The sequence below is a fragment of the Psittacula echo genome (assembly GCF_963264785.1).
Source record: "Psittacula echo genome assembly, chromosome: 15".
Lineage (NCBI taxonomy): Eukaryota > Metazoa > Chordata > Aves > Psittaciformes > Psittacidae > Psittacula > Psittacula echo.
Genome location: NC_137751.1, coordinates 4,936,990 through 4,996,874, shown reverse-complemented (window position 1 = coordinate 4,996,874; position 59,885 = coordinate 4,936,990). Strand labels below are relative to the sequence as shown.

Here is a 59,885-nt window from a genome sequence, read left to right as displayed (position 1 = left end):
TGGGGGGAGCCGGGAGGGCAGAACCCAGGCAGCAAATTGCAGGAGTCAATGGCGCGGAGCCCGGGCGGCCGCCGTGTGACTGCGATTCCCCTATCATAACCCCGAATTAAACATGCAGGCAATTACTTGCATGGCTTCCCCCCGACGAGGCCGGGCCTCGCGGTCATTAATGCAGGCGCACAGAGAAAAGCCATTAGGGGTGGGTGGCGGGGCCGGGTTTCGCTGGGAACAGTTCCGCTCCAGGAAGGACCTGGGCCAAAGCCGAATTTCACACATCCCGGAGCATGCCCGAGCACGGCGGCGCCCTGAAAGCCACCTTTGTCCACCGCATCGGTCCCCAGGGTCCCGCGGGATGGGTGGCACAGGGAGGGATGGGGACAGCATCATCCCGGCACCGGCGGCGCGGCGAGGAAGGGGCTGAGCCCTGAGTCACCGCAGCCCTGGTGAACCCCCAAAAGTATTTACCCGGCCCAGCCCTGCCTTGCACGGGGGCAGCAGGAGGTGTGGGATCAAGCTTTTCACGCAAGCCCTCCGCAGAGCAAGATGCGGCAAGTTCTGCCCCCGGTTTTACGAGGAAATTCCAGGTTTCGCATAGTTTTCCCTCCCGTTCCAGGGCAAACGCTCCTGGGGCCACCCCGGGAGCCTGGAGCAGGCATTTGGGTGTATTCGTGCCCCCTGTGCCCTGCGGGAAGCCCCCACGGTGCCAGCGTGGAGCATGCCAGTGCCTGGCTGCTGGGCCATCAAGGAAACTTGTTGGACTGAAACATACCAGCACGTCTAGACTGGAACACCAGGCTGGGCCCCCGGGGAGCTGCAGGCCCCCCCCGCAGCAGCGCGGGCTCGTTTCCCATGGGTGGCACAACCCCAGGGATGCTATTGCTCACCGAGGCTCTCCAAGCCCCTTTACCATCACCATCCCATCGCCAATTGGTGCTACTCAGGCGGTGCCTCGCTGTTTCCTATGTACGGCTTCTCGCTGTTATCCTCCCTACGAGGGGTTTTCAGCCTGGGAAGAGCATCCCCCCGGAGCAGGGGTTGGCGCAACGGGCAGATGAGACCGGAGCAGAGCGGGTCGTGCCATGCGGGCGCTGCCGGGGACCATCCATCAGCGGCGACCCCAGGGCAGCCCCAGGAGGAGTGCAGGGAGGTTGCGGCGGGGCGGAAGGGAGCAAAGGGAAACAGACAGGATAAAAATCACCGCATTAGCGGCGGGGCGGCCCGAGATAGCGCAGAGCCATTTGTTACCGGAGGGGCGGCAGGCAGGACCCCAGCATCAGCCGCTCCCCGCTGACCCCGCCACTGGAAGTCACCCCTGCCTTCGCCACCCCATTGCTCACGCACTGATGTGCGCCCCACAGAGCGCGATCCCGGTCCCATGGCGGGGGGGGGGGGGGGGCGGGGGGCGGTGAAGTGCCCCCTTCCCCTCGCTTGGGGAGCAGCAGCAGGACCTCCTGTCCCGCGGGCATCGCCGCCGTCCCAGTTCTCACAACAGGAACACGCGGGTGCCCGCCCGGGTCCCGCTGCTCCAGGGCAGCTCCCCCCCCCCGAACCCCATTGTGCGCTATGGGCCCGGGGGAGGCACGGCCGGGACCCCCCGCACCCTTCACCGGGAGCCGCCCGGGGCCGGACCCGCGATCGCGATCGGCAGCGGCCGGGGACGTGGCGCCACCTCGTGGCTTGGCGGCCGGGGCAGCTCCGGGCCAGTGACCCCTTCTCTTTCCTGTTTCCCTTCTCCTTTCACTTCCCTTTCTCTCGCACTTGGCTGCATCGGGATGCGCAGAGTGCAAAATCGCGTGAAATCAGGTGAATTGTCCCTTCCCTCCCTCTCCACTTCCATTTCCCTTCCCTCAGCTGCTGGAACGGATGCACCAGGATGCTCAGAGTGCAAAATCACATGAAATCAGGTGAATTGTTGTCCCTTGCCTTTCCTTCCCTTACACTGCCCTTTCCCTTTTCCTTCCCATTCCCTCTACTTTCCCTCAGCTGCATCAGGTTGCTCAGAGTGCAAAACCCACGAGGCAGCAGGTGAATTGTTGCCTCTGCTTAGAGTCCATAAAGAAACAGTGACTGGGAGGAAGGGAAGGCAAGCATTGAAATACAAATCACTACGCGAAGGCAAGGAGAGAGGTGTTAACAGGTTCCTCAGCTGCTGCAAGCCAGGTGTGTGGCCACCGGTGAGGAGTGCTTTGGTCACCAAACCCTCTCCACACAGAGCCCGGTCCTGCCTCCAGGCACACAATTCCACAACGAGGACTTTACAACCTGAGCCACAACCCCGAGCTTTGCATCCACTGGGCCCATCAACATGGGCAGCCCTGAGGACCGTGCTGGGTACAGACACCATCGGCACGGGGAAAGGTTCCCTGTGGGCTCGGCTGCAGGAGACATCCCCGGGGCTGGGATCGGGCACTAAAGCCCTTTTGTTTTCCCCCACCCAGTGACCCCATGCAGAAGAACAGGAGGATTGTCTTTCAAACGGAGCCGATGGGGAGCTTGCGTGTCCCCTTGCCACCTCGGCTATAAATCACCCTGCCTGTGATAAGGTAATTACCTTCTCCTTGAAACTATTCATAGGAAACCCTATAAAGCGCCTGCCTTGTAAACACAACAATAAAGAGGCAGGACAATAAAACCTTGGCCGGGGTGGGGAAGGTGCTGCCGCCCCGAGCACCTCGTGCTTCACCAGTGGAGTGCCCAGGTGAGGACAGAGGCTGCTCTCAATGGCAGCAAGCACGTGGCACAGGGCACATGCAGCCCACACTGCTCCACAATCGAGCATCAGACACATGAAACCATCACTGACCTGGCTATGAGGCAGAAGAACCCAGCTCAGCTCCAGCACCATCACAACTACACCCAGGACCAACCACCAGCAGCAGAAATAGCCCCCAGGGCTGGGCACAGCCGACCCCCATGAACAACCCAGATATTAGGCCTGAATCTCCTCAGCTGCCCCTTTGCTCTCCCAGAACACGTGTTTAGGAGATGCTGAATGGAGTTAGTTCCACCAGCCAGGGCAAAACCCAGCTCCTGTCTCTCTGCTCTCCCCTGTGCACACACTGGTTTTAACCCAGAGTCAGCTCAGGGTGTCCAAAAGCTTGGAAAAGGATATTCCTATACAGAAGGGTGAACACTGGCATCAATGTAAGACCCATCCTCTTCACAGGAGGTTATGAGCATGTGGGATGAGACCACAAAATCCAGACTCTGCCTAAACTGGTGTCAGTCTTTAGTGAAGTGGCAACAGGTCACATTGGTGCCTGGATGCTCAGAGTCTATGAGCATCCCTAGGGAAATGGTACAGAAGGGAGCAGCCGATGGTGTGCACAACCACAACTGTGTTTTCAGTGGCAATGGCACAGATTTCTGCTAGAGGCTGAACACAGTTGCAAAACTGAGCCTGGTTCAGATGGTGGGAACTCAAAGATGGGTACAGCTACAATGCAGCAGGCAGAGAAAAGGAGCAAGTGTCAGCTCAAGTGTAACCTGTAACCTGAAGCATAGCCAGGCTGTTCCTGAGCCAGGATAGGGACCAGCAAGGGCAGTGGTGGTGCTCAGCTCTGCCATCTCTTCCTCAGCTTCTGTCCCAGGCAGCAGCTCAGCATTCCACAGCACTGACAGACTGCACACCAGACATTGGCAGAGCTGCTGCTCCTGCAGCAGAAGTCACTCATGCCAGGGAAGTGGCTCCATACCTGCATCAGTAAAGACTCCATCACTGTGAAGGGGTTTCGGATACTCACAGCACTTGAGGCCCACTGAAACCAGCAGCGAGGATGGGAGAACAAAGCAGATGAATTTTGTATCCCAAAGAGCTTTTACAACAGCCAGGGCTTGCTCTGAGCTCTGTTCAAACATCCACCCAGAGGTTAGGAGAGCAGGCACTTAACTCCCAGGGCCCCGGCTCATTCCTGGAGGCATCGATTTGTCCCCAGCAACATCAGAGAGCTCTGTCCTCCTGCAGCTATCAGCACAGTAAGCACACAGCAAACAGAGCAAGGAATGGGAAGGGGACAGAGCTTCAGAAACAAAGCCACATGTGCTTTAGGACAACGCTGCACCTCCACCCAGGGGGAGCGCTGCTTCAAGAGGCACAATTCCAGCCTTGAAGGACCCGCTTTGGATTTTCTGGCTTAAACAACCTAAGGAATTTCCAGGTTTTGGAAGGCAGGAGGGAGGCACAGGCCAGGTGTAAGACCCAGGGAAGGCAGACGTGTAAAGGCAAAGTGTGTTTGCTCTAAGGAATTATTCAAATATTGGCAGTTTGGGGTTTATTGCAGGAACACAACATTTGCAGTGCTCAGAAAAACAAAATTCTTCCAGGCCCTTCCTTTACAACCATGATTTTGAATACGGCAGCCAGAGTAACCCAGTGCTTCCAGATAAGCTCAGAGAACAGGTTGGTTTCATAAAACACACCAAGAAGGAGAAGGTGTTTGTTTTCCAAGGGTAATGCTGTAACAGAACTGCACCAACTACGAGTAAGGAGAAAACCAGCCATTACAGCTGAACCCAGGACACGGGTAATGTGCAAGCAGAACCAAGGGAGGACAACTCAGGGGTTCATTAAACACAGAAATGAAAAATAATAATAACATATATGAAGTTCTCCAGATCTTTTCCACCAGGTTTATGAATGACTTCAGGAAGTTTGGAACCAACTGTTTAACACCAGCTAGAGGAAGCGTTTGTTCCGGATGGCCCATGTGAGAGCAGTGGGTTCTCCTCTGTGCCCACTCAGAAGTGTAGGTTGCTGGTCACCAAAAGAGGAGTTTCTAAGCCTCTTAAATCAGCAGCACTGGCGTGGTTTGTCAGGATATCCTGCAGATAAACAGACACTCTTACCCTAGCCTTGCCCTGCAGCTGCTTCTCTAACCCACCAAGATGTTCAATAGCTCCTTTCAACACTCCCTCCCTCTCACCCAAGTCCGTGTGGGTTCCTGCTTCGTTTTCTTCAGCATCAGATTTCAGATACTGCAAGACATAGGATTTGATTGCATCCCTGTTCTCTGTTATGGTTTCCCAAATGACAGGCAGGTCCGTGCTCTTTGCCAGACTCAACAAATGGAGCAGAGCCTGGCAGATCTGTGTTCTGAGGCTGGCACTGTACTTGAACTCCAGGAAGTCCTCGGTGTCTTCACTCTTCTGCAGGGCGACCACCAAGGCACTCCAGACATGGCAGAACTGCTCGGTGGAGCCGTAGCATTCCCTCCTGCTTGGGATGGAGAGGGCCATGGCTGACTTGATCCGGACTTTAAAGTTCTTGCAGGACTTCACCACTGAGGAGAGGGCACTATAGGCTTGGGCGGTCCAAGAAGCCTCTCCTGAAAACCCCAAACCAAACCCATGCTAATCAAAATACATAAAACTATGAATCCACCTCCTGAATATTGAATGGGTTTACATTTACTGTATTTGTTCTGGTGTAAATGAGAGAATCAGGGGGTATGAAATGAAAACTTATTTACAAAGCTTCAGAAGATTAACTGGTTTTTAAGAGGAAAAGTGACATTTTGCACCTATTCACAGCTATAATCCCACCCTCATACTCCCTTCTAACATGACCTATCCAACTGAATATAGCACACTGGTGCCTGTATTAACATTTGCAGGATCTGAGCCTATTTCACCAGCAGGAATGCTCTGACAACAAGGTTCTGCTCAGTTTGCTTTCCCCCTCTTCCTCAACCCATCTGTAACAGAGCCCTTCTTATCAAGACCACAACTTGCTGTGCAGATCCAGAGCCAGAGGGACAAGTTACTCACCGAGTGGCAAGGCAGGGTTCTTAAACACATTCCCCAGGGCGTAGCAAGCATTCCAGCGCACTTTCATAGTGGCCTCACTCTGAACAGTGGAGATGAGGGCCTGGAGAGATTCCTCGATGGCTTCCCTGAACCTGGGGTTCGCTATGTGATACGGCTGAAGGAAATGAAGCACATTCCCAAGGGCCCGGACTGCGTTGCTCTTTACCTGGAACACACATACACAAAAAAAAACCCCAAACCACTTTGGCTTTCAGCTTATAGGCAAAGCTCTTGTCAAGCTTGCTGTGAAATCACGCTCAGAGCCAAACAAGGAGCCTGTCTGGAATCAGATTTGGTGTCTTATCAGACGGCAAGCTCTTGAATGCCACCAGAAAGATTGTTCTGTGCAAATGGTCACCCTGAAAAAGAACCAAACCAACCCGCTCCTGCACTGGGGAAAAGCACAATCAACTGCCCCGCAGGTCAAACAGGAAACCTCCAAGCAGGAGCCCTCAAGAGAGGATGCTGAGCTGCAGCTCCCCATCACTGGGGCAAAATGCCCCAAAGTAACCGGTGACATCTCCCCCCCTCCTTTTCTTCCTTGTAACAACAATGCAAGAGTTAACCACACCATGACACAACTCCACCCTCCCTCCCCTCACTCCTACCTTGTCTCTGTCTTTGGCTGCTTCAGTTGCAGAGCGTAACATTTTCAACAGGAGGAGATCAGAAAATTCCTCATGAAAACTTTGTCCCATCGTTTCCCTGGCAGGAGAATCACACAGTGAAAGGCCAGCTCGGATGATCCATCCCCAAAGATGGGACACAATCCTTTAGAGAGGCGTATGAACAACCTTCACTCTTTAGAGGGCTAATATGTAAGGCAGACCTTACTACATGTGACCACTATGTTTATTAATTTAAAACCAAACTATCAATGCAAGTAAGCCAGTTAGCAATGCATTAAGTCTGTAATAAAAAACAGAGGGCAATGAATTGCTCAGAGGCAATTCTGCAGCAGGAATATATGATAACTATTTCTCCTGTTAAAAATGTAACAGTAGGTCAGTCCTTGGCTTGAAGAAGTGTTAAATATTTATTAATTTTCCTCCTGTGTTATGCTGAAAGTAACCAGGGAACACTCAATTACACAAAGCAACACACAGGCAATAGAAAACTGAGAAGTAAACTTGGAATATACTCCAGACTAACGAGTAGAACCCAAGCAGTTCAGAACTCAACCCCCAGATAATACCACATTTTTTTAACAGGGTCACAGACACACAGAGGCTGAGTGGTTAAAAAGAAGCACCTAAGCCAAATTTGAGGGGGTTTTTAATACTAAGTAGATTAGTACCCTCTGTGTGATGCTGCAGGAGTAGGGGCAGGGAGAGGAATTCCAGAGGCCAAGGCCACTTACGTACATGTTGATGATCAGGGTGTCTGTAAGATTGCCCAAGGACCAAGCTGCTTTGGCACGGACGTTCGGAGACTTGTCATGGAGGGAATCCAGAATAGCATTTGCTGTGTCTGCCACAAACATCACGTCCTAGGAAAGCAAGAACCGCTGCAAAGTTAGGAAGCTTTAAAGACTCAGGTGATTTCCTTAGTAACACGCTCATTCTGGCCTTTCTAGGGGAAATGGCACCTGCACAGAGACCAGCTCCATTCATATACTCAATATGTTTGTACAGCTTGGTTTGGTCTTAAATTAACAGTGATCAAGTTCACCACTCCCTTGAGTGGCTGTTGCTGAAAGGTTTCAATGTATTCTTTCATTTTATTAGTGCTTTAGTTACTTTGGATTTAACATAATTTCCTGGACTGCCAATCTTACTCTCATCAAATCCCACTCAAAGTAATTCCTTCTCCAAACTCCCTGTTGAGCTGCCTGTTTCATCTTCTCTTCTATGGCCATTACATTTCATTTTCATTCCCTTGCTTATGGAAAAGAGTTTGCTTTCAAAGTATTTTGGAATCAAATCTCAACATCAGCTATTGCATAATTATTACAATTGCTCAGTTTAGGCCACACTGCAAAAACTCCAGTCTCCCAGCTCAGCCAAGCCAAGACCAGTTTTTCCTATGGAAACCATCCAGCATTTTCCTCTAGATAAGCTTTACTTCTGAGCTTGGAAGCAAAGCTGAAGCCTTCACATTAATACCTTGTATCCCTGCTCTGTCTTCACAGCTCCACCTCATCTCTTGCAGCTCCTTTGTGCCAACCTGGCCCCCCACTTCTGTCCCTAAGAGCTCAGGGAAGATCCTGGCTTCCCTCCTTTTGCTCTCGCTTATGAGGCACTTTAGTTTCTGCTTCATCTCATTTAAACCTGCACTGGCTCTGTTCACTACAAAAGAGGCAAGATCAGCTCTGGAGACAATAAGGAAGAGCTACACACACACTACAGACCAAAAGCAAGTAGGAAGGCCAATTCATTCCAAAGAACTCATGTCCCACATCTTCCACTTCACCAAACCCATTATGAAATGGCTCAAAATAAGAAAACCAGGGCAGTTCTGACCTGCCTGAGGCAAGAGAAGAGGATGTAGACTCCAAGTGCACGTGCGGCAGCAGCTTTTACCAGCGGGTTCTCACTGTGGTTCAGGCCAAGGAGCAGAGTGACACACAGGATCTGCTGGTCATTCTGCAACGAAAACCAGTCATGGCAATAGGGAGAAACTGAAAAGATCTCTGTCCCACTAAGACAATTGAAAACCCCTCAGATGTGGAATCTATACAAACTACCATTCAGAGCATAATCTTTAAAGTAAATCATGTGGCATTTCACGACGCCCCACAGGAAATGGGAATGCTTCCAGCAAACACGATCTTGTTGCTGTTAGGTAAGACTACAAAGGAAACCAAAATATTAACTATCATCCAAATGCCGACAGCACGGCCCAGCAGAGGTAAACCCACTGGATCAGTTGGTTTTTCCTGTCTTACTTCACTCTTTCCCCTCCATTAACAAGGACAGCCAGGCAGATTAAGTTCATCCCGGCCAGATTGTCAGTTTACCAATCCATGACAAAGATCTTGGTTTCATCAGAGCAAAGGGTCAGAGTGGGCACTGACTTGACCCCACACGGCCACAGGGACAAGAGAGTGCAGGGGATCAAAGTACAGGGTGATGAAGTACATGCTGTACTTGGAGAAACCGGATGGAGAATTCCAGAGATACTGCTGTACTAGCAATTCCTGGGCAAATGAGATCTGGCAGAGTACTCCCATCAAGAAGGGCACAGTGACATAAAAGGAGAGGCACAATGCAGTGGTGATACACTGCCAAGGCTTTCATGTTTAAAAGCATATTTTATGTTGCAAAAGGAGAGTCAGGCCAACGTATTTGTTTGCTTCTGCCAGGGCAATCGCCACAGTTCAGTGTTTCAAAAGCCAGCCAAGAGAAAAGCTATGCATGTGAACTGGTGACCATCATCTGTTCATGGCTGTTAGCTCAGCTGTGTCTTCAAAGATTTAACCAGCAAAATAACAACCCTTCACCCTTCCCTCAAGCAATGAAATTCTTGTCCTCCATCTCCCCTGCATCACTGACACGGCCAAGTACTCATGGCAGGGCCAAACAGCTTCTGTGACCCACAGTTTAATTGTTTTGGCAGATTAATAACTCCCAACATTGCCTTTTCCAGTCTTCAATGGTCACAACTTGTTCAGAATGCTTATGAAAAATGTGGAAGGTTTCTCCACCTTCTCATTTTAAGCTTTAAGAGGCTTTACACTGCTGTAATCTGGCAGACAAGATCAAAACCTCAGTGGGTTTAAAAATGCCACCTTAAAGGAGTGCTCTTACCTTCAGTCTGCTGAAAGCTTCAGGCAAGATAGAGGACAGGGCATCACAGGCGCTTGTCTGCAGAGTCGGATGGGGAGAGCTCTGAAGAGTGCCAGGCAAAGGGCCATTCAACATCATGGTCCAGAAAGTTACAACCTACAGAAGAAGCAGCCAGGTTTACCTACTTAAACTCAGCAATTATGCCTAAATTCTACAATAGGTTGCCTTTTGCTATGATCATCTTTAAGACATACTTACAGTAGGTAGCATAATCACACATGGAAGTGAGTGCAACTCTTTGCAAGCCTAAAATACTTGGCATTCAGAAACATTTTAGTACTGCTATCAAGCACTTATTCACTGAGTTCTGTTTCTTCCTTTCTCAAGGCCATATACACTTGGATTAGCTTGCATTAGGTAGAATTACAACCCCCTTCTTGAATCCACACAGCTGGGTATTTTAATGTGCTTGATTGCATTCACATCAAGTAAGAGGAACCTGGTGCTACTGGACATGTTTCCTATCTTCTAGGGTCACTGGTGACCAGCTCAATACTTAGCATAGGCCAAGGAAGCTTTTAAACTTGGCTTCTGTTCACAGAAGCAAGACTTAAACAGGCCTAAGTTACTACCAGAATGCCAGTGCCTCAGCTTCCACAAACCTGTCCAACAGCCAGCCCCAAACAATGACTTCTCCTGAAATCACATGTATTGTGGTTCTTCTGCACTCCTGAGCAGCCAGAACAGGCAGGCTGGCTCTTGTAACAACGCAAATTCACCAGACTCTGTTCTTCCACCTTTCTGACTTAGATGAGGTAGGAAGAGGAGGAATGAGGAAAGGCAGAGAGGCAGTGTTAACATCATGTAAAACAAACCCCCCCCCCCCCGCCCCGGCTACAGACACAAACAGAACAATGAAGGAAGTCTACCAAAATTGTACATATCAGCACCTATAAAGCCACAGGGCACCGAGTCCCTTTGTGCTTTCCTGCAATTGACTTATTTATCAATGCCAGTGGCTTTGCAGAGCACTCAAGAGAGGAAGCTCAGTGAAGTGGAATCTCAGAGGGAGCCCACACACTTACCGTGCTGACCGGTACTCTCTGATCAGGGCTGACGGCTGAACCGGGTTTGTACTGCTGCAGTACACCTGTGCCCAACTCCTCCAGGAGCTGCAAGGAAACAAAAGGCAACTGGGTCTTCATCAGGGATGCCTCAAGTTCCATGGAACCATAGCAACCTTTACCTGGGACTGCAATTATTTACCCAGGGAACAAAACTGAAGGATTCAGTATTGGTTTGGACTCTATTCTGTCCCTGCTAGCGAAGAAATTAGAGGAAAAGCCTTTCTTACATGAAGCCATCAGCTAGGACAGCATAACAAATTGCCACGCAAAGAGGAAATCTCCTCTGAGCTGTTCTTTGGGTGACAGAATACAGCTCCTGCACCAGCAGACGCTAAATCACACATGCTCTGAATATCCATCACTACTCATCTGTATTTGCAAAGCACACTAATAGGTAAAATTGGCTCAGTGAAGCGACGTTCCTCGTGCTCTTACTTTGGCTCCGTGAAGCTGAATGGATGGATCCATTTCTTCCATGCATCTGCAAGCCACTTCTCCAAGCTCTAGGAAATAGCTCTGAGCCATGGGGAAATGGCCTTTTACAAGAAGCGCCAACACCTAAACACAAACAAAAGGAAATCCATTCACCCTTTTTCCCTTTTATTAAACCAAAATACCCCCAATACACACAGAGAGGATGCTCATGTGCAAATCAACACTGGAACCACATACTGAACTCTGATGTACCTTGCAGTACAACTTCTAGAATACCACAGCTCATTCAAAACCTTCCTGTTCATTACCTTGTTCAAAACCAGCCACAAAAAGCACTATCAGGTAGCAACGCAATGAATTATTTACTGTAAGTGAGGTATCCTGTAGCTAAAAAACCAAGCAAGAGTGCCTGTAGAGCAACACATTCAGTATCTCCCACCTGTAAGGCTTCCAGTCGAAGGGGACATGGTTCATAAACGCTGGAAAACGATGGGAAGTTCGCATCACTGTCAGAACAGGAATCCTCTCTGGGCAGAACAATGATGGAAACACAGAGACGGAGCAGCCAGCATGGCTCTGGAGATGTGCATCCTGCTGGGTTATCCGGAGGCTCCCCTTCTGAGGGGAGGGGTTTTCTCCACTGCTCAGAGGAATTAGAACGGTGAGGGGTTGTGCTACCACTGTTACTTAGCCCTGAAGAACTGGGCTGCTGCAAAAGTAACTGCACCTCTGGTAAAGGTACTTGGATAGATACTATAGCCCCTAATAATGTGAGACTGGAAACTCGGACATTAACATCTGCAAGAAAGAACAGGGCAGGGGAAGAAAAAGCCACTCCATTAGCATCTCACTGACACATCAGCATCCTTCAGCAGTTTTCAGACAAGACAGATCATAACATGTAATTCAATATAAATGTATATGCTTATGTATTTATAAAGCACAGGGGGAAAGAGGGAAATCCACAACTATTTCATAACAAGCACTGCTGAATGAAGGTATCACACACACAAAGAGGCTCAAGTCAAACAGAATACAAACCTTTATGACAAATGTAGGGCTTTATCTGGTTCCACACTCTTGTCAGCAACCCAGGTTTTAAACGGCTGTAGGGGGCATTTGAAACCAAATTTGCAAGGCACTGAAACACACAGAAGAACATGCATGGAGCAGTGGTTATGATGTCAGCCTGGCCTCCAACACATTTGGTTTTACATTGGCAATTTTAGGTCATTTTGACAACTAATTATCTGAGGGCACCTAAAAACAAACGCAATTACCCGCTGTTTGAAAGCTGGCTACAGACTTGGCTCCTAGGAACAAGTATTTAACTATTGACCTGGCATAAAGACCAAGGAATTTCAGTAGCCCATGGAAAGGTTTTTTTGCCTATTTCCAGTTTTAAAGCCAATGTGAGTCTTCAGAATCATTGTATAGGTTCACTCAACCCCAAAAACTACATAAAAGGAATGCAGGAACAAGAGAATTGTGCTGGAAAGAGCCCTAGAACTCTGTAGGAAGACTCAGTCAATGAAGTCGTATGAGATGGTAACAGATTATTTCCCACCATCACCTTAGTCAACAGCTACAGTAATTCCTGTGCAATCTTTCTCCAAGACATAATCCAGAGACCAGTATCATCTCTTGGGCAGCATTTGGAACACTAACAGTACAGTTACCTTGACTATTTGTGTCAGTGTTTGAGAAGAGGATTCTGCCACAAGGGCCAGCAGCAGGCAGCGGTGCAGCTCCCGGATGCTAGAAGCAATAGTTACAGAGAAGGGAGTAAAAGCTCTCTTGTGATCATTAACGTCTTCAGCAACAGAAAGGAACTGCTTGGAGCCTTCCAGCATGGCTGAGAGGACTTGAAGAGCACAGGCACGGGTCTGAAACGATAAAACATTTATTACCCACTTTTAACACCTCCTTCAAGCTGATGGAGAACATTAAAAGTTAGGGAAGTCTCTTTCTCAGACAAGAGAAAATTCAACTGCAACTATTTTTATCTCACAGTACAACCAATCCTTTGTTTCCTTACCCAATCATCCTCTTTTCTTGCAGCACAGTGACCAAGCAACACAGATACAGTAGCCAAAGTACTTACTGAAGGCCAGAGAAGACAACTCAAGATTAATATGGCAAAAATACGGTGCTTTTTCTACTCAGAGCTGCCTCACCTTTGGAGAAGGGTCCTTTAAAGCAATAGTCATCAAGGACACTGACTGGGGGCTGCCAATACCAGGAGCATCAGGAACAAATGCTGACCAGTAGCCATAGAGAACTCTTTTTTCTATTGATTTTACAGCAGAGAGGAAACAGGCCAGAGCCCCCTGACGAACATTGGCTTGGTAAGACCTTAAAAACAAACATAAAGATTCATGAAATAGCAGCAAAGAAGAGTAATGGACTTAACCTCTCACTAGCATTAGTGGTCAGATGTGAGAAGAAATTCTTTAGACCAAGAACAGGAAGAGAAAGAACAAATTTACTTTCAAACCAATACAAATCACTGCTTTCCTATCTTCTTGTATCAGCACATAAATCAAAGCTGTTGATTTTCTCAACAGCTTTAAGACCAAAGCACTAGGACCCTGTTGGAAGTGTGGGAGGCTGCACACATGTAAAACTTGTGTCAGGTCTGCAGGGACAGCAGGTATGTTTTAACATGACACACAAGTTGAAATTGTTATGAACAGCAGCACACTCTGCTGCTGTGCTTTATGTTTACATGAACAACAATCACCTCACTTTGCTCTGTATTCCACCTTCAGCATCAGAATATTCCGACTCACTGCTGCTGATTCTTTTCCAGCTAGGATAACGTGAAGACAAGTGATCCTTCCCAGCAGGCACGTTTGCAACATCTGATGCACGACTCCGAGGATCTGAACCAGGACTCTTCTGCACATTTCCCAAGTGCAATTTGATCATGTCTGCTCCAAGGGCTGATTCATTTCCTGCATCACTCAAATCTCTTCCTTCCTCCACAAACTCTCCCTTCTTTTGTTTCCCTTTGGACTTTTTTCTTCTATTCTGTTTTAAGACAAAAACCACTTCTTTAGTATCTGAGAGTTTGCAAACTCTGCTTATTAGTAGCAACAGTAACATCGGCATAGGAATACCTTAGTGTAAGCAAGCAGTTAATATCTGAATAGCCTCAAAATTTAAGGTTTGGCCTCTTTATCAGTAAAGCAAAAGATTTCCAAGAAAGCTTTCAGTTAAAAACCCTATTTCAGACAAAAGTGATTAAAGAAGAGGAATGGTAAATGCTGCTGTAGATTTACAGTAGACATTTAACATGTAAAAAGAAACAAGTCAACATGACTGCACATCTTTATTTCCTCTCATGTCTTTCAGATAATTGCTAATCCAAAATGTTTACAGGGTTAAAAAATAACCCGTAGAAGGATTAAGCAGAACAAATGGGGCGGGGGGAGGAATCAGTCTCGAGATGAACTTGACTCCCCTAGGAAAGAGTCAAACAATTGTGCAAGTGTTAGAGAGAAAATGTAACTTATAAAATAAGAAGCTTTGCCTCGTCTGGACGCACCAATCCCATGTCTGCAGGCCAAGAATTCTTGGCTATAGATGAGTAACTGATGCACAGAGCTCAGCTCAGGAGAAGCAATCTCCTCAGAGCCATTTGTTCTCCTCATCTGAGTTTACAAAGCAATTTTACTCGGAGCAGAGATTTATGATCAATACCTTTAAAGCAAAGAATGTGAAATGGATCAGATGCTCAGAACACAAAGAGCCACTAATATCAGCCAGGTAAGACACAACTGCACAAACACATGCACAGTGAACATGCAGCAGAATCAGTGTAATTCAAACTTACCCCTGTTTGCTTAAAGGTGGCTGGTTCTGGCTGGTCCTGTTTGGCAGGCAACCTTTTATCATACTGAGGTAATGGAACTGGGTACAAGGCTGCTGGCATCTCTATGCTCAGTCCTGGCAGTCCATGAAACATACATTTCTAGAATGGAAACAAAAACATTATGGTCCTTTTCCTTTGTGATACACAAAGATTTACTCTGTATTTACTCAGGTGTTCATCAATTTTCAGCTGGGGTTGCAATCCTTCCCCTAGGTCTTGCCTCTCCCCAGTAAGTGCCATATATGATTCTATGATTCTATATGACAGCATTGCAACATCTGAACTTCAACTATATTTAGAAGGATTTTAAGTGGGTCCAAAAAAACAAGCCTCCCATCTTTGTCTCACATTCTTTTGTGGGAACTCCAGTTAAGAAGCTGTGAGAGAAACTCAGTGTCATCTTTATATCACATACTACATATTCCCACCATGCTCATGCTTCTCTGCTCCCTCTTCCTTGTCTTCCAATGTTTCCCATTTAACAAGCACCCGGAACACGCACCTTCCAGAGTCTGCCTTCTTCTCAAGGTGGATTGAAGTACTCACCTTTAATACTGCAAGAAGAGATCCAATTTGGTCAGTCTGCATTAGTTTCATCTTCCCTCCATTGAGAAGTGACTGGATACCTTTCAGTGCATTCTGCAGTAACTGAAAACCAACACACAGAATTACTTACTTTTCCTTTCCAAAACACTGAAGGTTCACATTTTTCAAGTGACCTTCTGGGCAATTATGGTTTAACTCAACATAATTACTGGGACACTTACTTATGTGTATTAAAAAAACAGACTATTTAAGCCAAATCTCAGTTGACAACATTCCAAATGTCACATATTCCAAATTCCAACATTCCAGCAGCACAATCTCCTAATGAGAGTATCCTAGACAATTACACTCACCATGCAAAAAGTGATGTCATCTACATCAGAGGTTTTTGAAGACTGCAGAACACTTAGGAAAGTCTGAAAGCAGACACTTCTGTAGGACTCATCCAAGTATGGCTGTTCAGGCACGCTGAGATTAAAGCAGGAAGAGACAAGTGGTTGGTTTACAATCCGTCCCACAGCTTTATAAAGTCACACAGACTCAGACCTAAGCCCTCTGCTAGGCTGAAGAGCACAGCCTCAGGTGGATGCTGGCTCTTTGAAAGGGATCCACAAAGAGCTCTACCACTGTAAAGAACAGAAGGAAACCTTCTGCACAAAGAGCTAGTACAGTCACAGCGTGCCTTACACCTACGCTGCTTCTGTGGCCTGCTTCTTGATTACAATGGCTCTCCAAGCATAGCTTAACAAGCTCTCATGGTTATAAATGCTTTTTAGGCAAAAAACAGCATTGAAAAGGGCTTAGAACGACTGTGGCATCAGCATATTTACATGTGGAACGGAAAAATGGAATAACTGACAATCACTGTAAAAGCTTTTAACTGGCAATTTCTTATGCAAAATTAACCCAGAGAATCATTGCAGGGACCACACAGAACTACACTTCTTATTTTCTTCCTTAAACTAATCTCTGTGTCATTTTATCTGGAAGACTGAGAGTTTACCATTTTACCCAGAGAGAAGAGACCTTGGAGCACTGAAGTTCTACATTTCAAATTCATGCATATACCCCTTACTAGACCTAAATTTGCTGTTCCCAGCCCAGAGCAGACCAGCTGTCCTTGCTGTCAGATGTACATCTCCTAAAGCACCCACTCCACCATCTGGAAGGCTTGCACGCACCTGAGACAGAGGTTTGCCATGCTGCGTACTGCTGCCCTCCGGAGTTCCACGTCGGGCTGAGCAGCATCGCTGAGCTGCACCAAGAGCCCAGTCTTGCCCAGCAAATCCGGGAGATGCTAAAACAAACCACCAGGAGCCATTAGGAATCAGTGCTCTTCCCTCAGCCCCCTGCTTCTTCTGTTTGGTAGCTAAACATATCTATGCTACCAAGAAAAGAGTTGTCAGCTGCAGATCCAGATCCCACAGACAGATTATGTTTATGCAAAAATGCCATGAAAATATAAATTTCCACAGTTCCCTTATTTTGTACTGAAAATTACTGAGTGTGAGCACAGTTGAGGCCGAGTCCCAGTTTATGCTTTCTTCCCAGACACAAAGCTAAGTTAGTAACAACTGCTCTACCAAATTGCTGCAGTTATGTAGGCTACAAACCCACGCAAGCTGGCAGCTCCAAAACTGCTACCATCACCTCCCCGTGCTTCAGCCCAGCAGCAGAAACTGCTCTGCACGCTGCCAAGAGCTGGCGACAGCAGGATTCAACATACCAAGCACCAGCAGTCACACTGCAGCAACAAGGAGCTTCATGCAAACCCCTCAGGCCTGATACCTGATAGGCTCCACTTTGAAAGGGCTTTGAGCCCACTGATCTGGTTACTGGGTAAATTTCAGGCTCCTCAATGGAGCCTGCTGAGGAACGTGCAATTTGAGGCTCCCCGTGTTCTTCCTGCCCAGTACACAGGTATACCAGGGTGGTCAGACTGCAGATTAAGCCTGGTGCCCTTCTTCAATAGCCTGCCTTTGGCTCAAGCCAGGTAAGAGGTGGTCCCTACAGCTGCAGCCTGCAAGTATAGAGGTATTTGGCATGGGAAGAATCTTGTTATATCCTTATTATTAGTAGATGCATCTACCACACCTGAAATTCAACTTCCATCAGTCACTATTTAAATGATACCTGATCTTAACATGAAGATAAGGCAATCTGAGAACATGATAGCTTTCTATTCTTTCTTATAGGGAAAAAATAAATAAAAGTAGAAATAGTAAAAAGGTGCTTGCAAACTCACTTTCTGACATTTAGGTGCATTATTGTAGACAAGAGCTGCCAAGGCTTGCACAATTTCCACGTGTGTCCATGAGCTGCACTGTTTAAGAGCAGAGATGCAGTAGGAGAGAAGGAAATTCAAGTTCTGTTCATCAACCAGCACCTGTTGTAACAGAGAAGGTCAAGAAAACATCATTATGTACTGCTGGAGCTAATATACTGTATATATTAACCAGTATATTAGCACATACTAATATACTCAGATATATTGGTTACAGATGTGGGTGATCTGGCTGTTAAAATTACAGAGCATCACAGAATCAGCCAACACTTAGGAAACAGATAAACCAAAACAAGTGTCCTGTAACCTGGGTATTTTTGATGGTGTATCATGTTTGACAGAGCTGTTTTTACATGGGGAACCAAGCTCGAGCCACAGATCAGAACCTCAGCTAAGAATACATATGTAATACAGGGAAAAATCCAAGTAACTGCATGAAGGTTGGCTCCACAGCACTGTAAGAAGGCAGGAGGTCTCCCTTAGCGAGGGATCAGGGAGGCAGCACACAAGGAAAGAAGGGACAAGGCCAAACTTTCCATACCTGAAACCTGTTAAGTAAGTGATGGATAAGCTGACAGACTTTGCTGACAAGATGTTCCTGATCAAGGTGAACCAGCTGACAGGCTTGGACAAGCAGAACACAGACATCCTGGAAAACAAAGCCTCCGTTTATTACTTAGAGACTACAAAGCCAGGGTGGAAACCACATCACCAGCTGAGACTCTGATTGCACAACCAGATCTCTGTGTGGGTACCACTGACATCGATACACAGGGATAATGGAATGAATGAAACTCCAGATAGTGAGCTTCCCTTCCCCTCATTCACCCACAGACCTTCATCCCTGTGCAGGGGGATGCTGACACAGGACTCATATTGCAATAGTACTGCCCAAACAACACAGCTTCAGCATTAGAGTTAAATCAAAGCTGATAATAGTAGCAAAAGATATATCTAGAGTTAGATCAAGGCACAGAAGGGGCACGGGGAGACCATTGTCCAAATGAATAAATTTCCAAGTGCAAAGTAATCCTAGTCTGGAAATAAAATGAAGAAAACCGGGTAAATCAGCAGTGCTTATAGGGCAGTAATGAAGTACAGTGTGCTCCCAACAAAGCAGTGTCAATACCGTGTAACTACAGCACTCAGCTTTGAAGGGCTTACTTTAAACTTGACATGTTTTATCGTATGAATATCAGACTATGATATTACTCAGTCCTTCTGCCATTACTTACTCCTGCTGCCTATAGACCCATTCGCTGCCCGCTCACCAGCATCTCCCACCGTGCCCACCCTCCATCTCCACCAGCGCTCCTACCCACGCCGGCAGCAGAGCTCACAAGCCCCAGAGGAGGCAGGGAAGGGAACCCGGGTGACGGCAGAGGGGGAACATGGTCCTGGGTAAGGGGGAGAGCGGAGGAGGCGCAGGAGAACCCAGCGATGTCCGGCCCCGGCCCCGCTCCCGCCACGCGGTACCTGCGGGCTGGGCCCGGCCGCCGGCGCCGTGCCGCAGCTCTCGGAGATGAGCTGATCGAAGAGCAGGTGGAGCTCCGTGCGGCGGCTGCTGTCGGGCCGCTCCGCGCCGGGCCGGGGCCGCAGGGCGCCGAGGCGAGTCAGGTAGCGGCGGAAGGAGCCGCCCAGCTCCGGCTCCTCCGCCACGGCCGCCGCCATCTTCCGCCTTCCCGCCGGCGGCGCTATGGCAACGCGGAGCACTTCCGGGGCGGGCGGGAGCGCAGCCAGGGAGAAGCGAAGGGGGAGCCCCGGGGCAGGGCAGGGACCAGGCCCCGGCCTCGAGGGGCTGTGTCAAGCAGCACAGGGCCTGCGGCTGTGTCACCTTGCATGGCATTGACTGCATTGACTTGCATGGCATTGACTTGCATGGCAGTGACTGCATTGGCATCATCACAGCGGTGTCACCCTTGTGGCTGTGTCACCCTCACAGCACTGGCAGCACCATAGCAATGTCACCCTCACAGCAGCATCACCCTCAGAGCTGTGCCACCATCATGGCACTGCCACCATCATATAAATGTCACCCTCACAGCTGCATCACCATCATGGTACTGCCACCACCATAGCAATATCACCCCCACAGCAGTATTACCCTTCATGGCCATTCCACTCTCACAGTCCAGGAAGGAAGGAGAATTCATGATGATGGAGCAGCAGGACAAGCACAAGCACCTGCCCCAGGCAGTGACTGCAGCTCTGGGCCTTGGGACCGGGTGCCATGGCCGTGGGGAGCACCCCAGCGGGTGGCACTGCATGTCCATACCATGGCCACAACACCCAGAGCCATCGGGACTGTGGCTCAGGGCTCCCTGACTGGAGCAGGAGCACTGGGAAGCCACACACCCTGCTCCCCAAGGAGCGGCTGGGGGGGGCTGTGCAGGTTTTAACCATCGTGGAGACTCAGTGTTTCTTTAAAAGCAACTGTAAGTGATGGATGTAACCTGGAATCAGAGCACAGAGGAGGGCTGCTGAACTGTCACACGCTGTTCCTGCCGTGTACCCGTCGCCCTAGCCCAGATCTGTCTGTACCTGGCTGAGGCACAGAGATGTAACAGATTTACAGCACTGGGGATGTGAGGGACTGGTAGCTGGGAAGAGAAACCTGCTCACCTTATGGATGCTCCTCCAGATATGATCTGCACCTCACCTGGAATTCATTCCTTGCATCAAGTGAACAGCAGCCTCCTGCCACTTCCTTGTGAACAGGATCCCAGGAGAGAAGCCAAGGACTGAAAGGCCCCAGCTGATGAGGAAGTGCACTTGATCGGGAGGGAGCCAAGCCTGCTGCATGTGGACCGCTGCCAACACAGGGATCTGCATCACCCAGGAAGGAGCAGGAGAGCTGCAGGATCAGGGCGTGGTGTCCTCTCCTTCCATGGCACAGGCAGGCGAAGCCAAGGTCTGGAACCTCACTTGAGAGGCTCTTACCCCTGGTTCACCTCACTTAACCTTCCCTTCATCTCCTTATCAGACTGAGCACCTCGAGTAAGAAAAGTACATGCTGTGCCACCAGCACTGTGGCCTTGGCTTTCTTCTTTGCCCTGGGGCTGTCTGGTTCTAATTGCTGTGCTTCTTACCTTTATCATTCCATTTATTATCTGTCCCAACAGGCCTCTGAGGCAGGCACAGCAAAACAAATAGCAAAGAGACACCCTCAAGCGTGTTAATATTGTGCAAGGATGATTTTAGAGCGCTCTTTGCCATCTCAGCCCAGCCACTGCTCTGGGCAGTGCAGCTGCTTCATAGCCTGTAAGTGCTCTGGGAGGCAGCATCTGGGGATGGACTCAGGCAGGGCTGCTTTGGGATTGAAGTCTGAAAGCCAGGAATGTCAGCGTTGCCTTCCCAACTTTATTTGGCACAAAATTCCACCAAACCCACACTTTGGGGTTCGTTCCTTTTGTCACCAATTTATTTTGTGGTTTATTCTTTTTAGAACTTTTTAATACATATTTAAGCTTTTCCTTTTTCCTTGTCCTGCTTTCAAAGCGGTGCTGCAGTGTGTGTTCTGACAGCAGCTCCTGCTTTTGTGATGCCCTCATAAATCCATGACTGAAAGCAGACCGACACTGCTCATAGGTTTAGAAACCAGCCCAGAGCTGGGTAAAGATGCTTAGGGAATTACTCCACTGCAGCTGGTGATGTTACACCAAGGTACATTTTATCAGTGTTTGCTCACCCCTCCAAACCCCCAAAGGAGAGCAAATGTGGTGGGGTATGAGGGAAAACAGCACAAGTCCTCGACTGCTACTGTCATGCAAATACATCTGGTTCAGCAGCCCAGAAGCAGACTTCAAAGGACACAGAAGTCATTAGAATCATAGTTCAAAGAAGAAAAGTGAGCAGCTGGTCTGGGCCATCTGGTTGGGGACATAAAATGGGCTCTTTCTTCCCCAGTCAGGGTATGACATTTTCATTAATCATAGGAGCATCTTAACATTAACCAAGGTAATGCTGTTCAAAATGTCTTAACAAATCATCAAACCTGCTGTCTCAGCAAAGCTACAGTCCAGTCTGATCCTTCCTCCCAGCATGCCAGAACTGTGATTTTCAGTTGGTATTTTCAAAGCAAATTAGTGGGAATTACATTCCTCAGGCTCCTTTGAAGGTCTCAGGGGGGAATGTGGTCAGGATTCCCCAGGCTGTGCAGGAATCACCTTCTCTATTGATTCCAGAAGCCACCTTTGGTTTAAAAACATATGGAGGAGGTGCCCTCACTTGGCTGGCTTCATCCCACCAGTGGGGATGATTCACCCCCCAGCAGACATCTCAGCCAGGGCAGGTTCCGGCCCCAGTGGTGTGAACAGAAATCCCTGGTTTAGCTGCTCTGATCTCAAGGCCCTCAGGAGCTCCTGGAAGTTGCTCTTCCTGTTGAATATATGGATGACTTCCTTGAAATTCAGGCAGGTGGTTTGATAGTGCAGGGATGTGACAGCTGCCAGGGGGAAGCCAAACTAAACAGAAGCCACAATGGGGAGCTCAAGGGCATGGCAGATACCTGCTGATTTTGACAAAGTGATGATGACCTGGGAGCTGCTGCTGGTTCTCCTGCCTCCTCCTCGCCTTGCAGAGCTGTCAGCTCTGTCTCTTCCTGTAAAAGGCAAAATGGAGAGAGTTCATCTTCATGTTATTGCTCTGGGAGCATACCTGGCCCAAAACCTGCATGGGAATTCGGGGGTTTTCAGCCCCAGGCTTTCCCAGACGCCACTGTTTCCATCACTCCTGCCTTTGCTGGTCTTTCCTGGGAAAAAGGGACGCTTGCAAATGTGTACATGCAGGTAATACACCCCTGGGACTGGGATTTACCTGCACCCTGCTACACATCTACCCTTCCCCATAGGCATGTGCACATTCAGCCCCCCCATACTTAGTGGGTGTCTCCCAGCCTTCCCAGCTGTTTTCCCAAGCTGTGGCCAGCTGACAGGACAAACAGCACTGGCTCTGGGCTTGTTTGCCACTGAACAACAGACACAACTACTTGAAATCCCTCCCTAATCTCATTCTATCCTGCAAACGACTGCTGGGTTATCAGGATGTTAGCACGAGGCAGCAGCAGAGACTGGGACATGATTTGGTAGTTGGGATAATTCCTCCCCTGTAATAAGGGCCATTACAGCTGAGCCTGGTACAAGGACTTGGTTCCAAGATTTTGGGAACACTGCTACTGTCTTCATGCTTCTCTCCTGAGGATTTATCCTCCCAGAGCTGGGATGCTTCCATGTCTGCCTTTCCTGGGAGATGGTGGGGACACAGGGGACCGTGGTGAAGCCTGGCTGGTGTGAGCAGAGCCTGCAAACACCTCTATACAACACAGCACAGACTTGCTTTTGGAGTTGCAGACCTAAATCTGTTCTCATTAGAGACTGATGAATTAACACAGAAAATCTACCTGCCCAGGCCCGCGAGGGATGAAGGAGCAGGGGCTGCCATCGTTACCACTGGGCTGGATCCCAGGAAGCTCTGTGAGGAGCGAGGAACACAGGACCCGAAACCACAGCGACCTGCTGGGAGTTGGAACAGCCAGCAACCTGCCAGGGATACACACCAAACATGAGCTAATCCCAACAAAAATAGGAGTGAAATCACAATTCAGATGCATAATTCATGTGCATCATTTTATCTCCGCTGGATATTCCCCAGGGATGTATTCTAGAAAATGCTTGCTTTCCCCTCCCCTCATCCTTCCAAAAGTGCCGTAGATGCAAATCATTGGAGGCAGTGAGGGGTAGGAGCTCTGCTGGGTTACTAAATCAATGCTAAATTTGTCTGAGTTTCTAGCCTATGCCTTGGCAAGTTATGCAGATTGAAGCTGTTGTAGAGACATGCGGACTTGGAATAATCACAGGATTTTAATTGCTTGCATTGTGAACCCCAGCTCCTGATCGTATCCGCATGGAAAACCAACAGTTTGCACTTGCAACTGCTAAAAATGTTAAACAATAATGGCAATTAAGAGATAATTATAGTCACTCGGAAGCCCGGGTTGGAGTTATGGCTCCAAGAAGACATCCCAACCGACCAGGAAGCGTTGCCCTGTTTACTGCAGACCTCAAGCTGCTTGTTCTGTGATGTGAGATCTGCCAGATTTAATTGCTTAATGATTTTCTATGAAGCATTTAAGTCCCCGGTATCTTCAGCCAGCCCAGGCTCTGCCTGAATTGCGCTCCTCAGTGCTGGAGGACAGTGGCAGTGTCAAAGCCCTGGCCTGGCACCTGATGCGTGCTGAGTCACCCAATGGGTTTCTGCTGCTACTTACAACACGGAAAAGGTCCTGGGACCCCTGGCCAGGGGAACGGCAGCACCCATGGGTGGGTTTCTGCTGAAGGGGGACACATGGGTGCTGTTCCTCAGTCCCTCTGCAAACCATGGTTTCAAAGGGAGCCTTCGCATTGTGGGTCCAGGTTGGGCCCATCCAGGCTGACCCAAAGGCCACAGAGGAGCAGACACTTTTGGCCAGGGCATTTGGAACCCTTAAGAGAAAAATGGACTTTTAGAAGTGGATTTGAGAGGTTTTGTCCTTGCCGAAGCATTCTGGGCTTCCCTCAAGAACAAAAAGGCATTTCTTTCTTTCCAGAGCCATGTTCCAGGCCGGGTGCCAGCTGCCTATGTGCAGGCTGCAGCAGAGGCACATCCCAGCTCTGTGTCAGCCCTAGGTCCTTTCCTGCCAGAGGAGCGGTCCCAGCACAACCAACAAGGAAACCCCGCAAGATGGGCACGAGATTAAACCCCAAACCTGTAATCAAACCCTTGGTGCAAAAAGATCTGTGTAAGAAGGGATTTACACTCCTCTGACTCAGCTTCAGCAGCTAAAGCTTGGGTCAGGCTGTGTGTACACCCTGGTGCTCAACGCTGCTGCCAAACCTTGGAGAAGACCTTCCATCGTGCCCGAGCAGCACCTCATGCTGCTCACTCCCTGCTGCTCATCCTGGCTGGGGTAAGACATAGGAAAACCCTTCCTGATGGCCTCAGTGCAGTGGGGCACCCACACAGGGGCTGCTCAGGCCAACGTGCTGGTGGGAGCACACATCCAGCTCTGCAGATTCCAGCCCCATCAGTGTGTAGGACTCAGTGGCCAGGGCTGCAGGAACAAAGGGTGGCTTTCACTGCACTCACCCTGCACAGGGACTGCTGTGCTGAATTCCTCGGATGCTTTTATGGGCTGCAACCAATACACAGGGAGAGCACAGCTCCCAGCAATCTCCTCCCCCTGAAAGCACTCCATTCACACCCGGGATGGAAGGAGGTGAAAGAAAAGGCCATGCATGTGTTTAAATGCAGGGGGGCCCTACTGCATGGGGGGCTTGGGTCTCTCCCCAAAAGCCTCCCTGCCCAGCAGGCCAGGGGCACAGGCATGCAGGGTCTGGGCAAGCAGCTGAGCTGCAGTCAGGCTGCTCTGCAACGGCCATAAATCAATGGAGATGTGTAAGCAAGGCAGGGAACAAAGGACATGGAGAGGTGCCATGGCAGCTGGCAGCCACACCAGCGGATGGCGTCTGAGGAAAGCCTCTGACCAAGCCTGCATGGGATGAGAGCTCTGCCACCACTGGGTTTTCCACCAGGCCACAGCAAGCTCTGTGCATTTGATCTCAGTCCCCAGCACTGGGACAGAAGTGGACGGTGAGGCCACTACAGCAGCCAGTGTCCACAGGCAGGAGGAAATAAGCTACACCAGGGCTGGATAAAACTGTCCCTCCAGCTTAATCCAAGGCCACATCCTCCTGAGAGCAAAGCAGAGCCTGGTGTTGCCCCTGCTCAGGGTGGGCAGCTCCCTTCTTACCCCCCTGTGCTGGGTGCTGAGACCACTGGTGCTCAGTGCAGTAGAAGCAGGGTGCCTGCCTCCTAACAGCAGGGCTGGTGAAGGCACTGACCTGACAATAAGCAGTTATTTGTCTCGTTGGTAATGAGTTATTACTCAGCCTCAGTGAGACATTGCCTTAAGGGAGGAAGCATCTGATCATCTTTTAATAAACACAGTTGACTCCTGCAGCTCCTGTATCTATAAAGCACTCCGAGACACATGGCTTATGCACAGACACTGCTGCTATGAGTCACAGTCTGGGAAAGGGTGTTGGAATCATTGCTCAATAAATAGAACAAAGCAGGGAAACCTCGAGTGGGCAGGGATGGCACAGCCCTGCTTCCTTCCCCACGTGCCACTGGCCTCCTAAGGACTTACCCATTGGAGGCTGAAAGTGAGATAAAAATCATTTCCATGTTTTCTCTCTTCATCTCAAATCTCCCACGAAGGCATGGAGAGAAGGATCCATCCCCTGGGTACCAGGTTCACCAGCAGCAGGCTCTGCTTCCGCATGCTTGAGGCTGGATGGAGGGAAGGAGAGCACTGACGTGCAGCCTGGGTGTCCCCATGGGAGCAGGGTGCAATGCCCGGTCCCTGTGCAGGATGCCCGGGGTGGGGAGGATGCTGCCATCACTTTCTCCCTTCCTGGAGTCCTAAGCGGTCATGGAGAAAGAGAAGAACATTGTGCCACAGGCGGAGCAAGGCTGGCTCTCCCTGCTAACACCTTCTCCTGGGGCACTGCACCATGCTCCCTCCACAGGATGAATCCCAGATCATGGCTAGTAGTTACACACATGGAGCACAGCTACCCACAAACAGCCTGCCTGCTTTCCAGTGCCACAAAGGCCACATCTGGAAGAAATATTCCATGTGAGGGATTGAATAACTTGGCTTGTACAACAGAAAGTAACGGGACACTCTCTCCAACCGCAAGCCACAGTTACCCACAGCAAACACACATGCACATCTGCAGGCATTGCCCTGCACCCAGACCCCCACCCACAAGCACTTCAGGCTCCCCTGCAAGCAGACATCTTCTGAACCTTGTAAAGCAAGGCAGTAACATGTATGGAGTTTACACTTCAATAGCATCTTGCCCAAGCACATCTGGAAGCAGTTTCTTTCCCCGGATACATACCTTCCACCCTGTGCTCCACATCCAGATGTTTCCAAACACCTTCATGCCCCTGGTGAAACAGAGCAGCCATCCTGGGGGATACTGTGGCTTCTCCAGCACAGGAACAGTTAATGCTCAATGCAGGACACCTGCGTCTGGTGGAAACTGGAGACAAAGTGGAGCCCAGCAATGGAAAAAGCCAAAGCCAAAGCCAAAAGCTGTGTCCGGCAGCTGCTGGGGAGCCTGAGGGGCAGGCAGCAAGGCCAGAAAGCTGCATGTTAACACCTCGCATCACCCTCAGCCATTTAGAGGGAAGCTCTGTGTAGCTTGGGGCAGTTTGTGTCTTCCAGAGCCCCAGGGCTATGCAAGGGATGGATTAGGGGGAAGGCTGAGCACACAGTGTCTGCTGCAGGGCTTAGGGGAGCTGACCAGGGCTCAGTTTCGCTGCCTAATTGCTAACAGTGTGAGTTAGAGCGTCTCTTCCTGAGCCTGAAGCAGGACTCCCGCTGCAGGGACACATCCAAGGAAGCACCAAACTCATTTTCTACTCACGTGTGTCAACTCTGTCCCTCCAGCCTGGGCAGGGCCTCCCCATCCCTCCAGAGATGGATTTACAGCAGCACCACAGGCACTGGATTCATGGCTGGAAGGGGTGCTTCCCACCGGGGGGAAGCTCAGGCTGGGAAAGTTCCACCACCTCAGGTTTGGATGAGTCCTCCCAGGCTGCAGCTGCACTTGCTTTGACTAAGAGCCCTCTGCATCAAAGGGACCCAATCATCCCACAAGGCTACAGAAGTTTTCCTGGAGCTGCAGGAAAGGCCTGCTTAAACCCTGCAACTACACTTCCAGCTAAAAGGCTGACTGGGAGTAGTGAGGGAGGAGCATCATTCCCAGCTTCCCCAAAGGAGAAACCACCTCTGCTTTTCAGCACTGCCAGGCGTAGGTTACAGCAGATTGCCTGTGTGTAACAGCCACACTGCTGCCTGCTCAGGAGTTTTGGGTTCAGCTCATTTTAGAGCTGCTTTGCATGAGTCATGGCTGTCTGCAGCTCAGCTTCCCCTCCTTTCTCATGCTGGTGTTACTGTCCCACAGCATAGCTGTTACACTACAGCGCTTGGCAGGCGCCCACACCGTCTCCAAAATACCAGGAGGCCACAACCCCACATTTAGGTTGCATCAGGAGCAAGATAGCAAGCTGAGGGGGTTGTTTAAGGCCAAGCCCACAGTCCCTGCACTGCTGGAGGCATTAAATATACATCAGCTTCAGACAACCGGCAAGAGTTTTAGATCTCACCTTTCTACTGAACGCAGGGAGGAAGCCTGAAGGGGAATCCTGAAGGGGAAGCCTAATTCCCTGCAAAGCGGAGATATAGCTCAGAGTATCCAGCAGGCAGGGCCTCAGCTGCTATAGCACCCCATTTGACAGAGGTCATTAAGAGATTCGGCCCAGAACCTGCACATCCAGGTTACTGGGCACAGCAGCATCCCATCAGAGCTGCAGCAGACACACTCCCCTCAGTCCCACCATCTGGAGCAGGGTTGGAGGCAGGCTGGAGGTCAGCACCAGCACAGATTGGCCACATGCACTCCCCAGGCTCAGGTTCTCCCTCTGCAGACATGCCTCCTTTGGTCAGTAGCACCTTCAAGGGAAAAGAACTCACTGCTCACTCTCTGTGGACAAGTGCTGGCTTTGCTTGGGACAGCCGGTAACGAAGAAGAAACTAGAGGCTGTTTAAATGTGTCAATTCACCTTTAATGTTTGAAAAAAAGGAAAAAAAATCAATGGTATTTGAGCCATTGCAGTTATGAAGGGAACAGATTTTGCTTCACGAGAGACCGTGAACAGATTCACATTAGACTCATGCTTGGAAAAAACCAAACCCGAAACATTCTCCTTTCAGACCCAGAGTGGAGTTCTGAATAGACAAAGACCACACGAGTGCCCCAGACAGTCCAAGGCACATTACCCCAGTGCAGACATTTCCATCAACGTGAAATTATGACAGCTACATTCCTTCTAGTTACAACATTGTTCTATCGATATTACAAAATTAGGCATATTTTGGATTTTGCACAGAGACAAGAAGGACTTTTACTTCAGGAAGTCATCAACCTGGGTCATTGAGTCTTTTCACAACAAAGAGTTCCCTTCACTCTGCTCTTTATCCCCCAGCAATGACTTATTACCAACACGAAGATCATCTCAGTGACACAACTTAGGTGCAACCAGCCTAGTGATATTGCCTATGCATTAGTTAACAAACCAATAAATAGACCCAATGACAAGCACCAGGTATTTACTTGCCATCACACAGCATTTCTCCACACCCAGATAAAAGAACTTCCTGCAGCATAATCCAAAAGTCAGTACATACTAAGACAACATCACTGCTGAACCTACTGGAGACCAAGACATTTGCCTGCCTTTGAAGCAGATGTCACATGAGTTTCCTTCACACAAACATCACATGTAAGTTTAACTTCTTGGTACTGTGCTTTAAGAACAAAAGCAGATATCAGAACATGGAGGACACTCCTCCAGAAATAGCTTATCAGCTACAGAAAATAAAAAAAGGAGACAGTGGCCACTTACAAGTCTTCCACATGACTAACTTGCTTTAAGGAGAGCATCGAGTTAAGGCAGTGTTGAGACAACTGGCTAAGAACATGCCAAATTGAGCTGTTGTCAGTAGTCACCAATTTGATATCCTACTCCATTGCAGGGATGGGCCATGTGGCTTTAGATCTCAGTATCAAGGTCTAAAGACTTCAGCCACAGGTTGCCACTTTCTGCAGCAAGCAGCAGCTCAGGGGTATGGCTGTTGAAGTCTTCTAGACCAGGCTGAGTTGCTTACAAGTCTAGGTCAATGTTTCAGCAGCGCCAAAAATACAGTGATGGGCACTGAAAGAGAACACAGAGGGTGCCAGCTGCAAGCCTGTTTATCACAGTCCAAGGTGGAGTTCAACTTGTGTGTGAAAGCCACATAATCAAGAGCCACCCCACCAGCTTTCAGGGAAGGTCTAAGTACCTGCACTGAGGTTACTGGGAGAGCCAGCTCTCTACAGTCTGCAGGGTGGGTACAGAGGCTCACACTGGCTTTGCTCCTCTTTACAAGATTAACAGTCTAATAAAACTCGGTAAGGAAGTCAGGATCTTTTGGCCTGCCCAAAGAAGTTTTCCCAGCCTCAAAGAAGGAGTTACCACTGAGGGAGCTGTTGTGGAATAGTTTTATTTCTTCCCACGTAAAGGCCATTGTTTTAAGCATTTACAGGTTTCCTAGTGCAATACAACCAAAAAAAGCAGTAACAAAAAAATGCCGCCTTCTTCCCAGGCAACTAAACAGAAGTAGATTTTTACTGCAACATATACACATTAAATATAGTATACAGTCCATGCAGCGGCACAGCCATGTTAAAGGGAGTCGTGGCTTCAGCCATCAGTGCATTACAGTCCGAATTTCACTTGCTCCTACTTCCTATCCAGACTTGAAGAGAAGAATTGCAACCTGACCCAAGTAAAAATAGATGAAGTGCTTTGTCTCGTGTGTTACATAGCTGCCAAAGTTTCTGCCAACAATGCAGTGCCAAGTTGGGTTGTATTTCTTGTCAAATTCCTGAAGAAAGAGAAGAGAGGCATTAAGGCCAAGAAAGCCCACATGAAAATAGTTCTAAGCACAAATTCTTAGCTGGTTCTGTCCACGCGCTATTGCCTCTCCTCCCACCTCCAGCATCTTTTGATTCCCCACTGCAAGACACTGTCATATTAAGCAACCAGACCTCTGCACTGGATAGTTTGAATGATCGAACACAAGCAGATCACCTTCTGAGACTTGGAGCACCCATCAGCCCTGGCAGAACGAGCAGACACAAGAGCTCTCCTTGGTACAGTCTATTCAAGCCCTGTGTGTAGGCTTGCTCAGGGGAATATTTCTCCTCTCCCATTCCAAACCCACTCACAAAAAATAAGGTTCTGGCATGTCTGTTCCAGCAAAACATTTGAGCTTAAAGGTCACCTAAAATAAGGAAGGAGAAGTCTGGCTTTTACTGTTTGGGTCTCTTCACATAAAGGAGAGAAAATGTGCACTGAAAGCAAGCAGGCAAATTCACAGGCCAAGGCAGCACATGGAGACCTGAGAGGTCGGAGGTGAGCAAGTTGAATGCTGGCTTAATAGTCTTCTATTTAGCAGTTAAGGTGGGGTTAAAGACCATTTTCTTCCCTCTACTTAATACACAACTTCCAAGAACACCCTTTCCTCCACTGAGACAGAGCCAAAAGAACAGACCAAACGTTCAAGATTAAAGCCAGTGTTAGTCCTCACACAGCAGCAAGACAGTTTGAGCTCTTTGCAGGTAACCTTTAAAGTAAGGAAAAGGCTTTCTTGCCAGGGCATAAAGGGCCATCAAATTGCTTTCCTCCTCCCAACACACTCACAGGAAATAAAGGCCAGCTTCTTTTCAGATGCCTTTTTTTGTGCCACTCACTCACTTTACAGGCTGCATTGCCCCAAGCAGTTTGAGAGAAGTCTTGCCTCAAAGTGATCAGAGAGGTTAGGAGACACCTTTGAATCTTTTCTGCTCAAGCTTAGATGACAAGCAAGGCTCAAAAGCCAGGTGCCAGGACTGCACTGTCTATGAAGTCACTTTCCTCCTTCAAAAGCTCTTTGCCTGACCATTCAGAGAAGTGGCTACAGAGGGAACTGACAGCTCCCCAGATGCCATCAAGCATGAGCTCCTGCACATGGGGAGACACCTCTTCCCAAGCCAGGGCAGCTGCCGGCATCTTTTTAAAGCAACACCTTGCACAATCCCACCAGCCAGCACAAGGCCCCATCCTCCTCCACACCACTCACCCCAGAGCCAGGAACACAGCAGGGAGAACTGCACATGCACAGCTGCCCACTTTGAGTGAATCAGTAATCCCACCCTGCACTGGTACTGCAAGTGAGGCAGCAGCATCTCTGGAGCAAGTCCTAAACAGAGAATGCAGCCAGCTCTTTCTAGGCTGGCAAATCCAGAGGGGACAGCACTCAACATTGCTCAGAGCTTGCCAGAGCTCTGCCATAGCCCTTCTCTGACCTTGGAGAAGTCATTCCATCCTCTTGGGAACAGCAGTAAAAAAGCCAAGAAGAAAGCACCTTCTCCCTCCAAACACACACATATGAAACCTCAGACACACAGGCTCACAACAGGAACACATACTTAAGAGCTTCAGGAAGTCTCAGCAAAAGCAACCCCCTCATCCCATAGTTACCTTCTTTATATATGCTGCAATGTCCTTTTCTATGTTGTACTTCTCCATTGCCTGTGTAGCACAGTCCACAGCATCTTGCTGCATGTCCTCAGACATGTCCGCATTCTTGATCACAGCCTTTCTGTCAGACATTGTGAACCTAAGACAGAACATAGAATCCTTTAATTCCTTCCCAAGACAGGAGAAGCTTCCTGTGCATCAGAGGTTGCCCTTTCTATGGCAGGCTGCGGCACAAGCAGATACTACAAGCCCCCTGTTATGGTCAAGGTGAGTTTCACACAGTAGCCTACACTAGTCCCTGTAAGCTAAGGTGCACCTTACAGCTGGAGCACTGTAGCACTGGCACTGTCTGGAGGTTAGATCAAAGATAGCCCAATATCAACACCTGCATTAAATACACGCAGAAAAAGCTGACTGTGTGGGAGGAGACGCGATTTGCAGAGAGCCAGAACCCTCCTATAGATCAGTAAGCTAAAGCCAAGTTTGCCTTCCAGGAGCACCAGCAGTTTGGAGCATCATCTGTTCAGAGCCTTGCAAGATCCCAGACTGCCCATCACCAATAGGGAGGCTCAGGAAGCATATGTTAGCAGCAGTGCTTTTACTCCACCACCATCCCAGGTGTTACAGTTACCACTGCTAGTTTAGCCTGGAGGGAGTGGTGGTGTTCCACATTCAGCCTATCATCATTCCCTCAACCTCACTGCTGCTTTGCCACAGAAACCCAGACTTCAGCTGTTCCCATGGGACAAAGCTGGTCTGACAAGCTTGAAACAGGTTAACATCATGCTGCAGCTTAGAAACAGGGGCAGGGGAAGCAAGCCCCACCACAGAACTGGCACAGCCAGGGCTTGGCAAAGCAGCCTCCTTTTTGCCCTCCCACCTGAGAGCCACACCACAGATGCTAGACACCAGCATGCCAGTGCTAGTAAAACTCAAAACCTGCATATTACAGCTGAGCATGCAGCCCCCTTCACTCTGTGTTAGTTCAGGTGCGTCATACCAGTCCCTGAAGCCACTTACACATAGATCTGCCATGGCCTTCCCACGGAGACATTGAGCACTGGAAAACTTCCAGCACAGTCAGTATTATTGTAGAAAACAGAAACTGGGCAATCACAGCCCTGCAGCTTTTCTTCAAGCAAAGGCCACATGCTTGCCTTGCAGAAGGAGCCCTGTGCAGTCCAGCCTCCAACAGACCCCTGGGCCCCCCAGCCACACAAGGCCCAGTCAGGAGGCATGTTTTATCTGGGGGACCAGTCAAGCAAAGGTCTTCATCAAGAAGGACCACAGCTGCTCACCTTGACAGCAGCTCTTGCCAGAGCATGTTAAAACTGTGGGAATAAGCTCCCTAATGAGAAGGAGTACCTCCAATTAAGCCTGCAAAGCACCATTAAGTTTCCAAAATCTTTTTACAGCCCTCTAAGTCTCGAATGATACTACCAAGCATGTTTTGAAATAGTGAAACTACACATTTTTAGCTGTACTGGGGAGTGAAGAAAATCTGCTGCAATGATCACTTCCTGGAATAGTCCCAGAAAACTGAAGGAGTAGCTTTGTTACAGCAATTAAAGGAGCCTGCTATCCAGAGAGAAAGAGAATCCACTTACATAATTGCAGCCCTATGATTACAATACTTCAATTCTTCACTCTGCCTGCAGTTGAAGGCTTCTATTGCAACCTTAATTTATACAGTTTAGATACAATGTTTAATAGAGCACTGCTATTAACATACGCTAATAGCATCAGGAGGAATGACAGGAACTGAGCTCAAATGCCAACAGAGAGCACACGCCCCTACCACAGCTCTGGAAAAGCTACTTCCAGGCAGCTTGCTCCCCTCCATGTTGTGGTTTAAGCTGGGGGCCAGAAAGCCCAGCAGCACAAGACACAGCTCACAACAGCCCAACTAACTGCCTGTAGATTTGGATTCACTATCCAGGAATGTGGCTATCACTTAGAGAAAGTCTTCTGGGGGTTCAGCCCACAGGAACAGGGAAGTAGTAGAAATTCACTCGTGGGTCATTCTTCCAGGAAAGCTTCTTTGGAGGAAGAAGAGAGGCAAGCTTTCACACACATCAAGCCTTCGCACACCTCTGCTACACACCGAGTTCAGAGGGCCATTACATAACCAGCCACAGAGTGACCTGCAAAAAGCATCTTCCTTCCTCATTGTTTAGGCAAGGAGCATTTCAGTGCAGGCCCGTGCTGCCAAGGGCCAACAGCGCCATAGAAAAGGAGAATGATTCTCCTTCAGTAGAGCTGCAAGTGCTGCCCTCCCCAGCACCACATTCCTCCAGGGCACAGCATCCTTCACAGGCCAACCCATAGCAGGGGCTGGCAGCTGACAGTGCTGCTGCAGAGAGAGTCCCCTGCACCCATCGTGGGGCAGGGAGCAGCTCCAAGGGTCACTCCATTCCACCCCCCTGCACAACACAGGGCAGGGCCACAGTCCCAGCTCATTACCCCACGGGGTTACAGAGGCATCCTCCCCACAAGCAGCCCAGCAACACCACATACACCTCTTCTGCCTAAAATCACAAGATCATGGCTGGCCCTCAGGGCCTCACTACCTGAATCTGGCCCTCTCAGACAAAAACCACAAGGCCTCTGCATCCAGCCCAGGACAGGGTTAGGAGCAGAAGTAGTACAGCTCCAGCCGCCACCCCTTTCCCAGCCCAGGGCAGGATGCAGTCTTGAGGAAGAAAAGGCCATAGCCCCAGCAGCCACTCCAGAGCAGGATGAAGTCCGGGGATGGGGGGGTGAGGCCCAAACCAACACTCAACCCTTCCCTCACCAGGGCAAGATGAGCTCTTAGAAAGAGTGTAAGAGCCAAGTCCAGCATCCAACCACTCCCCCAGCAGGACAGTGATGGGACTTTGAGAGCTAAATGGTGCTCAAGATCAGCACCGGCTCCTTCCCTCACCAGGACAAGATGCAGCTTTGGAAACGGGATGAGACACAAGCTCCCACACGCACTCTCTCCCCCACTGGGCAGGACAGGGCCCAAGTCCAGCATCCACCACTTCCCCACCAGGACAGCACGGAGCCCGAGGGTGGCGATGAGGCCCAAGCCCAGCACCTACCGCTCCCTTAATCACGACCCTAGAAACGGGGTGCGGCACAGCCCCTTCCCCACCACGGCACAAGAGGGCCCGGGGAGACGCTCCCAGGAGCCGGGCGCATGTGCAGGCCCGAGCCCCGCGTGACCTTCACGGGGGGAGCCCCGGGACCGCCCGAGGCAGCGGTGACCTTGCCCGCAGCGAGGCCGGCAACAAACCACCGGGGCGTGGCGGGCTCCGAGCGCCGCCGGGAGCTCCTTACAGGCCGCAACCGCCGGCCGGCCAAAGCCGCGACCCCCGCCTCCCTCCCGGGCGGCCGCGCCGCCACCTCCTCGCACACGGAGCGACCAGCACCCACCACCCGGGTCAGCGGAGGGTGCCGCTCACCTTCACAGTGACAGGGCCACCCCGGGAGGGCGAGGCACGGAAGACAAGGAGGTGTGAGGAGGCCCAGAACCGCTCCGCCTCAGCCCGCTCCGCTCCCTGCGCCGCGCCGCGCGCTCTGCGCCTCACCGCCGCGCCGCGCTCAAATACCGCCCCGCCCGCTGCGGCGCGCGGCCCGTCTCTCTCCCATTGGCTACACCGCCCGGCACGCCGCGCTCCTATTGGCTGAGCTGCGGCGCTACCCGCCGCCCCGGCCCGTCCGCCCGCGCTGTTCTGCCTACATCCTGTTTCATCCCACAATGCAGCGGGGCGAGCGCGGGGCGGGGCCTCGCGGGGGCGGGGCTACCCCAGTGCTGTGAGGGGACGGGACCCGGAGTTGCGGGACTCCCTTGAACGGCCCCCGATCCCGGGAGGGCTGATTCTTTTGGAGCGGTCTCTGCTGCCCTAGGGAGCTATGGGTCCTCTGCAGGAGTACTCTCTGCCGTGGGGACCCCGATCCCGGGGTGACCGAGAGCCCCTGAGAGGGACCGACTGCCTCGGGTAGAGCTGATCGCCTTCGGCGTAACTGCTGAACTCTGTTCCCCATGCAGCGCTTTGATACCCTGGTTTGCATTACTGCTCTGCCTGAAGTAAAGCCGTAGTAAAGCTCAGCTTTAGTAAGCCAGCAGGTGCCAGTGCCATCGGAGCAGGATGAAGGGCTGATCCAGTGGTGTGTATCCACCACAGCATCCCTGTGGCAGGATCCTTGCGGCAGGCAGGGGCTGGCAGTCAAACCTCATGCTGTCGTTGTGTGCACACCTCAGGGTGGGAAACAGCAAAGGAGACTCATGCTCATAACCACAGCGATGGAGCACCCAGCAGGATCCTGGCACACTGCCGCGATGCTGCTGCTTTGGCCCCTTGGAGCTCCAGGCACGCACCTGCCCCATGGACCCGTCTGCCATGGACACCGGCCAGCTCCTGCTTGGGTTGCTCCATTTAACCTGAGCAGAGGTGCTGAGTGAAAGGAACCACCTGAAGAAAAGCCTGGCAAACACAGTCCCTGTTCCCTGCTGTGAGCAGTGGTGAGATGGAGACGGCGCTGCCTGCGCTCATCCGGCTCTTAACAAGACCAGTTTTAATTGCACGCGTGGCCTTGAGAACCAGGTACTGAAATCTATCTAATGTGATTGCGCAGGGAGGGCAAGCCTACAGCTCGTAGCACTCAGGGGACAGGCTGGAGTTCACTCCATGGCTGTGTATTTGCCTCCCGAGCAGGCAGCCCATGAATGGGCCGATCCTTTTTGGCTAATGAGATGGGTATTTCATGGTGTGACCTTTGCAGCCTCTGAGGCACTGGTCAAAACTCCTGCCAGCAAATAAGATATTTACTATTCCCAAAAAGACCTGAGCTTCAGCAGTAAGATTGCAGGAGCCAGAGAGCAGCACAAAAAGTGAGGACTAAGGCTGCACTAAGTTTGTAAACCCAGTGCTGGTGGCACAGGACCTGCCTTCAGACAGGTAATATGAGGGCATCAGCATCCCCTCAGACCCCAAATGCATCAAGTGCATCAGTTGGGAATGGCTGTGGGTCCCTGCTCTCTGCCTGGCACCACACACAAGAGCAGTGGACATCCCGTGACAGGATCAAGAGCTGCTTGGGCCGAGAAGTAAAGTGTCAATAAGTAAATACACAGCCAGAGTAGAGGGCTGGGCTGCAGCCATCAAATTGCTGCCTCAGGCTTAAACACAGAGATCCCTCTGCATTGCTCTGAGAAAGAGCTGATGCTCTCCCTGCACCCCTGGAGCAGTGTTTTTCCTGCTTTCTCCTGCAGGTTGGCTTTCCTTGCTCCATCTGCAGGAAGGGGAGCGGGCAGTGCCCATCCTGCTGGGATGAGGGCAATGCCCTGCACCCACTGACATGCTTTGGGTCAGCACAGGCCACCGCAGCAGGTCCCCTGGCTTTGGCCGGGCTGCATGCTGGTGCTAATGCAGTAACAGGCTTAGCTACAGCCCTTTATGAGCTCCCATCTCAGCAGCAGCAGGAGTAAATATTGTTACAGTGCTGTTTCCAGGGGCTCTGGATGGCTGGAGGGGGCTGAGGTGCTGATCTCAGGGCTGAGGAGGGGGGAAAGGCCCTGTATGGGCAGTCAGTGGTGCACAGAGCGGGCTCCAGCATTAGTGGCTGATTCTGTAACCCCATCCCAGATCCATCCTGCCTCCTTCCCAAAGAATCTGCAGCAAGAGGAGATGGAGGAGCTGTACTCCTGCCCAGCACAGCCTGGCTGTGGCTTGGTGCTGCCCTTGGCATGTGGAGGAGCACGGCCTTGATGGAAGAAAGTGCTCCAGATGCCAGGGAGGGAGCTGCGTTCCTGAAGGGTGACAAAAAGCACTTAGAAATTCCTCTGAGTCACTATATAAGGCACTTCACAGGGATTCACAGGAAAAGGGCCTGGCAGCGAGGAGCCGTTTGCCATCTAAGGCTCTGCTCCTCCTGCTCTGTGGCCACGCACTTCCCATGGGACACATTTCCAATCCCAGGCGATTTGAAGTCAAAATCCACGGACTGCCATAAGAAATGCAGAGGTCTGGGATCCAAAGGCTGGGAGTGTGGCTGCAGCATCTCACAAACTCTGCATCCATCCCGCACCTCCACCATAACACCCCCCACAGGAGATTTTTCCTCTTATTTAATCTAAACCCACTTTGCTATAACTTAGCCCATTACTTCTGCTCTGCCCTGCCATGGATGTGGCACACTGATGTATTTTGTAGCATGTGTCTGTAGCAGACGGCTGTTGAAATGTCACCTTTGTCTCCTTCCCTCATGTCTCCTTGTGCTTCTCCAGGCTCCAGCATCAGTCACTCTCTTTTGCCAATAATCAATAAAACCAGCAGAAGTAAAGAACCTTCTTTCATTAATTCCCCTCCTCACTCTTCCCACATGTCCCAAAGGATGTGTACGAGCACCAGGCACCCTGGAGCAGAGCCGCCGCTCCACACTAAGGGAGATTTGGCCACTTCATCATATCAGCACAAATGCTGTCTGTCAGGCCCTGCCTGCTGCAGCTGGAGCACGAACATCACACGCTGCGGGCACTCTTCCTGTCTGGTGACATTGCAATCACCGATAATCATCCTCCTGTGGCTGAGGCATCGAGCAGGGAGCCCGCAGCTCCTTGCAGAAATGCGCTGCAAAGCAACTGCACTGAAAGGAGATGTAAGGGTGAGAGGGAAGCACTGCCAGCAGCTCAACCCGCACCCAGCTCCTGCCACGGGGGAGCCTTGCAGGGTCAGATCCCTCACAAGATGCATTATTCTCCCTTGCAAGTGACAGCCCATCCATGAGGCAGCCGTGGGGTGAGCTGGATCTGCCCTTCCACAGGCTGCAGTCCCCATCCACCAGCTTCCCAGCTGCTGGAGCCACATCCTCACCTGTTATTTTGTACTAGGAGTTGATTGTTTTGGCAAGTGCTTTGCAAACTGCATGAGGGAGGGTTTGTGATCAGTCCAGGGCTGTGCTTTGATCAATCTTGTCTGTGAAGCAGTTTTCAGCGCCCTGGTTAATGTACGTTATTGTCTCCCTGAATCCTGCTATAGAACCTGAATAAATCCCGTGGAAAAAGAAAATGCCCTACAAAAGGAAATGTAAAACTCCAGCAAGGACCTGCAATGCTGATGTTGAGGGTTTGGTGACCATAAATACTCAATATAAGACCCCAAGTCCTTCAGTTTATGGTTCACAAATTCGGGATGATAAAGTGTTTTCACTACCTGCCATCCTCTTTGAGGCACAGATCCAGTCTGGGTGCATTTCTGTCTCCCAGGTGTTACTCTCACATCCCCTAGGGAATGGGAACCACGTTCTCCTTGTGCCTGATGCTCCAAGCACCTCATCCATGCCTAATCTACAAAGGCTTTCAGTCCAGAGTGCACAAAAACGAGCCCTGGAGCTGTCCCCCACGTTCCCCAGCTGGGAAGAGGGCCACTACCCATTATTGCTGCTGGGATCAGTGTGTCTCAAACCCCCAAACACATCCTTGGGCCATGCAATGCCCTGTCCCCAAAGCCACCAAGGCCCTTTGGTGTCTCCGGTGTGCACAGACCTATTGCTCATGTCTCCTGTCGGATCTGCCCTGGAGCAGTGGTAGCTGCAGCGTGGCACCACAGCAGGGCAGCCTGGGCTCATCTCCAAGGCAAACGGGCTTAAAACTGTGACAAGCTGTAGATGGCTTCTTGTCTAATGTCGCTTTCCAGGAGGTAGTGCATTCCTTGGCATCCCGCAAGCGAGGTAGGAAAAACTAATACTAAACCACTTGTGAGCCTTATTAATATGTATTCAGGTCATCCGCTCGCTGCAAGTTTTTGCAAGTGACTCGCGGTGTGCAGTTCATGCAGGAGCTGTAAATAAGAGCCTGGAATCTCAGCGGAGTCCTATTAGGAACACAACAACTGCCTTTGTGCATGCGGAGGGACGAGGGGTGATGCAGCCCAGCCCTGGCTCCCAGACCAGCTGGATGCAGAGAGCTGAGAACTTGCATCAATCTGATCTGTCCCAAAGTGAAAGATGGGTTTGGAGACAACATAAATACCAAAGGAAGTTGGTCCTACAAGGGGCCCTGCCTGCACATCAAAGGCTTCCTAAATCTTTTAAGGCTAGAAGTGCTGTTGGGATCCTCTACTGCACCCTGCTGTGAGCCACAGCGCTCACCAGGGTTGGTTTTGTGGTCAAGCAGAGCACAGCATTGCTCTCGGATGAGCTGTGGATGCCAAGGCAATGCTGGGTTGCTCTGGGGTGGCTGCAGGTTTGGGGTTTCCTCCTGCAGCACATCCACAGCTGCCTCTCTGTGTGTTTCCTCCTTCCTCCCCTGCTGTGAGCCACAGGCTGCAGTCCCATGGGGTGTCCCTGCTTCGGGAACCAACTCGGAAACCAGTGTAAATTGGTGCTCATGAATGGAACAGCTCAGCAGTAATGTACACACTAACTGGGCATTCATATGCAAACCAACTGTGTGCCCATGCATGGACTAATGGGGAATTCATGCATGGACTTATCCTGCACTTGTGTGTGAGCTCACTGTGATTCTGTGCAGGTTCACTACAGGACCTTTTCGGTTACTCCTGCGCTGGTTGGGCACTCACGCACCTCCAGGGCACTCATGGGTGAACTAATTAGGTGCTGATGCACTAATTGCATGCTAATGCATGAGCATGTTGGGTGCTCAAATGTAAATGAACTGGGCACTTGTGCAGTCACTGATTAGACACTTGTGCATTAATTAATTGGGCACTTGTGCACGACCCAACTGGATGCAAAGCAGCATTCCCACACAGGGCAGGGAATCCCACCGGCGCCAAGCATGGGATGGTGCAGCACCACAATACCCGCTGAGCTGGTGGTTCTGTCTCCCCAGCAGCCACACAAGAGCTGATCTCACACCTTCCCCCGAGCTCCCCAGGGTGTGGGAAGCAGCTACTGCCACACAGACAGCTTAAACTCTGTTCTGGCACAGTATAAATAGGAGCTGCTCCAAAAGCAAGCGAGAAGGTCTGCACGGTGTAGAACGATTTAGGTCAGTCTCACTTCTGTAGTGATTTATTTAAGCTGTGGCAGTTCCTGGCCTGCGTGAGGGAAGAAATGAGGGGGAAAAAAAAGACAGAATCCCCCATATTTACACTATTTTTCTGTAATGTTTATGTTGCAGAAGCTACAGCATCATCTGCCAGTGCCATTTTCATCCAGGCTGGCAGACATTTCCACTACACACTCACATTACTTGGAGTTGTTCTTCAAGGTGGAGCAACTTACTAAGCATAAAATCAGCCCCAAAAAGCTTCTGAGTGGTTGTTTCTCACTGGAAAACACGTCCCATCCTTTGATCACTGCTGAGCCTTTACCAGAAGTGATCCTGCAATACTAAAAATGAGCATCGTGAATGGATTTAGTTGCACTGTGGGTGCAACTCTGCAAACCCACAAACACCCGTTAAAGCAGGACCAGAAATGAGGGGCAGGTGCTGGAGGTGATGCCTTGCAAGGGAGCCTTGTATATAAATGTGTATTTATACAGGCAAGTGTTCACAAGCTCAGTGACAGCACCAGCCAGACCTTCCCTGCCCTCCTCACCAGCCCGGCCTCTCCTCTGTTAATGCTCTCACTGAACCCCATGGAAGAAGCTGCAACGCTTCATCCAATCAGTAATGGAAGTTTTATACATCCCTGAAGTCTGTAATATCTCTGTATACAAGAGGCCACGAGGGATTTTGTTTTAATTAGAGGAATGCTTAAGGTTACTCTGCCTATTGCTTAATCTGCTGTGGAAGTACAGCAAAACACACCAGAGTTGATTCATTGGGGTGTAATTTGCTCCAGGGCCTGTGAGCGCATCGCATCCCCTGCCTGGCACTCCCCAGAGTGGGAGTTACTGGGCAGGATCCTGCCACATCCCCAGTGTGAGGGGTGCTGGTTTTTCATGGCGAGACAGGGAGGAGGTGTCAGGAATGCACTTCATGGCAAGGGAAGAGGTTTCTAGCAAGGAAACTTGGCAAAGCCTGCAAAGGTGGTGGTTTGTAAGGGAATGCAGCAGCTGCTGAGGTCCCATGGCAAGGAAACATCCCTGGAGGAGAGCAAATCTCCGCACAGATGGCATGTGTCCTTGGGAACAGCTTCAGTGGCCTCAGATGGCTCTGCCTTTGTGCTGGGCTCCATGCAACAAACACATCTGTGCCATGGAGCACCGGGGACACAGCAGGTTCCCCAGGCTCCTGTGAGCACCCAAACCCCTCTCCTTTGTGTGAACATCCCATGTGGGTGTCTGGAAGGTGCATTTCCAGTTCAGCCCGGTCCCACCAGTGCTCAGGGGGCACTTTGGTACATCACAGCACCCAGCTTGTGTTTAACTCCCAAACAGGCAAGTAGTCGGTTAGGGAGCAAAGCTGCCTTCTGCTGTGGCTAAGGAGGAGTAAAATGGGGAATAATAACAAAAAGAAAGCCCTGGAGAGAAAAAATTACTCACTGACATCTCTGATGCTCTCAGAGCAAACAAAAGTACACGGAGGCTCTGCTTTATGTGTGCCCATACAACCGGGCAGCACACATTCATTGTTCTTTCTTCCTCTGCTCTTAACAGCAAAAAAGCCTCGCAAGGGACAGCCGGAGACCACGGCTGTAAGCCTGATACCATAAGACATGAAAATCGACTTGGTTTTGCTTTGCCCCACATAGTTTGGTGCAGAACAGCCAGTAGCAGATGACCAGGGTGCTTCCACTCCTCATTTCTGACTACATATTCTAACTTGGTCATTTAAAAGCAGTTGATTTTACCTTTCACCTTCACCTTCCTCAGCTGTTCATATGGAATTATGCACGTCAATGAAACACTTCCAAAAACTTTAGTTGCATTTAAAAATACTCTGCTGGAAACACATTTTAGTGCCTTTCTCACTCATTCTATTTCCTTGTATTAAAATAAACTCAGCAAACCCACACTGATGCCACAGGGGCTGCATCCTGATATCGCTGAAAGCCCCAAGCCGAGAAGGCAGCGGGGATGGTGGCATCGCTGCCGGCAGCTCTCTGATGGAAAGCTAATGGAAACATGGAAAACCTCCTTTTAGAAGCCACTCAGGCCTAGCAAATGAGGGTTATTTTGGGAGAACAAAGATTCAGCTCTACCCACGCTCCCAGGGCTTGGCTCGGTGGCACAGCCACCATGAAGATGTCCACAGGATATCTAAATGCAGTGTGCTCACTGATGTGGTTTCCTGGTGGGGAAGGTGACAGATGCCAGGTGTCAAGTAAGAAGCCATCGATACTGGTAATGGACAAATACAGCCTGTTTAACAGCACAGCAGCATGGGGCTGCCTCACTCAGTTTTGTCACCACTCAGTGTTTCAGTTCCCTGTATCAGGACAGATCACTTGCTCCAAGACAAAACCCAAGTGGTGGGAAAGCAGGTGTCGAATTGGGTCAGTGAGCTCCTGGTGCTGGTGCCTGGGACGTGGGAAGGTGTTGAGGAGAAAGGAGGGAATTGCAGGAAAAGCACAGGGAAATAAAAACAGCAACAGAAAAAGGAGCAAAGGAGCAGTTGAGGACTCTGCCTAACCACAAGGATCATGCTCAAATCAGCAACCCAAACAGATATGCTCCTTTTTGCTATTTATTCCTCATCAGGTTTATTTTCATTAACAGTTCGCATCCATTTTCCTCAATCCACATCAGGCTGTAGGAACATAAGCGTTTTCCCAGGGATAGAAATCAATTAAAACAGGTTTGGCAGGGGGATCATTTAAACTTTTCAGTCTGTGCTAACCACTGCCTTTCCCTTCCTGCCCCCAGACATGGTGCAGGAATCAAAGGTGAAACCAGGAGCTGAAAATCAGAGTAAATTACAAACATGAGAACAGAAATCACATCAAGTCCCTAAGTTTTATTTCTTTGAAAATGGTTTTTAAATTAACCTTTAATTAACTAACTTTAATTAACTATTAATTAATTTACCCTTTAATTGCTACTAGCCAGGCAAATACCACATAGGACTTAGCTACATTCCATTTCCTCGTGTCCCTCCAGCCAGCTGGGCAGATAGAGACCAGAGTGGGGTGATGAGGTGGCTCGTGGTCCTGCAGGGATGGACTTGGGCTGCAACGGATACTCTTGGAAGGGCCCCAGGCATCTGCTCCATACGATCACATCTCTGCTGAACACATCATGCCCAAGCCCTGAGATGCTGTGGTTGTTCTAACATAAAGAGAGCAATGTTTCAGAGCATCTATAAATGAACACTTTCACGGCGCCTTCCAGGCATGATTTGAATCCAGGTGGTGTTATCTACACAAAACACCAGGGTTCTCCTGCAGCCTGCTCCTCTGGGTGGCTTTGCTGCTTTAAATCCCTACCTGCGTGTGTCCCTGCAGGAGAAATCATGCTGTCGGAGCGCACTGTGGTGTTTGTTTGCATCGAGACATGCTGCAGCATGTGCGTGTGAAAGTGTTGTGCTGACATCTAAACCTACAGAACTAAAACAAGCTCTGTCACCATGCACGGATGGGAATCGTTTCCAACTTGCACACGCTCCCCTTGTCATATCTGTACTCAGTTTCCCTGAAAAAAAATCACAGCCTCTATTTTTCTATCTTTTTCTACAGGAAAATGAGTAACTTTGATAACATTCAGGCGCTCTTTAAAATCAAAGGCCCCCAAAATATGAGCTTTACATTTCAATCTCCATAGACACTGTGCAGCTTCATGTTACTGTCGAAATGGCAAAGGAAACCACTTGAGCAGTGTATTCACAACTGTTGAGGGAAGGAAAAGGCAAGTTTGGACAATTCAAAGCTCAGTTCTTAAAACTCCCTGTTACAACGCAAGGCGCCATTGTGAAAATGACCCTTTTCTTCCAAACAATCTGGGCTTTGATGAATTGTTATTTTGCCACCAAGTAAGATTAGCGAAGACTAATCCCAGCTGGATTGTGCAGTACGAGGATTAGGAAAAACAGGTTTTGTCTGATGGAGCCAGGCGAGTGGTGAAGGTGATGGGAGCTGCTCACAGAACCACGGTGCAGTCGTCTCAGCCACGGCTCTGAAATGAAACCAAGTGACCCCATTATAAAGCACTTCAGTATCTCTGCATAAGAAGAACTACCTGTGGCACAGGCTGCCTCATCCCTGGCAGTGTTCAAGGCCAGGCTGGACGCAGGGGCTTGGAGCAACCTGCTCTAGTGGACGTTGCCCCTGCTTCTGTATACTGTGACACACCATATTTGCACCATCCATTGATGTTCACTGTTGGAAATCCCTGCTTTCCATCACTCCCATTCCGAGAAGCAAAACTTTGTCATTTTACAGTAGCTGCCTTTTCCACCAGGATTATTTGCCATTTCCTTCCCAGTCATTTCTTTCCTCCATAATTAATGTCTAATGGTTCTCCACATACACATTCAGACAGAAAGCCAAAAGCGACTCAGACAAAGCAAACAAATGCTCTGCAGCTTATCCAAGTGTTTCAAGCCTCTGCGGATAACACAGGGCTAAAAAAGGTAATGAGGAAGAAAGCATCCTATACTTCTATAAAGAGACACTTCATTAAGGTAATTAAGGCAGCCATTTAAAGGATTATTAACACACAAAAGAAATTATGCAACGGGCTTTTGGGCAGACTCACTAGTATTTTATGGTGCCTTTAAGAAATAAAGTGGTTTAATAAGCTTTTGAAAAGAAAGACTCATTTCTTGGCGAAGGATGGAGCCTTCCCTGCACTGGGGAAGAGCATATTCGGGGTCTTTGTGATTATTTTGTGAGGAGATGAGTTGTTCTTTGGGCTTTTTAAGGGAGAATGAGTGTTTCTGAAAGCTGGCAAATAACTGAATTAGCTGGTTAAATTGTGCTGGTTTAAAGCAATGTTTTATTGCCCCCAAGCACCCACTGAAATCATGTAGATCAGTGTTGGAACCACAGCACATGGCAGTCATTGTCACCATTCCACTACAAATGAAACAGTGAAGCCTTAAGACTCTTAAAGACATAGAAAATCCCTAGAGAGATGCTAGTTTAGACTTCACAAACCCCCTCTTCTGAAGAAGGGCTTTCTCCCAACATCCTTCAGTGATTGATCATAGTCTTTATTGAACCATGGTCAATCTAACACAGATATCACTAGTGCTAAAATCACTAGAGCCAGGCATGACTGATTTCACCTCCATCTGTAAGTTAAACACATTATGCCATTGCCCTGCAAGCCTTTCTCTAACTGTAGGCTGGGTTTTCTAGAGGAAAATGTGTGCTTAGTGAAGAATAAAGCACCCACAACAGTGCTAAAGAGACATGACAAACTCCTCAAATCCCTTAATTAACTTAGGGAGCCTAAAGGGTTTTGCTACGTGCTCAGGTACTGCTCCAACCCCACCACAGTGGTTGCAGAGCCTCAACCCTCCTGGCACTGTGTGGATTTGCTTGTGCTGATAGAGGAGACGCCAAGGGATAAACAAGAGACATCCAGGCGGCAGGAATACAACTATTCCAAGCATTTTAACAAGGATCCCTCCCACCTCTGTTCTTTCTTGTGGATACATTCTGCTCTAAACGGATTTAATTGAAATTATAACCTCATAAATGTAACATAGTTCTGTTGCTTTCTTGCTGCTTCCCCAGAAATCCTTTTCCACCCTCTTTTGGGCCCATTCCTGGCATAACTCTGCAGGCACAACACACAGCAGGCACTTTGGCAGGAGCACACAGCCCTTGGGAAGCGATGCTCTCATGAACGTGTCCACTTGAGATGTGCCTTTGCCTCCACCTCCAGTGCTTTTGTGTTCTTTTATTAACTTATAGACAAGAAACAAAGTCAAGTAGTCTTTCAGACCTGTTCTGTGTCAATCTGAGAGTCCTCCCAGAGCACACCGTAAGTCTGATGCAAGAGCCCCTTAAATCAACAACATAGCAGCGTCAAGGGGATTAAAACCAACACAACCAAAACCCCGCGGCCATAAAACCTGACTTTAACTCTCTGCTGAAGGGCACTGAACGCAGGATGCTCGCATGGCTGAGCAGCACACCCAGGCCTGGATTCAGCTCTCCATGCCCTCAGGGCAGCCATTTTACCTCAGTGTGGCCGAGCCACAGACCTACCCTCAGCCCTCCCGCCTGCCCCAACAGCAGCACACGTTCCTGGGCCCACCGAGTGGGAACCGAGCGGGGACAGAGCCGAGCAATGCCCGCAACAGCACGGACGGACGCGGTACAGCCGCCATCAAGACCTTCTCCAACCACAGGCCCCGCCCGCGCGGTGCATTATGGGACACACCCCGCGCCTTGGCGCCAAGCGCCGCCGCGGTGCATTGTGGGACACACCCTCCTCTGCCCCGGCCGGGACTTTTTGGTGCGGACGCCGCACCGGACGTGACGTCATACGGCCTGCCGCTGTAAAAGCTGCGGTCGGCCGTTGCGTTGCTTCCTTACCGCGGGCACCGGGAGCCTCCTGAGGGGGAACCGGGCCCGCTGCGGCCTCCCGCGGAGGAGCCGCGCTGCCAGCGCGCGTTTGGCTGTTCCGGGTGGAGCCGCTGAGGGGCGAGAAGAGAGGGACTTCTTTTCATCGGATCCGCGCATGCGCAGTACCGAGGGGTGAGGGCGCGGCGGAAGACACCGGTCTCCGCTTCATTCCCCGTGAACGAGGGAGGTGGTGCGTCCCGGGGTGAAATCGCTGCGCGCAGTTGGAGCGTGAGGGGAGCCGTGGTCGCCATTTTGAAGCGGTGTTTGGGGGAGGCGGCGCGCTCGCTCCCGTGTGCCCAGCCCGGCCCCGTGCCCGTCGCCTACCCGCTCCTTGCGCCCCGGCCCTGCACCGCCGCAGCCATTGCCGACCTTGCCATGTCCGGAGGGGGCGTGATCCGCGGCCCAGCCGGCAACAACGACTGCCGCATCTACGTGGGGAACCTACCCCCCGACATCCGCACCAAGGACATCGAGGACGTCTTCTACAAGTACGGGGCCATCCGCGACATCGACCTCAAGAACCGCCGCGGAGGCCCGCCCTTCGCCTTCGTCGAGTTTGAGGACCCCAGGTGAGACCCACACAGATTCCCCCCATGGGGCAGGGCGGCCCGTGACCCACTGCGGCCTGCCCGTGTGCGCGTCCCACAACGCTGGGCCTGAGGCGGGGGCAGCCGCCTGCGCTGCCGCTCCCCGCCCTGCAGCGCCGGCTCCTTGCGCCGCGGTAACGGGCCCCGCGCCGTTGCGGTGCCGGGGGCCCATGGAGGGGGGCGACGGGCGGGAAGCGGGAACAAAGGCGGGGGGGCGGTGCATGGGCAGGGCGGGGCGGGCGGCCGCGCTCACCGCCTCGTCCCATCCCGCAGGGACGCGGAGGACGCCGTCTACGGGCGGGACGGCTACGATTACGATGGGTATCGCCTCCGCGTGGAGTTCCCTCGGAGCGGCCGGGGCACCGGCAGAGGTGGCGGCGGCGGTGGAGGGGGTGGAGCCCCCCGGGGCAGGTACGGCCCCCCGTCCCGGCGCTCGGAGTACAGAGTGATCGTCTCGGGTGAGTCCTTGCTCTCTTTCTCTTTACCCCAGTGCTTCCCCGGGGTCCTCCAGACAGGCTTCCCAGCGAGAGGTGGTGCGGCTCCAAGTTGTTTCACCTCGCATAGCCTGGGAGGAATGCTGTGCCTGCGAGCAGGTCCTCGAGGCACCGTGCCTGCTTCCTCAACAGCCTCTGTCGACTCTTTTGAGCTGATGCTGTAGCTATAAGAGGCAAGAGTACAACCCGGTTTTAAAGTCGCTCCTTGCTTTTTACATAGGGCTGCCTCCAAGTGGAAGTTGGCAGGATTTAAAGGATCACATGCGTGAAGCAGGTGATGTATGTTATGCTGATGTTTTCCGAGATGGCACTGGTGTCGTGGAGTTTGTACGGAAGGAAGATATGACCTACGCTGTGCGAAAACTGGATAACACTAAATTTAGATCTCATGAGGTAGGTTTCATACTTTCTTTGGCCAGAATTGGATACAAGGGGCTTAACAGTAGGATTTGAAGGTAAGGAACGTGTGGTGTTTGTTTATACACAAAGCGGCTGAGAAGGTCTGTGGTCAGTTTGTCAGGAGATAGGCTTTAAAGCTTTGCTGTCTGTTTCCGTGCTGCTAGTAAACGATATCTGCAGTCTGTCAGCATGCCTAAAAAGATGGCCCTAAAGCCTAGACTTTTCAATCGAAAGTTCTGTCTATTCAATAGGGAGAAACTGCCTACATCCGTGTTAAAGTTGATGGCCCAAGAAGTCCAAGCTATGGAAGATCTCGGTCACGCAGCCGTAGTCGTAGCAGAAGCCGTAGTCGAAGCAACAGCAGAAGCCGCAGTTATTCCCCAAGAAGAAGCAGAGGATCTCCACGCTACTCTCCCCGCCACAGCAGATCCCGATCTCGTACATAAGCGATCACTAGCTCTGATCTTTTTGTAGAAGCCCATGTTGTACACAGTTTTCCTTTAGTACAGTCTTTCATTATCCTCTTTTTTTTTTTAATTCCAACTGTTTTACTCGAATTGGCTAAAGTGTTGAATTGCATTCTTGTGTAAAATCCCTAGTGAGTATTTGCTCCTTCACATCGACATTCCCCTCATGTCTTTGGTAAATTGTATTTTAATTGATGTCAGTCAGGATTGTTTCGATTTAGTTTCTAGTTCAAATACCAACATTCTTGGAGCTGTGGTATTGCTGTGTAAATGTCTCAGTGTTCAGCTATGGTTTATACGAGCTGGGGATGTTGGGATGTTTGTGGCTAACTTGTCTCTTCTGGGGGATCTTATATTTTATCTTGCCTTTTCGTGTGTCTTTCTGTAGACATATCTGAAGAGATGGATTAAGAATGCTTTGGATTAAAGGATTGTGGAGCACATGTCAATCATTTTAGGATTGTCAAAAGGAGGATTGAGGAGGATCAGATCAATAATGGAGGCAATGGTATGACTCCAAGTGCTATTGTCACAGATGAACTTGGCAGTATTGACCTTATACCGAGAGCCAGGCTAATGGAGCGCGTGCACCTCTGTGTCACGTCAGGCATGGTCTAGTTACCGCAGGCTGCAATTGCTCTTTGCTTTGAAACTCTTTTTTGGGGGGGGCAGTTGTGGCTAAATACTTGCTTTTGTTTATTCTCTAGTCCATTATTCCATTCTATTTTTAGTTTTTTTAAGGAATAAACCGGGTCGGGGGTGGGAGTTTCGGTTTACTTTGTCACGCAGCATTTGGTTACAAGTGTTAAATGTTCTGTAGTTATTTGTGCACTTGTAGTAGATCAAAGGGTATCCTTAAATCGGAGTATAATATCAATACTGCTAAAATCTGCATGTCCTCTGTGTGACTGATACAGCATTGCTATTGCATTTCTTAAAGTATCAGACTGAAAGCAAAAATACAACCAACAACTTAGAGAACCAAGTGGGGAATAAGTTAAAGTCTCAGCCCTGCCCCCTCAGACTTAATTGTCAATTGACTCACTGATCCGTTTGCGAACTCCAGTTCCCAGCGTTCCCTTCCAGCCGGGAATGCTGTTGTAGCTCAGGCCTGCAGCAGGTGGATAGTGTTGGCAGTTAAAGCTCTTCCAGTTTCGTAGCCCATTTTTTGCGACCACAAAGCCGTGCGAGCGATGAGTATGTTGGCATTTTCAGTTGACATATTGTAAATATGACAAATGTTTCCTCCCAGTAGTAATTAACATTTCTAAGAAAGAATTATCTGAGCATCACCATTCACGAGTTTGTTTTGGGGAATTGATAGTTATTACTGTACATCTCTGTTAATTGATGGCAAACATAACTGATCATTCCCCAGAATCCTATTTTTTCATTACAGTATCTAACTTTTTGCCTCCTCTTTTTTGGTTTTGCTGGTTATAAAGGTTTGGATTGGAGAGGGCTCACTGGATCCCAATCCTTGGAGCTGGATCATTGGATTCAAATCATAATGTGGATAGGATAGGGAGGCTGAATTACAAGGATTCATGGAGCGGGATCAGATTACCAGGAACATAGGAGTGGATTCCTGCCCCAACCAAACCGCACTCGTGTGGAGTCTTTTTGTTATTCAACTCAATTGGCTATTCCAAAGATACCTTTTTTTTTTTCCTATTTTTGACGATGGGAGCCCTTAAGATGCACGATGGAGTTTTTCCATGGTTTTTGGTAAAAGGAGCAAAGCGAGGACCTGGAGAGGTGCGTTGGAGCGATCTCCTTGGAAGGATTCAGCACGAGTAGATGGTAAACGCTAAAGGGGAAAAAGGGGGGGTTGTTTAAAACATAAAACCGAAGTCATTTCTCTAAATTTAATGACCAATTGGAGTTAAAGTTTGAGCAGGTTTTCAATTGGCTTCTGCCTTTTTCTTTTCCTTTAACAAATAAAATTTTTACAGAAACACACACCCGGGGGTTGTGGTTTGTTGCCAAGCCGAGGGCTCTGCTCGCCACCGCGGCCCCGCTCGGCCACACAAAAGCCTTTTGTGCTCCACAGAGATGTAGTGTTCACAGGAAGCGCTGGTGTTTGAGCTGCTCCTAAAGAAAGGGCTCCGTTCCCTGGGAAATGGGTGGAATTTATTACAGGAGAAGGGGGAAAGAAAGACTTCTTGCTGCTTAGAAGAGGATGTGTTAATATTCATGTTGCTAGTGATACTCGAGGGAAAATGGGAGGTTCGGCAGGCTCTGTGCTGGGCTGTGATCCTGTTGAGGGCAAATGGGGTGTGCAAACCTTCCTGGTGTCCATGGCCCTGGTGGTGTGGCTGGAGGCAGTGAGTGAAGATGGTTACAGAGGAGCAGATGTAATCTGGTTGCAGTCACCCCCAACATCCACCCTGGGAATGTGGCTCCTTTTCTATGTGGTGACTCTTGATGCTTAGTATGAAATCCATGAAAATTCCTTTGGTTATCGAAGTTTGTGCTAGATTTGCAGGGAATTAAAGTGTCAGTGTGGAGCACCAGGGGTTGTGTTTCTGCACGATGTAAGTGCGGTGTACAGGGCTGTCATGGAGAGCACAGGCTGGGTGGTTGGGTCACTGTTTAAGTGGGTACCTTGGGTTTGTGTGGCTGGGGCTGGGTTTTGGTAGCAGGGGGCTGCAGGGATGGCTCCTGTGAGAAGCTGCTGGTAGCTTTCCCCATGTCTGATGGCACCAATGCCAGCCAGCTCCAAGATGGATCTGCTGCTGACCAAGGCTGAGCCCTCAGTGATGGAGATAGCACCTTCACATCTTTAAGAAGATGGATGAAGTCCTGCGCAACAGCAGCTGGAAAAGGAGTGAGAGGAACAGCTCTGCAGACACCAAGGTCAGCGCAGGAGGCAGAAGGTGCTCCAGATACAGAGCAGGGATTCCTTACAGCCCCTGGAGGTGCAGCAGGGGGATTCCCAAAGGAAGCCGTGACCCTGTGGAAAGCCTGTGCAGAAGCAGGACTTGTGATCCCATGGAGAAAGGAGGCCATGCTGCCACAGGGATAAGTGTGAGGAGCCAAAGATGTGTCTATGAGATGTACACTTGATTCTGAATTGATGGCAAAGCCCTGTGCCTGCGGGCAAGGTAAGAGCCACGTTGCACACAGAACAGACTTGGCTGCTGGAATGGCTGTGGGACAATGCTGGGTGAGAAGAGCTGTTGGGATGAGTGGGGTGGGGAGCGTGAAGGTGGGGTGGCACTTGCCAGAGAGGTTTGTTTGTCAGGGTGTGGGAAGCAGGGGAGTGGAGGGGGCAGCGTGTGCTTGATGGCACGTAGGTATGTGCTGTTGGAGGGGAAGTTGGCCTGAAAAACCCCAAACCCTTGTGTGGCCTGAGCTCAAGGAAGGTGAAATGGGAGTGGCTTTAAAGCAGGGGTTCAAGTGTGCTCAGGGAAACAAAACCTCTTTGCACAAAAGGAAACCTGAAGAGTTTGGTTTGGAGTGGAGAGGATCCCTCTGGCTGCCTGGGGGCTGGGAAGAAGGAGACCTTCATGGGGTAGGAGGAGTGAAGGAGGCTGAGACCCTCATGGATAGAAGGGCTAAAGTCCCCTCTTTGAAACACGAGGGTTTGGGTTCTGACCTGGAGAGTCCAATGGCTCTGAACTTAAAGATCTAATTAATGTGCTGAGGCACTAATTCCACTGTGATTTCAAGACACAGCAGTACCTGTACAAGCTCCGAAGTGGTTGCAGTGTGGCAAGAAGCATCACCCTGTGGAAAGGCCATTCCTCCCTGGCGGGAGCACAGGAGGGCACCAGATTCTATGAGGAGGAGGAAACACCAGTGTTTCTTCACGTTGGGATTTGGGGACCGCATCACCTTTGTGCAAAGCCTTTAACACCAAGTTCTTAAAGACCTGGTGGGTTTGTACCCGTGCAAGGAGGCTGCTGGCCCTCCCTGCGGAGTGGGAATGCTGTGTTTAACTTGGAAAAAGGAAGGGAATGGTGGAATGCTAGAGTTCCTTCTTTCTACCCTGAGGGAAGAGATGTTGGGCTGCTGTAGCTGATCCATGTCCCTGCTTTTCACGCAGCGGTGCTGGAGCAGCTCTGCCATTCCTGCACAGGGGAATCTGCCTTTTCCGATGGTCCTGTGCTTCCGATAGTGCTGCTTTGTTGGTACAACTGAGGGCAATTGTCTTCCCTGGGGCTGCGTGGTTTCTCTGTCCTGCCCTTGCTCCACACAGCTGCCTGTTGGCAGCCCAGCACTGCTGGCATTGTGCAGGCACTTTGGGAAGCGCAGCGGTGAAGGAGGGAATCTGTCCCCCTTAATCCCACTGGTAGCAGGGTGCTTCATAAACCTAACACGGAAATGGATGGAAAAGTTGTGGTTTCTCCCAGAAACCATGGTTTGGGGGGGTTTTGTTGTTTTAATGAACAGAAACTTCTGCTTTAGAACAGCAGAGTCATTCATTGACCTGTTCGTATCGGTTGTGGCTTCGGGTTTCTCACTCTTGGTAGCAGCAGTTTTTATCTGTACTGCACAATTGGAGTAATTCCTGTGTTGGCTGAAACCACCTCCAGCTCTGGTAAGGGTAAGTGCAGAATGAGCCTCACTGCACCTGCGGCTGAATCGGTTTCAAGCAGAAAGGTGAATGTTTAGGAGGAAAAACCCCATCAAGTCAAGATTCCAGGCAGTTCCCTGTGTAACCAATGTTCCCTAACATCCCTCTCCCGCGTGCCTGCAGAGCTGAGTTCGACTTGCAGGGCTTCATGTAAGCAGCCACACTGTGTGCTCCTTGAAGGGCACAGAGCCTCACCTGCCCCTCGGCCATAGAATCCTGGAATGGTTTGTGTTGAAGGGACCTTAAAGCTCATCCAGCTCCAACCCCTGCCACAGGCAGGGACACCTTCCACTGGAGCAGCTTGCTCCAAGCCCCTGTGTCCAACCTGGCCTTGAACACTGCCAGGGATGGGGCAGCCACAGCTTCTCTGGGCACCCTGTGCCAGCGCCCTGCTCCCGGTGGTGCAAGGGTCCAGGCTCAGCCTGTTCCTGCGCCCTCCCCACCGGAGCGCTGCGTGTGTGTGCAACAGTTGTAGGGCCATTAGCATAATTTTATGCACTAATTTGTGTAATCATTAAAGAGCTGAGAAGGGCATTGTTCGCATGAGTAATTACCTCGGTGTTCCAATAGCTCTTGTTCATTCTGGCAGTGGGTTTCATGTTTCTGTGAGTCAGCCAAAGAGCCCTGCTTTGGCTATAACAGTGTTTTAAGCAATATCCCCCTGTTTCGCATGACTCGGTTGTGCTCTGCGTTGCTGTGACGTGATGGAGCTGATGAGCTTACACCATGCAGATGGCTACTGGGGACGCGGGCCAGCATGGATGCAGGGCTGGAGCAGCTCTGCTCTGGAGCCAGGCTGAGAGAGCTGGGCTGGGTCAGCCTGGAGAAGAGAAGGCTCCTTAAGGGGAGACCTTAGAGCAGCTCCAGTGCCTAAAGGGGCTGCAGGAAACCTGGAGAGGGGCTTTGGACAAGGGCCTGTAGGGCCAGGCCAAGGGGAATGGCTTTAACCTGCCAGAGGGGGGATTGAGATGAGCTCTTAGGCAGAAGCTCTTCCCTGTGAGAGTGCTGAGGTTTTAGCAGTGACTCCTGTGGGTCCAAACAGGGAACCATGGCTCCTGCCTTGCTGCCCTCCCCACTGTCAGCCCCCGGGCACGGGATGCACGGCATCAGGCACGTAAGGTCAGTCCATTTAGGGAAAAACACGGCCACGGAATTAGAGCAGCCAAGGCAGCGAGGAAATCCGGGCGCTAATCCCTGATCTTTCACTGACACACGGCAAAGCTCGGGCGAGCCGGCTGCCTCCCTGCTCCCGGCCACAGCTGGAACACACGGATAATGCTGCATTACCTTCCCTGCAGGGCTGCTGCGATTAATAGCGGAGAAGAGCTCACAAATCCTTCGGGAAAGGGAACGGCAGGGATTAGTGCCCGGCTGGAGGGCCACGGTCCCCCTGGACCTGCTTTGTGCCTTTGCCAGCGCCGTGCCCCATTTTCCTTATTCTTTGTTGTTTACTCTTTTCCCAGGACTCGGGTGTTGGTTAATCCCATTTGGCAGCTATGGATCATCTCCACAGCAATCGATGGCTGTGCGTTCAGCTGCATCGCTCAGCTGATCCCACAGGAATGAGCATCCAGCACCAGCGGGAGCCTCAGGCACAGCATCCCTGCTCCACAGGCAGGGACACCTCACACTAGAGCAGGTTGCTCCAAGCCCGTGTCCAACCCGGCCTTGAACACTGCCAGGGATGGGGCAGCCACAGCTTCTCTGGGCACCCTGTGCCAGCGCCTCAGCACCCTCACAGGGAAGAGCTTCTGCCTAAGAGCTCATCTCAGTCTCCCCTCTGGCAGGTTCAAGCCATTCCCCTCGTCCTGTCCCTACATCCCTTGTCCAAAGCCCCTCTGCAGGTTTCCTGCAGCCCCTTTAGGCACTGGAGCTGCTCTAAGGTCTCCCCTTAGGGAGCCTTCTCCAGCCCTTGCAGCATCTCCATGGCCTCCTCTGGACTCGCTCCAACAGCTCCACGTCCTTCTTATATCTGCATATCTCTAAAACATGTATGTGTATAAACACATGTAAATATACATGTACCAATCTATATGTATAAATCATATATATGCATAGAACTGAGTATTTGATGGTAAGCATGGGCAATCCTCACTTCCCTGGCACTGTGTTCTCTCCATATACCGGTTGCTCCGGGGTGCCCCCAGTGAGTGCACCCACAGCCCCATTGAGAGCAGGGGCAATCACTTTGCACATGCCTGGGGACAGCCTCAGAGCAGCAGCATCCCCTGTCCCCGGGGCAGCTCATCCTCTCCATCGGTGCAGCCAACAACGGCAGCTTCTTTGTGGGAAAAGCAGCCGTGATGGAGACACCCAAAATAACACCCAAGGGCAGGGGATCCGGAGTGTGGGGCAGCTCTGCTGCAAGGTGCAGAGCACAGATTAGCCCAGGCACAGCTGAGGACAAGGAGGTGGGAAGAGATAAGGGCACTGTCCCAGAGCGTTGCTAAACATAGCCAGGATCGCTCCCGGCCCTGCTGCTGCTCCGGCCGGAGCACCGAGCATCTCCTGTGGCTATGGGAGATGGGAGCCAGGGGTGCTGTGTGCCATAAAGGCAAAGCTCGGGCTGCAGGAAGGCAGGGATCTGCCTGTCTTGGGGATGGTGCTGCATTCAGAGGGATGGCAGAGAGGGAGGAGGATGATATTCCAGGGAAGCAGGAGGGTTTCCCATAGCGGGATGGTGGGTGCAGCAGAGAGGGAAGTGTTCAGAACTGCATGGATTGGCCATGGCAGGGCTGTCTGGGACAGGAATGCTTTCACCAGGGAATGCCTGACAGCACAGAGCAGCCGTAACACTATTCCTGCCTGGCTCTTGGGGAGCCCTGGGCTGGTGAATGTGTGTGATGGGAGCTGACACCCAGCTCCATATGGACCTGGGAGTCTCTCTGCCACCCTTGGCATCACACTGGCTTTTCCATGTCCTTCCTTCCTTCCTATATACATGGCTGCAGCAGCAGCACCCCAAAGTTTGGTGCTAAACATGTGAAAACAAGGAACGCAGTGGCATTCCCGCAGGGTCCTGCTTAGGAGGCTCCTTCCCTTTGATAGCTCCGTGGATTGCCATCACGCCTTTCCGCAGTGATCCAGCCGAGCCGGCTGGTGAATTCCTGCATCCTATTTTCCTCCTCTGAAAACTGGAGCGATCCTTCAGATGTGCTAATTATGGGAAGGCGACGGGCGCGCTCTGCAGCAGCAGCAGCGGTGCTGCCTCCAAGCCCTGGGGCTGCTGCTTGTGGTGGTCCTGGCATTGGTCCTCAATGGCACAGGATGGAGGGTGGATGGGCGGCAGCAGGGGATGGCTGTGGGCAGCCGTATGGCAAAAGCCTTCCCTTTCCCTATGCATGCAAACACGTTCTTTGCCCCTGCAGCACCACCTATCCATGTTTGCTGCAGGTTAAGGATGCTCTTGTCCAGCAGGCAGTGGGATGCTCTTTGGAGGATGCTGACCCATCCCATGGTGTGGCTGGCACAGGGCAGCCGTGCTGGTGGCTGAGCCTTCAGTGCGTGCTCCCCGCTGACGTGTGTTACTGTCTCTTTTTAGCTTTCCTAATCACTTTGAGAGGGAAGTTGAAGCTGCAAAGAGAGACGCCAGAGCAGACACGAACTGGGGAAGCAGCTGAAGGGAAGCTGCCTGCAGGGAGCACATTCTGTCGCTGCAGCTTATTTACACACTCGAGGGCTCTTCAGCCCCACGGAGCTGTGGAATCCACTCGGGGAGCAGAGACAAACAGAGAGGGGCTCCTCTGACGCTGAAATGTTCTATGTGTTCTATTCTGAGCAATGCAAATGCAGGGTCAACAGAGGAATCTGAGCACGGTGTGCCAGAGACAGGGGCTGGGAAGGTGCTGGGTGAGGAGGGTCCCTGCCATAGGACCCAGCCCATCAGCTCTATAACCATGGGAGATGTGCAGAGAGCAGACATTATGACTCTATCACTTATGCCCGCAACAGTCCAGGGGGGTTCTGCAGGGATAACGGGATAAAATGAATAGAGCTTAGATGGAGTTTAGAGTTTAGCCCTTCTGGGGCTCCTGGATAGAGAGGAGCTGCATCCTGCTGCAGCAACAGCCACTGCTGCCCATGCAAACAGGCACCTTACCAAGTCCTGTGGCTGAGCACGGTGGAGGAAGCAGCTCCTCTCTGTATGAGTCGTGCCATGAAGTGGCTTTGACAAATGACCCATGGGTATTGCCTCCTCTGGAGGCGGGGCACTGGAAGCAGGGAATACCCCAGCAGCATTCCCGACACCAGCTTGGGAAGTGCTGGGGAAGAAAGGAAGGCAGGTTTGTGTTCGGAAAGGCAGGAAAGAGCATCCTGGGGATGGTGTTAAATGGGCCACGCATCCTGGTGCTCTAGAAATTCCCTGCGCGAGTACCCAAGCGGCAGCACTGCGGGGCGGCTGCCGATGCTATCGCTGTCCCAGCTCCATGACTAAGGGAGCTGGAAGGTATAAATCAAGCAGCAGAGCATTTGGAGCCACCTGTGATGTGGGTTTGTCCAAAGCGGTGCTGCTTTAATTAAGATGGGGAGTTTACAAATCAAACCTTTGTTTATTCTGCTTTGGGGCATATATAATGTATATGTACATATATAATGTGTATGTACATCTATAATGCAAATAACGTGTTTTCAAACACTGTGGCTTTTGAATTTCCAGTTACAACTCTGGGTAAAGGGAAGTTCGTCAGGTTTGGCATAGATTTACCCTTTATTAATAGAGCTCCTCCGAGCTCCTGCTTTGCTTTGCTCCTAACACAGCTTCTCTCCCAGTGTTTGCTGTTGTGGGATGTGCTGGGATGCTGGTGAAAGGAAAGCGGCTTCCAGCTCCATTTCCCTCTCCTCTGACTCCATAGGAAGGGTTTGAGTTTCCAGTTTTGTTCCCGTAGCCCCTCTTTGGTTGCAAACCCCCAAGAACGGGGCTCAGCCTCCTCAGTGCTCATCGGGATTTCTTCGATGACTCAGTGATGCTCTGGTAGTTTTCTTAGCCTTTAACTGAAGCGAGTGCGAGCCCTCTCGGGTCTTCATTAACGGGCATTAACAAACAAAACCGGCCAACAGGGAGGAACATAGCCAGGAGCAGCAGCATTGTTCCCCCTATTCACAATGCGTTGCTTCCCCTGCTCTGCTGATAGCGGTTGTTGCTACTGATAAAGGGCAGGAGAGGGCAATGTGGCGGTGTGCGGGGTGGAAAGGACGATGCTGAGGTTATCCCTGTGCCACAACGGGAAGAGCATCTCTGCGAGCAAAACAACCCCTCTGTGAGCGAGCTGCGAGCTGCCCGGTGTGATCCCAGCAGGGCTCGGAGCGCTCCATGTGCAACCCCCCTTGGGCTCCTTTATTTGGGTTTGGTTTTCCTAATCCAAGACTTTTGCAGAGCAGGGGGGACATCTGCGCGTCCCCAGCGCTGCCCACCTGATGCATCGGCACAGAGGGCTGCGTGGTGCAGACGGGGTGGGCAAAAGCAATCAGGCTCCATATTCCCCAAGGTAAAAGAAGCCGAGGGGGTCAGACGGCTCCGGGAAGCCTCATTCCCACAAACTTCCCTCTGGGAGCACACAGACAAGAAACCTCATTACCGTTCTTTTGAACGCAAACAGAACTTGACGTCATCACTTGACCCTGGCACTGGGATTCAAGGAAAACAGCTTGCACATGGCCAGAGAGGCGTGAAACGACCGCAAGCATCCCGAGTGGAACAACGGCTCCATTGCAACACTCCTGGAAAGCCAAGGAACGCTCGGGGAGGGCTGGGACCCCCAATGGGGCATCAGAGCGGCGCAGCACCGGGGTCAGGGGCTTTGGGACCTGCCTTTGTGTTACCGGTAGCAAGAGATGAGTCCAACCTGGCTCCTTGCTGAGGTCAGGCTGCGCAGAAGCCGGTGCAGTGGACGCGGGTGGTTTCGGTGGAGCGGGCACTGAGGCCTCGGATGCAGCGGGATCGGCGAGCACGGGATTGAATGGAGCTGGGG

The 59,885-nt window shown here is 50.6% G+C and overlaps 4 protein-coding genes across 12 annotated transcripts; 1 reads left to right on the top strand and 3 right to left on the bottom strand.

Moving 5' to 3' along the window:
- Window positions 1-4,328: 4,328 nt before the first annotated feature.
- Window positions 4,329-27,599, bottom strand: HEATR6 (HEAT repeat containing 6). 2 transcript variants are annotated; one of them, XM_080629956.1, is made up of 23 exons: window positions 26,748-27,599; window positions 25,988-26,262; window positions 23,201-23,339; window positions 19,279-22,402; window positions 18,344-18,451; window positions 17,764-17,904; window positions 16,700-16,815; window positions 15,872-15,986; window positions 15,519-15,620; window positions 14,934-15,071; window positions 13,839-14,128; window positions 13,273-13,450; window positions 12,775-12,981; window positions 12,137-12,236; window positions 11,535-11,893; window positions 11,096-11,218; window positions 10,619-10,705; window positions 9,555-9,689; window positions 8,268-8,390; window positions 7,170-7,294; window positions 6,414-6,510; window positions 5,767-5,971; window positions 4,329-5,324 (listed from the first exon to the last, which is right to left on the bottom strand). In XM_080629956.1, exons 4-23 carry the CDS (start codon window positions 19,471-19,473, stop codon window positions 4,738-4,740), a joined length of 3,531 nt encoding a protein of 1,176 aa, XP_080486082.1. In that variant the 5' UTR covers window positions 19,474-22,402; window positions 23,201-23,339; window positions 25,988-26,262; window positions 26,748-27,599; the 3' UTR covers window positions 4,329-4,737. The 2 variants fall into 2 exon arrangements, with proteins under 2 accessions (XP_080486082.1, XP_080486083.1); XM_080629957.1 differs by having other exon boundaries at window positions 19,279-22,398.
- Window positions 27,600-27,769: 170 nt separating this feature from the next.
- On the bottom strand, window positions 27,770-35,621 carry LOC308227387 (dynein light chain 2, cytoplasmic; the record flags this gene model as incomplete). Of its 2 annotated transcripts, XR_013958058.1 has the most annotated exons (3): window positions 27,770-28,366; window positions 31,978-32,116; window positions 35,424-35,621. XR_013958058.1 is itself a non-coding variant. In XM_080629943.1 (2 exons), the coding sequence occupies 2 exons, from the start codon at window positions 32,128-32,130 to the stop codon at window positions 30,203-30,205; spliced, it is 291 nt and encodes a 96-aa protein (XP_080486069.1). In that variant the 3' UTR covers window positions 29,656-30,202. The 2 variants fall into 2 exon arrangements, 1 of the variants encoding a protein (XP_080486069.1); XM_080629943.1 differs by lacking the exons at window positions 27,770-28,366; window positions 35,424-35,621 and adding an exon at window positions 29,656-30,340 and having other exon boundaries at window positions 31,978-32,130.
- A 7,927-nt stretch (window positions 35,622-43,548) lies between these two features.
- Window positions 43,549-47,638, bottom strand: LOC308227290 (uncharacterized protein; the record flags this gene model as incomplete). 6 transcript variants are annotated; one of them, XR_013958034.1, is made up of 4 exons in its annotated part: window positions 43,549-43,770; window positions 43,900-44,982; window positions 46,762-46,821; window positions 47,358-47,638. XR_013958034.1 is itself a non-coding variant. In XM_080629763.1 (3 exons), the coding sequence occupies 3 exons, from the start codon at window positions 47,636-47,638 to the stop codon at window positions 44,856-44,858; spliced, it is 468 nt and encodes a 155-aa protein (XP_080485889.1). In that variant the 3' UTR covers window positions 43,549-44,855. The 6 variants fall into 6 exon arrangements, 2 of the variants coding, with proteins under 2 accessions (XP_080485889.1, XP_080485890.1); XR_013958035.1 differs by having other exon boundaries at window positions 43,549-44,139; window positions 44,298-44,982; XR_013958036.1 differs by having other exon boundaries at window positions 43,549-44,139; window positions 44,616-44,982.
- Window positions 47,344-51,298, top strand: SRSF1 (serine and arginine rich splicing factor 1). 2 transcript variants are annotated; one of them, XR_013958033.1, is made up of 6 exons: window positions 47,344-47,956; window positions 48,248-48,432; window positions 48,689-48,861; window positions 49,119-49,305; window positions 49,723-49,842; window positions 50,780-51,298. XR_013958033.1 is itself a non-coding variant. In XM_080629762.1 (5 exons), the coding sequence occupies exons 1-5, from the start codon at window positions 47,763-47,765 to the stop codon at window positions 49,743-49,745; spliced, it is 762 nt and encodes a 253-aa protein (XP_080485888.1). In that variant the 5' UTR covers window positions 47,344-47,762; the 3' UTR covers window positions 49,746-51,298. The 2 variants fall into 2 exon arrangements, 1 of the variants encoding a protein (XP_080485888.1); XM_080629762.1 differs by having other exon boundaries at window positions 49,723-51,298.
- The last annotated feature ends 8,587 nt before the right edge of the window (window positions 51,299-59,885 follow it).

Excerpts from the sequence above, each read along its gene's own strand:
- HEATR6 (XM_080629956.1), bottom strand. The coding sequence starts at position 19,473 with ATGGCGGCGGCCGTGGCGGAGGAGCCGGAGCTGGGCGGCTCCTTCCGC. Across the intron at positions 8,391-9,554 it reads AAGCTTTCAGCAGACTGAAG|AATGACCAGCAGATCCTGTG; the intron begins GTAAGAGCACTC and ends TTTTCGTTGCAG. Across the intron at positions 7,295-8,267 it reads TCTTCTCTTGCCTCAGGCAG|GACGTGATGTTTGTGGCAGA; the intron begins GTCAGAACTGCC and ends TTGCTTTCCTAG.
- SRSF1 (XM_080629762.1), top strand. The coding sequence starts at position 47,763 with ATGTCCGGAGGGGGCGTGATCCGCGGCCCAGCCGGCAACAACGACTGC. Across the intron at positions 47,957-48,247 it reads GTCGAGTTTGAGGACCCCAG|GGACGCGGAGGACGCCGTCT; the intron begins GTGAGACCCACA and ends CCCATCCCGCAG. Across the intron at positions 48,433-48,688 it reads GTACAGAGTGATCGTCTCGG|GGCTGCCTCCAAGTGGAAGT; the intron begins GTGAGTCCTTGC and ends CTTTTTACATAG.